Source organism: Chiloscyllium punctatum, chromosome 47, assembly GCF_047496795.1.
Source record: "Chiloscyllium punctatum isolate Juve2018m chromosome 47, sChiPun1.3, whole genome shotgun sequence".
Lineage (NCBI taxonomy): Eukaryota > Metazoa > Chordata > Chondrichthyes > Orectolobiformes > Hemiscylliidae > Chiloscyllium > Chiloscyllium punctatum.
In genome coordinates this window covers 19,847,581-19,918,369 of record NC_092785.1, presented here as the reverse complement: position 1 = coordinate 19,918,369, position 70,789 = coordinate 19,847,581, and the positions used below count along the sequence as shown (strand labels likewise).

Below are 70,789 nucleotides of genomic sequence, written 5' to 3'. Positions count from 1 at the left end.
TCATCTATGAATAAGAAAAATCCATCACCTTAGATCAGTGGGCTAACTGGGAATGCTGTAACCAGACTCAGAAAGTGCTGGAAAAATGCAATTCTGAAGAAGAGTCATTGGAGCTGAAACATTTTCTCTGTTTTCTCTCCACAGATTCTGCCAGACCTGCTGAATACCTCCATCAATTTCTGAATGTGTTTCTGGTTTCTAGCAACCACAGTCGTTTCGTTTTTATTTCATTGTTTGTCTTTATTTCAATGGGTATTTAGCATAGCAATAGGGAGGTTTTGTTAAAACTGTACAAGGCAGTTGTGAGACTACATTTGGAATACTGTGAACAGCCTCGTCTCTTTAGCTCGGGAATGATATATTAGAGCCAGTCCAGAGACGGTTCAGTCGACTGATCCCAGGGATGGAGGAACTGTCTGATGTGGAGAATTTGAGTCGGTTTGGTCCGCACCCATTGGAGTTTAAAAGAATATGAGGCGACCTTATTGAAATGGGCAGGATTCTTAGATGACAGGAGAGGTGTGGAAAGCTTGCTTCCCCTCGTGGGAGTGGCCAGCACCTGAGGGCATAGTCTTAGAATAAGGGGTCACCCATTTCAGACACAGATGAGGACGAATTGCTTCCCTTTGAGGAAGTGAATCTGTGGAATTCATTTCCGCAGAGTACTGTCGAGGCTGGATCATGGTATATATTCAAGGCTGATACAGACAGGCTGATTAATCAGGAAGGGAATCAACGGGTTACATGGAATAGGCACAAAAGTAGAATGGGTAATGATCATTGAATGGCAGAACAAAGTCGATGGGCTGAATGGCCTCCATTTATTCTTATATCTTATGGTTTTAAAATTACTATTTGGGCTGGAATTTTCAAACACTAACAATCTCACGCTAATAGCCAATCTGCCAATTCTTGAAAGGAGGCAACACAACATTTCAAACTGGAGATACTGCTTAGGGCGCCTTCGCAAATAGACAATTGGAAACATATCAATACTAGCATATCTGCAATCACATTATAGCAGGAACAACTTAGTATTTAAGATTACTATTATAAACTCTGAGAATGTGAATTTCCGATTTCCCTGTTAGCATTGACCAAATATAGGCTCGTAAATATAGGCAGGATATTGAAACCTTTTTCCATCAGTTGCTTTTGACCCTTTATTGAAAGAATTAATTCTAAATATGAATGTGCATTAGAATGTAAATAATTGTGACATGACTACCTTGCTTAAATTTCTACACGTTTCTACATCCACATTTCAAAACAATTCATTTAATGCAACAAGATGATAGAAAGCTTTCCTCACAATCCTATGTGATTTCTTTAGAATGCCTTTGTTTATTTTCTTTCAACAGAGAATTAGTGATGGCGCAGCTCTCTGGGGCCATGCACTGGAAATCAAGTCCCGTTATTCTGGCAGTTGTTACACAAGTTATTAATTTCAAAAATTTAAAGCTTTCCTCAATTTAACTGACATTTCGACAAAAGTTAGCAGAAAACGTGGACCAGGCTTCAATCCAGATTAGAACTTACAATTCATCACAAGCAATTGGATTCCAGCTATAGCCAAACTGTTATGAGCCATCAGCACATATCCAAATGAATTAAACCTTCAATTCCTCAGAAACTCACTCTTACACATACTCACACAGATATGCTTGCACGTGCACACACATAGAAAAACAGACACCCACTCACACACACAGACACGTGAACATGCGCACACGCACATACCCACACATTTATGCAACGTTCACACACACACTCACAGATAAACTCAGACTCAGTAGACAAAAAACGTGGGTGTAATCGATGAGGAGAAAGACTGAGAAGGATGCTCAGTGGTTCCTCTTCACATGGAGGATGAGATGATTGTATTGATTTCTGTGCTGTTCAGATTGCTGCTTCACAATCTTCCTTCTCTGGATGCTCTCAGTGATTGAAAAGAGACATTCAGACTGGGTCACACATAACTGATCTCTGACAGACTCATTAAGAGGCAGAGCTCATAAGAATTACTGAAGGAACAATAAAACAGATGTCTTCAGACTTAAAGTAGCTTTTGCTGCAGAGACCAGAGAGCTCCTTAGAAAATGGAGGCCTGAAGGCTTCTCTGAATCTGGATCCTAGCCCCAAGATGTTCAGCAGACTGAGAACCAATCACATCTTGCTGGCAGACAGAAGCCCTTTGTCAATGATAATTGGTCACTACTTAACAAACCAATAAGCTATTTGCTGCATACCAAAACTCTATCTGTAATTAACTCATTTCGTCTGCAACCACAGTTCAATTATTGGATCACTCTCAACTTACAAATCATGCAGCAATCCTCCACCAACCTTCTGCTGTTTAAATGGCTCTTTTGTTCATGTGTGTCTCTGTGTCTGTATGTGTATGGTTGTCTGTGTGTGCACAGATAGGTATTTGTGAATGTCTGCATGCATGTGTGCGTTTGTGGGCCTCTCTGTGGTCATCCCTGTACGTTTCTGCCCTAATATATGTATCTGTGTGCCTGCCTGTCCATGAGTGTTTCTGACCATAGCTATGTAAGTGACACTCTCTGTGTGTCTGTCCGTGTGTGTTTGTGTGCGAGTGCACATTAATGTATGTATTTCAGCGTTTTTTTTTGTTTGTGTGCATATCTGAGTATGTCTCTGTGTTGATGTGTGTGTGCCTATTGTGTGTTAATGTAACAATCTATCTGTATTTGCATGCATCTGTTAGCGAGTCTTGAGAAGATTTGTAGCTCAGGTTGAGGTTTTGGATGCAGTTTTGCTCGCTGAGCTGAAAGGTTCATTTCCAGACGTGTCATCACCTTACTTGATAACATCTTCGGTGGGCCTCGGGTGAAACACTGCTGAAAATTCCTGCTTTCTATTTATATGTTTGGGTTTCTTTGGGTTGGTGATGTTCTTTCCTGTTGTGATGTTATTTCCTATGGTGAAGTCGTTTCCTGTTCCTTTTCTCAAGGGGTGGTAGATGGGGTCTAACTCGATGTGTTTGTTGATAGAGTTCCGGTTGGAATGCCATGCTTCTAGGAATTCTTGTGTGTGTGTTTGTTTCATTTGTCCCAGTCGAAGTGGATGGATGTGTGTCCCAGTCGAAGTGCTGTCCTTCTTCATCCGTATGTGAGGATACTAGTGAGAGAGGGTCATGTCTTTTTGTGGCTAGTTGGTGTTCATGTAACCTGGTGGCTAGTTTTCTGCCTTTTTGTACAATATAGCGTTTGTTACAGTCCGTGCAGGGTATTTTGCAAATGACATTAATTTTGCTTGTTGTCTGTATAGTTCATTAGCTGCTGTTTTAGTGTGTTGGTGTATTTGTCGTCTACCATGATGCCAAGGGGTCTGTGTAGTCTGGCAGTCATCTCCAAGATGTGTTTGACGTAGGGGAGAGTGGCTAGGGTTTCTGGACGTGATTTGTCTGATTATTTGAGTTTGTTGCTGCGAAATCGGCGGACTGTGCTCTTTGGGTATCCATTCTTTTTGTATACACGGTATAGGTGACTTTCCTCTGCTCTGCAATTTCTCAGCAACAAACCAAGCAAGCAGACTTGTTTGTGACTTCACCACAGGAAATAACATCACCACAGGAAATGACATCACCAACCCAAAGAAACGCAAACATATAAATAGAAAGCAGGAGTTTTCCCCAGAGTTTCGCCTGAGGCGCACTGAAAATGTTACATAGTAGGGTGACGAAATGGCTGGAAATGCATCTTTCAGCTGTGTGTATCTGTGTCTGTATCGCTGTGCAATGGGGTACCTGTTGTTTTGGAGATGAAGCCATTGAAATGGAGTCAAACTGTCTCTCTCTTTGTCTGTCCCTCTTGTGTTTAAAGTGAGCCAATGTTAATAGAACATGGAATGTGGAAGAGGACAGGGCAGTACAGGCTCTTTGACCCTCAATGCTGTGCCGAACGCTTATCTTACTCGTGGAGGGGAATGAATCAGGCCAGGTGTTAGATTTCAAAGTAGGTGATCACCTTGGTCATAGTGACCACAATTTAGTTACATTATTTTGTCAATTGAAAGGGATATGTATATACCACAGGGCAAGTGTTATAGCTGGGGGAAAGGCAATTATGATGCAGTTGGACAAGATTTAGCATGCATAAGGTGGGGAAGGAAACTGCAGGGGATGGGCACAATTGAAATGTGGTGCTTGTTCAAGGAACAGCTACTGTGAGTCCCGGACTTGTATGTATCTGTCAGACAGGGAGGAAGTGGTCGAATTAGAGACCAATGATTTACGAAAGAAGTTGAATCTTGAATCAAGAGGAAGAAGGAGGCTTCAGTAAAGATGAAATGTGAAAGGTCAGTTAGGGTGCATGAGAGTTACAGGTTAGTCAGGCAAGATCTAGAGACAGATCTAAGAAGAGCCAGGAGAAGTCATGAAAAGTCTTTTGGCAGGTAGGATCAAGGAAAACCCGAAAGCTTTCTATAGGTATATCAGGAATAAAAGAATGGCTTGTGTAAAGTTAAAGCCAATCAAGGACAGTTGTATGTGACGTCCGAAGAGATTGGAGGGGCGCTAATTGAATATTTGTTTCGTCAATATTTACACAGAAAAGGACGATGTTGTCCAGGTGAATACTAAGATGTAGGCTTTTAGACGAGACGCAACTGATGCTCATAAGGAGGAGGAGTTAGAAATTCTGATAGGTGTGAAACTAGGCCAGATGCATTTTATTCTAGGATTCTCTGGGGAGCTAGGGAGAAGATTGCAGAGCTTTTAGCTCTGATGTTATGTCATCATTGCCTACAGGAATAGTGCCAGATGACTGGAGAATAGCAATTGTTGTCCCCATGTTCAAGAAGGAATATAGAGACAACCCTGGTAATTATAGACCAGTGAGCCTTACTTCGGTTGTGGCTAAAGTTTTGGAAATTATTATAAGACTGATGATTTATAATCATCTAGACATGAATACGTTGATTAGGGAGAGTCAACACGGTTTTTTGAAGGACAGGTTGTGCCTCACAAACCTTGAGTGCTTCGAGAATTTGACCAAATTGTAGATGAAGGCAAAACATTTCATTTTATATGGATTTCAGTCAAGCACTTGACAAGGTACTCCACGGTAGGCTATTGCAGAAACTGCGGAGCCATAGGATTGAGGGTGATTTAGCGGTTTGGATCAGAAATTGTCGAGATGTAAGAATACAGATGGTGGTGGTTGATGGGAAATGTTCATCCTGGAGTTCAGTTACTAGTGGTGTGCCACAAAGATCTGTTTTGGGGCCACTGTTGTTTGTCAGTTCTTTAAATGACCTGCAAGTGGATGTAGAAGAATATTAAAAGTTATTAAGTTTGCCGATGACACTCAAGTCGGTGGATTTTACAGAACAGTGCAGAAGGATGTTGCAGGTTACAGAGGGACATGAATAAACTACGGAGCTGGGCTGAGTGGTGTCAAGTGCATTTTAATGTGGAAAAGTGTGAGGTGCTTCACAATGGAAGAAACAACTGGAATAAAGATTGCTGGGCTAATTGTAAGATCCTTGGTTGTGTGAATGAGCAGAGTGATCTCGGTGTGTACGTACATAGATCCCTGAAAGTTGCCACCAATGTCCATAGGGTTGTTAAGAAGGCATATTCTGTGTTTGCTTTTATCAGCAGAGGGATTTAGTTTCGGAGCCATGAGGCCATTTTGCAACTGTACAAAACACTATTGCAGTCGCATTTTGAGTATTACATACAGTTCTCGACACAGCATTATATGGAATCATTGGAAAAGATGCAGAGGTGATTGACTAGGCTGTTGGCTGGTATGCAGGGAAGGTCTTATGAGGAAAGGCTGTGGAATCTGAGGCTGCTTTTGTTAGCGAGACGAAAGTTAAGAGATCCCTTAATAGAGACTAACAAGATGATAAGAGGATTAGATAAGATGGACAGTAAGAGCCTTTTTCCTCGGATGGTGATGGCTAGCATGAGGGTTCATATCTTTAATCTGACGGGTAATAGATATTGAATAGCTGTTAGAGGTAGGTAATTTACTCAGAGAGTAGCAAGGGCGACGAATGCTCTGCCTGCAACGGTAGTGGACTTGCCAACGTTTAACTGGTCACTGGATAAACTTATGGATGATAATAGAATAGTGTCAGTTAGATGTGCTTTAGCTTAGTTTCACAGGTCGGTGGATCACCGAGGGCTGAAGGGCCCGTTCTGTGCTGTAATATTCTATGTTCTCTGCTCTACTTTAAGACTAAACTAGCCGACATAGCCTTCATTTTTCTATCATCCATGCGCTATCCAAGAGTGGCTTACAAGTCTCTAATGTATCTGAATCTGCTACCACTGCTGGCAGTGCATTCAAAACACGCACCACTCTCTGTGAAAAAACAAACTACCTCTGATATCTCCGCAAGACTTTCCTCCAACCCCCTTAAAACTTTGTGGAACCATTTCTGCCCTGGGAAAATGTCTCTAGTTATCCACTTTATCTATGCCTCCTATCATTCTGTACACCTCTATCAAATCACCCCTTATCCTTCTTCACTCCGATGAGAAAAACCCTAGCTTCCACAACGTTTTTATTCCATAAGACATACTCTCTAGTCCAAGCAACATCCTGGTAAATCTCTTTTGCACCCTCTGTAAAGCTTCCAAGTCCTTTCTACAATGAGGCGTCCAGAACTGAACACAATATTCAAAGTGTGGCCTAACTAGGGGTTTCTCGAGCTGCAGCATAAAATCGCGGTTCTTAAACTCAACTCCCTGCTAATGAAAGGTAACACACCGTCTTAACAACCCAATCACCTTTGGTGGCAACTTTGAGGGATCTATGGACGTGGACTCCCAAGATCCCCCTATTCCTCCACTTTGCCAAGAGTTTTGTCTTTAACCCTGTAATCTGCATTCAAATTCGAACTTCGAAAACGAATGTTTTCGCACTATTCCAGCTTGAATTCCATCTGCTATTTCTCAGCTCAGCTCTGAATCCTGCCAATGTCTGGTTGCAAACTACAGCAGCCCTCTACACTATTCACCACTCCACCAAACTTCGTCGGCAAATTTACTAAACAATCCCTCCGCTTACTCATTCAATCATTTATAAAAAAATCACATATTGATGCTTATGTTGATGCATACATGTGTTCATGTGTGTGAATGGTTGTATCGGTGCCTGTGGACCATCTCTGCCTGCAATGGAAATCACATTGTCCGAATAGACATTTAAATGAATAAATTAAAATGTGGTGAACCAAAGGCTCAGACTCTCTCTCTCTCTCTCTCTCTCTCTCTCTCTCTCTCTCTCTGCCTGTCCTTTTTGTGTTTTAAGTGATATAATGCCATCTACTACTGGACTCCCCAAGCCACTGCCAAGCATCAGATTGATTTTGGAGAAAACATCAAAGCCTGTGAATGCCTCACTTTGTGCATTGGTTTATTTCTGCAAAGAACACCTTTGGACACTCAGAATCATTTTGTCCTATCCCTTGCGATGTTGTCCATCAGATATGAGGAGAAAGAGGTGAACATGCCCAGTGCTGGTCTCATCCCCTTGACCTTGAAATCCTTTCTCACTTCGAATTTGTGAGAACACATCAGAAAACATTGTAAGCTGCAGAAAGTGAAGTAAAACTTACCTTTCCTCCCACAAAATGGCTCACTCGAATGTACCTGTAGAGAATATCAATGGAAATACTGCATTTGATGCGTATAATATCAGAAATACTGCTCAAAGACAAATTCCATTTTGCTGAATAAGCAAATGCGAGCATGGTCCACACTGATGGATCCCATCCCAAATGCAACTGGCTCCACACCAGACGTGTGTGTGTGTGTGTGTGTGTGTGTGTGTGAGAGAGAGAGAGAGAGAGAGAGAGAGAGTATGTCTGTGTTTCGATGTTGCTGTTAGTTTGGATTATGCTGTAAGCTGCTGTTCTCTCTCCCTCTCGCTGACTGAATTCCTTGAGAGTTTGAATCCTCCTCTACATCACATGCAGAGGCCTGGGTACGACAGCAGAGGGCTGCATTGTAGCACTTTTAACAGCAGCCAGATTTCTTGCATTTTATTGCATCTGCAATCGATTGACAGGAAATATCTTTTTACGGGTTGCGTTAATTTTGCAGCCCAGTGGAATTTGTAAGCTTGATATTAAAAATAGTGAGCCCGGTATAGTTATCATTAACAAGTTTCATTTATTCATTGTGTAAGGAATTCATGCAACTAGATATTTTCCTGAATTGGAACTGCATTGCCGTTCCTTCCCTGCTGCTGGATCAAAATCCTGGATCTTCAACAGACTGCAGTGGATCAAGACGTCAGCTAACCACCACCTTCTCAAAAGGCAACAGGGGATTGGTAATAAATGCTGACACAGACAGCGACGCCCATATCGCACAAGTCAATACCTTTAAAAGATTATTTCATGCTCTGGAATCAATATGACACTTCTGTGGGTCCACTGAGGAGTTTTACTTATTTATAACAAGAGGAATTCATGTAACCAGGTATTTTTATTGCAATACTGATCTTTGCTCTGAAAACAGACAATGTTGCTGCGTAAAAAAGTGTGTTTGTGCAACAACTTAGGTTCCGCAGCATGTAACCAACTCCCCTGAAGTGATACACAAAACTCGAGTAATCGTGAGGATTGTTTCCTTGAATGACATAATATAAGACATTTACAACATAGATTAACCACAGAAGGATGAAACACACATAGGTCGTAACAACCACAAGCACAGATATTCCTCTGCTCTCCATCTTTGTGTCTCTGCGATTCTGTCCTTTGCTGTCATCCTTCAGTCTCTTCCAGACTTGACTGATCACTAAAATGTGTGAGTATTTGGACGGTTCCGATATTTCCACTTTAAATTTACACATCTGCACATGACAAAACTCTTGACATACAGGGATCAGGACAGCAAGCTGTCAAGAGTTGATTTCACAGGCCAGAGACGGGGAGGAGGAAAGAATTTCCAGGACAGATGATAGTTAGACTACGTTTTACAAAGCAAAATGGGGCACACATCCCTTAGTTTCTTTGATGCGCAAAAGATGTACCACCTCAGATATAAAATTCAAAACTGTTCCAGCATCCACTGTCATTTGCGAAAATCGTTTCCAACGATTTAACATCCTTTGTATGTCAAAGTGTTTCCCAAGCTGGAACACTCTGACAGGAATTCTCAGACGACGTTCCCTCATTTTAGAATCCCTAACCAATGAGAATAGTTTATGATTTCCGATATTTTTCGTTAATATCATAGGAATTTTCTCAGATCACCCTTAACCTTCTAAATTTGAGAGCGAGGAGGCTTCATTTGTGTAACAAAACAAAAATTGCTGGAGAAACTGAGCAGGGCTGGTGGAATCTCTGGAGCCAAAGCAGAATTAAACTTCCGAGTTCAATGACTCTTCATCAGACCTGACTTGCATAATCTCTCTTTATACCCTCAAACCACATGAAACCAGAACAGATGACAGAACACTGAGATCAGAAAATGCTGCAGCAGCAGTGAAGTTGGGCATATCTGTCAGTGCAGAATTGTACTGAGAATGCTGCTCACTGAATGGCTACCACTGCCCTGGTGCCTGGATAAGGCTGACCAGTCAGTGAGCTGGAGATGTTATTGTTCAAAGATAAAACCAGAGAACAGATCGGCAGCAAATTATAACACGTTCAGTTATTATAAAGACATACCATGGATGCTAATGAAAGCAAGGATGGCGTGAAACACCTTCTCTACTTATTGAATTGGTCGGTGTATATCTACGTGTGAGGTGATCTGTCCCTTTAAGAAGCTGACAAGCTCCTTATTTGAAACTCTGAGCTGCTGACTTATACTATATGGGAAGCTCCTTGGAGAGATCAGGGTTATAACATTGCTCAGCTTTATTGTTGTTTTTCAAATTTCTGTAAATGAACAAATTAATTATAAGAATGTTTTATGCCAGCTATGAAGGAGTGTTGCTGCTCGTACATTATAATGAAGTTAAAAAAAAGAATCTGGAATCTGTCAACTCCCCACTCAAACACCTATTCCAAGGTCACAAAGCAAGGAAGGTTATTCCAGTGTGAAAATATGTCTCAGCGTTTTCCTTCTGCACTCTATGGTATGAGCTGCCCTTTTTAGTAAGAACATTTCATTCTCTGAAGTATGAACCTTCTCAGGCACTGCATTTGTGCATTCCTGCTGAGATCATCATTTATCCCCCATCTCCAGGACCTGGAGTCACATGAAGAATCAAGGGAGGAAAACATACTGCCGTTCCTGAAGGAACGAGACCAAGTGAAAAAGGTGGGATAACAACAATAGATGCATCAGTGCCCTCATTGTATTGTCATTCTCCAGCCAGTTACATCACTTACCTCCCTGATGTTCTCACTGTCCTTCTAGATACATCACTGGCCTCGCCAGTATTCAAAGTATTAAAGAATCTCTGCAGCGTGAATGAAGGTAATTCAACCAATTGACTTCTGAGCAGCCCTCCCATGAGCATCCCACACAGACCTATCCCTCTTCCCTGTCCCCATGCCTCACACAACAAATCCAGGTAGCAAATGCCTCCCTGGACATTATGAACAATTTCCTAGGACCAATCCACCCAACATATGCGTCTTTACTGTGGATTTCAAAACAACTGATCAATGGAACAACCATTTGACAATATCAAAAGCAGACACAATAGTACTTAGAATAACTCTCCTTGGGGGTGATATTTTTCTTGATTCATTGGTCAGCATTCAGTTCATAATATTGCTCTGTTAAATAATGGTCCAACGAATGGCAATTTTAATGTTTTTAAAAATTGTTATTCCAGAAAGATTGCCATAAACACAAAGAATAACTTCACAAAAGGAATGAGGGAATTTGAATCACAGCAGAGAAGAAAAGAATTCCGACATTTCCACGGAGTGAAAGATACACCCAAGTACAACTTATTTCTTTATTGGGTGAGCAGGAACAAGTAGACAATGCACTAAAGAGCATGGCAAAGTGACGACGGCAGAGGCTGGAGATCAGACTCTTAACGTGGTGCTGGAAAAGCATATTTCATATTTCTGGAAAAGAGCATTCTTGATGAAGAGGTTATGCTCGAAACATCGAATCTCATGCTCCTCAGATGTGTCTGACCAGCTGTGCTTTTCCAGCACCACACTGGTTGAGTATGGCAGACGAAGAATTCTGGAGTAATGCTGAAAAGTATCATCCAGGCGAAATACGGTTAGGTTGTTTGGTGAGAAAACATAACGAAGTGACAGGACTCTCTGGGACTACCCTCATCATGGGAGTCCCGGGTTTTGGAGATGGCACAGAAAACTATCTATGTTTGGGCAGCAGGTGAAATGTACTAAAAATTTGATGTGATCTTTCCATTTAAATTTCAGCAAATGAATTCCATCGATGGAGAATCTGCTTAAGTGAAGTGATACGATATTTCTTCTCCATTTGACAAACTGATCATAGTTATTTTTTTGTGGATACAGCCAGATAATAATATTGTTCATACTTGATGACTGAGATCTTTTCCATAAAACTACAGATTTCATCGATGCACTGAGCAGCAATGATTGTGAATCTCAGAGTTTACGCCTTGAACATTTGTGTGAAATATCCCACATTGTGTGCTGTCTTATAAAAGAGCAATTGCTGAAAGGCTGCTCAGTGTTGGGAACAAGTTCCGCATGGAAACTGCAGACTCTTGGGAATGTCCAATTAAATCCAGTTGTCGATATCCTTGGGGGTTTAATGCAGACAGAAGGAAACAATACTTTCTTCACTGCTCTGCAGCTGGACAGTTTGCTTCAGATGATGTTGACCAGAATGAGATGTTATACACCATGTGCCATAATCCTCGCTTCTGCTCGGTTCTGTGTTCAGTAGTGGAAGCCCAGCAGAAAGAAGGAGCCCAGATGTCAGCAGTCACAACCGATACAAGGATGCTCCTCACTTACCTCACTTGTCTTTTGTAGAAATTTTATTATTAAATTGTCATTGTTCATGTGATGCTTCTGAAATTGGGTATTTTGGCCTACAGGGCAATTTGCACCAAAGCCATTGTATTTAAAGGAGGCTAATTCAAACAGCACAAGCTCCCTTTTTCCAATTGCATCTCTACGTGTATGATGGAAATTCATACCAATGATGATGTTGACTGTGTTCACTCACTCCATTTCGAATGATTTTGTCGAAGCCCTCTTGAAATCTCAAAATACACCAGCAGACTGAGTGACAAAGACAATTATGGAATGGCACAACTGCCCCAACGACTGATTTAAGATTGTTTCACATTTTCTCATTGTACTTTCATCACCAAATGAAATGAAACACGTTGGGTTTTACTGAGGGGAAACTACATTCCACAACAGCCCTGAGCGTATCAGACTGTTAGAGACAGAGGTTGATTTTTACGATGTTAAAAATACCAAGGAATGATAGAAGAAAAAAAAGAACTGATCAAGTTGAACGGTGAAGTAAGGTCAGGTGATGAATGGCCTCCTGCTGCTTTTAATTCCTTGTTTCGCACGTCTCCAAATGAAGCAGTATCAAGCATACCCGAAGTGCTCGCCTGATAAGGTGTAGCAGAGAGTGTGCTCAATAAACAGAGTGTAAAGGTTATTCCTGCAGTGGCAGTGATAATCCGCAGTATCAGAAAAAGATGGTGATTTTTAAATCTTTCAACTTGGAATACCTCAGGTAGGAATTTCAACATGGTCTTTCCTGACAATACTCAGGGGCTATTGCCTGGTCAGGGAATTAAAAAGATTAAAATAAATGGAAGTAAAAAGAAAGTATGAATAACTGAAGCGAAGGTTTTTTTATAATAAAAACAAATTGTACTAAGACTGAACTGTGTATTGTTTACAGTGGGACAGTGAGTCTTGAGTAACAACATCCCCAGTCGCCGATTCCATCTCAAATGCATTGGATAGTGGTATGTATGCAAGCGAGCGATGTTCGGATAATTAATTCCAAACTCTCGGTTAACATCAATGCACGATGAATTTGTCTGGAGTATCTGCTCACTGTGGGGCTGAAACAATTGCTACTCAGTTTGTCATGTTCAATGGCAGCAGCTATGATCTGTCCCTACATTCAGACAGAGAACGTAGTCGTAATAATTGCAATAAAGTCTAAGGAGCATTAATTTGGAAAATGCAACCAAAAAGGCTTATTAGAGATATCTGACTTAATGGAGGATAGACACAGCAGATAAATCGCTCCAGGCTAATTTACTGCCTTTATTTTGATGTGTCTCCTTTGGGTAGAAAAGAAAGGTTTTCAGAACAGAAAACCACAGTTTCTGGATATATTGTTTTCTTAACTAAAGAAACTCCAAGGATCTATCGTGGACCACTGTACTTCAGATCTCCATTTACGAAATCTGTCACTGATGCCACGAGTGGAGGTTGAAAGATTGAAATTCACCACAATAGGCTGTCAGGTAAACTATTAGCCCATCATCAAAATACTATACTGGGGCAACAGAAGTGAGATCCAGCATCCACACAACCTTCAGAGTGGCGAATCCACTTGAGCGAGCAGTTGGCAAACATATGTTGATTTAGAACATCGTCAACGAATGCATTGAGAAACCAGCAATGATATATTGAATGGAAGGAGATAGTAAGTATGGAGGGAGATACATGTATGGAGGGAGATAGCAAGTGAGGGAAATCTGTTTTGCTGAATTTGCCTTTGCCAAGAGTGTGCGTGTGGGATGTTGCTACCTTGTAGCTGTTGATGCCTGGCAGTTAAATAATATACAATTTTATTAATTTTTGATTGCGTTAAAATTATGCTAATTCATTTGTTTTGTTTGTATCGAATCATGGAACACATTGCTTTACATTTGTCTTTAAATATGATAAACAGTAGGGTCCAGGCTATCTCCTTGACATATGTAAATGGGGTTTGATCTGGCCCATGGTGGCATTACAAACCAGCCAACTGAGCTGCTGACTCTCTCCGTCAGTGCATAGTACAAGGGATAGTGGACACATATTTGACTGTTGAGGTTTGGGTATGAGAGTTAGAATGGTAATGGACTGGAGCTCACTGCTTTACGGGTACAGTGGGAGTTGATGTGAGCTTGATAACAGAAAAGATGTCCTAACGAGAGCTGAGAATTAATTCTAATTTGCCCTGGCATGGTGCTCCTGAGCTCTGGATGTGGAAGAGTGAATTGGATATGGAAGGCTGAGAACACCTTAGGAAAGATGAAATGCTGTATGGACTGGTATTATCCATTCCTGACCAATGTGCATTCCAGATTAAAGCTCTCCGTGAAAGGTTTTTGAGGAAATCTATAATAAAAGAAATTCGCTCAGTTCCTTTGCTGTTGGCTGCTCCAAATAAGCACAGATGGAACTTGAAAGGGGCGTGATAAGGCAATTCATTCTGGGAAGTTAATTTACCTGAAAATTGAACCAGGCATGAAATAAATTGCAACCCCATCAAAATAAATAATGCTTTATCATCACAGGGTGTTAATGAATACAATGGAGATAAGCAAAACATTCTTTGTTGTTTCATAGAGAGTTTGCTCACACTTGTGAAAGTTTAAACCCATGGTTCAAACAGACATATGTATTTCATAAGCCCAGCTAACAGAGGGATCGGTGTGGCACATTGGCAGTGTTCCTACCTCTGAACCAGGTTCACACACCACCTCCTCGAGAGGTGTTTAGCAAAATCATTTAAAAGGTTGTTTGAGGCAATTAAAAACCAAAGCACTGTTGATGCTCAGAATCAGAAATTGCTGGGGAAAACTCATCAGGTCTGTCACCATCTGTGGAGACAAAGTAGAGTTCAGAATTGCCCTGTGGAAGGGTCACTGGGCCAGAAACATTACCTTCTGCTTTCTCTCAACATGCCGCCAAGCTTGTTGAGTTTCACCAGCAATTTTGGGTGGAGGGAACTATGGAACAGGTTGTGAACAAAGTTTAAATCACAGAGACAGCTCACAGAATGCTGAGGCAGGGTATCAGCTGATCTGAGACGCGAGGTCATTCAGACAATTCAATGTCAAACTAAAGAATAAAGATGGTGATGTAAAGTGGAAAGGAATTGATAAGATAAAAAGTCAAAAGGGCAAGATTGTTGTTGTCACACACAGCAATCAAACTTAACTTTCACTATTTAAGGCCGCTCTTAATTAATAACAGGGTCCAGGACCTTGAACAGTTCTGAAGTAAACTCGGCACTTTGTACCTAAGATGCAGAGCTGTGTTCTGATAAAAGCGTTATGGAACAGAATGCAGCTGATCATGGATTTTACAGTGACAATGACTGAACACACGTAACCACATGCCTGCAATACTACAGTCACAGACCAGGCACCGGATGGTTACTTTTGTGGCTATCGACTTCCAAAATGTCCAACTAAACCAAAAAGATTTTTCCACTTTGGATCCCATTACACATATCTCCCAATATCGGAAAGTAGAGCTTTCCTACGAAACCTTATGAAAGCCGAAATGGCATAAAGCAAAGAAACATTAATTTGCATGGGAAAAAATGACACCTTTTCTTTGGAAAAGCGAAAGTCCTCTTCGGCTTTCATTCAGTTAATGAAAACAATTAATAATATAGGTCCTTAATAAAAGCAAAGTGGCATAAGGCTAACTTTTGAAAATTGGGGGTACCTGTAATAAGAAAGCAGTCTGCTTATTAATGGAAGTTACAAATTATAGAGAAGGAACCATCAGCCACGCACAGATATGGGTGTTTAGATCATAGACCATACATTGGACAGAATTGAGTTACTTAATGGTGTTTCTAGAACTTTTTTTTTCAAAAGGGGCTGGCTCACGAGGCAATTTTGAGCTGAAGAAACCTTCGATAGGAAACAAAAATAGAAATTGCTGAAAAAACAAACTCAGCAGGTCTGGCAGCATCTGTGGAGAGAGAAAGCAGAGTTAATGTTTTGGGTCCAGTCATGCGTCTTCAGAACAGAACCAACCTTAGATTAGACATTAAATGCTAAGATATTGGCACGCAATTGGGGGGGGGGGGGGGGGGGGCAGTTTGCCCAGTTGGCCGGAGAGCTGACTTTTATTGTAAAGTAACATGGAAAGGGCAGGTTCAATTCCCACACTGGCTGAGGTGACCAGGAAGAATTCTACTTCTCAAGTTAACCCATCGCCTGAGGTATGGCGACCCCTAGTTTAAACCATCACTAATCATCTAACTCACTAATGACAAAGTAGTCCTACAGTCCATTGGAGGCTTTCTTGGTTGCTTTGGAATATCAGCTCATTTTCTCATTTTGTCCCTCTGCTTATTCCATAGATATTATTTCATAGATATTAGCTTGGCTGGATATGGAGTAGCTATTTACACAGATGATTAATAAATAGCGCTATAAAATGTTCTTACTCCAACAAATAAACTAGAATAACCCTTTTTATAACTTGGACAATCAAGGAGTGGGCTGGGTCGATCAAAGTTTACAAGATATTAATCGGGATAGGTAAATAATAGGAAAATAAGATCGACAGGTATTTAATTATTAGCTTTGATCGGGGAATACAGGAAACGTGATTGATTTTGTCACAGAGCAGAAAGACGGGCCAATTAAACACGCGAAGAGCAGTAGCTGTTTGGAGAACGGGAATAGATGCAAAAGATTTGTCGAGCTTTTAAGTAAGTGGTTGATGGATGGCTTTGAGTCCGACGTTCTCCTAGCTTTTCAGACAAAGGCAGCTTTCAGAAGTTAGGCTACAGATCAGCCACCATCATCTTGAATAGATAAAAAATATTTCAACTTTTGGAGGAGTTTTTTTCTTAAGACAAGGAGAGAAAGATTTCTAAAAGTCATAAGGGGCAACATGTTTTTTTTTAAGCAGGCAGCGTGGAATGAACTTCCAGAGGAAGTATGAATGCAGGTAGAGTCACAAGAAAGGCATTTGAATAAGTACATGAATAGGAAAGATGAGGAGGGATATGGACCAAGTGCAGACAAGTGAAACGACTTCAGTTTGGGATTATGGCCAACATGGACTGCTTCGACCGAAGGGTCTGTTTTTATGTTGTGTCAATCAACGAAGATTGACAAGGATGTTGGCAGAATTGGAGGGTTTGAGCTAGAGGGAGTGGTTGAATAGGCTGGGGATGTTTTCTCTGAAGTGGAGGAAGCTGAGGGATGACTTTATAGAGGTTCACAAAATCATGAGAGGCATGGATAGGCTAAACAGACAAGGTTGTTCTCTAGCAGGGCAAGGGAGTCTAGAACTAGACGGCATAGGTTTAAGGTGATTCGAGTAAGATATAAAAGGGAACTAGGAGGCAGCTTTTTCACGCACAGGACAGTGTGTATATGGAATGAGCTACCAAAAGAAATGGGGGAGGCTAGAACAATTGCAGCAATTATAAGGCACCTGGATGGGTATATGAATAGAAAGGGTTTGGAGGATTAAGGCCGAAACGCTGGCAAATGGGACGCAGATATCTGGCTGGCATGCACAAGTTGGACTGAAAGGTCTACTTCTGTGCTGTTTGACTTCAGAAGTAGGTTTGAGTGGCGCAGAGCAACACAAGGGCCTTTTGTGTTCACATCAAATTTACTGAATCCATTCGGTCTCAGCCTGGCAGAAGGATGAGAGGGATACCTCTCAGGCCTCTATCGGACTGTTGCAGGATCAGTACTGAAGGTGTGCACACTGCCAGAGGAACAGTACTGAATGAGTGCTGCACTGTCGGGTGTGGTCAGTACTGAGGGAGTGTTGCACTGTCAGAGAGTCAGCATTGAGGGAGTGCTGACCTGACGGATGCTGAAGACTGAGGGATTGCCATACTGTCAGAGGGCCAATACAGAGGGAGTGCCACACTCTCCGGGAATTAGGACAGACGGAGTACCGCACTGTCCATTGGTCAGTACTGAGGGAGTGCCGCACTGTTAGAGGGTCGGGACTGAGGGGATGCCGCACTGAGAGTCATTACTGAGGGAATTCCACACTGTCAGGAGTCAGAACTGAGTGACTGTTGCACTGTCGGAGTGTCAGTACTGAGGGTGCGCTGCACTGTTGAATGGTCAGTAATGAGGGAATACTGTACTGCTAAATGGTCAGTGCTGAAGGAGAGCCGTGTTGTCGAAGGGTCAATTGGAGTGAGTGCGGAACTGTCAGAGGGTCAGTACTGAGACTGCCGCACTGTCAAAGGGTCAGTATTGAGAGATTGCTGCACTGTCGAGGGTTAGTACTAAGCAAATATTGTACTGTCAGTATGGAAGGAGTACAGTCCCATCGAAGAGTCAGTACTGATAGAGTGCTGCACTGTTGGATAGTGTGTACTGAGTGAGTGCTGCACTGTCAAAGGGTCAGTACTCAGGGTGTGCCGCACTCTCTGGGGGGTCTGATTGACGGTGTACTGCACTATAGTTTAGTGAGTTTTGAGGGAGTACGGCAGTGTCGTAGAGTCAGCACTGAGAGAATGCCACACTGTTAGAGGGTCAGTAAAGAGGGACTGCTGCACTGTCAGAGTTTCAATACTGAGGGAGAGCCACACAGTTGAACGGTCAGTACTGTGGGAGGATTGTACGGTAAGATGGTCAGTACTAAGGGAGGGTCGTGCTATCAGAGGGTCAGTTCTGAGGAGATACTGTACTGTCAGATGATCAGTACTCAGGGAATGCTACTCTATCAGAGAGTTAGTACTGAGGGTTCCTTATTCTGGATGAAGGGTTTTGACTCAAAAATACATTCTCCTGCTCCTCAGATGCTTCCTGACCAGCTGTGATTTTCCAGCACCACACTTTCGACTCTGATCTCCAGGACCTGCAGTCCTCACTTTCTCCAGAGGCACTGCTGCACTATCAGAGGGGGAGTACTAAGGGAGTGCTGAACTCTCACGGTGCCAGTATTGAGCAAATACCGGACTGTCAGATAGTCAGTATGGAGAGAGTGCAGCACTATCAGAGGGTCAGTACTGACAGAGTGCTGCATTGTTGGTCACTGAATACTGAGCGAGTGCAGCACTTTCAGAGGATCAGTAATCAGGGAGAGCCGCTCTATCAGGGGGTCAGTACCGAGGGAGTCCCACACTATCGGAGGTTCAGTACTGAAGAAGTGCTGCACTGTCAGGAGGTCAGTACTGAGAGGTTGCCACACTGTTGTAGGATGAGTACGGAGTGCTGCACATATCAGAGTGTCTATTCTGAAGGAACACTGCACTATCAGAGTCAGTTCTGAGTGAATGCTGCGCTATCGGAGGGTTAGGACTGAGGAAATTCCACACTGTCAGATTGTCATTACTGAGGGAGTGCCACACTGTTGGAGGGTCAGCACTGAAGTTGTGCTGCACTATCAGACAGTCAGTACTGAGGAAATGCCGCACTGTCAAATGGTCAGGACTGAGTGAGTCCCCTTATGTCAGGGGTCAGGATGGGAGGATCCTGTACTGTCAGATGGTCAGTACTGAGGCAGTGCTGCACTGTCTGAGGGGCAATATTGAGGGAGTGCCACACTGTTAGAGGGTCAATATTTAGGGAGTGCTGCAACATTGGAGAGTCAGTTCTGAGAGAGTGCCGCACTCTCGGAGGGCCAGTACTGAGGGATTGCTGCATTTACAGAAGGTCAGTGCTGAAGAGTGCTGCAATGTTGATGAGGTTGTAAACCCATTTAGAAACAGTGAGCGAAAGCTGCTGATTGTTTGAACCAAGGTTTACCTCAACAGTGTATCAGGAACTTTGACTTTGAAGTTAACAATTCCTGCCACTGCTCCTAATCAGGGTTAATCCCCAGTTCATCGTGTCTGTCCGGTCTTCGATTCTCGTCCTGGACATATGTGCTTTCTATTAGCAGCAGCTCTTTTTGATGTCACAGAGTTCTTGAAGAGTGAAGGGAATTTACCCCAGAATCAGGGCAAATGCTGTCGCTAGGGGAGAGAGTCAAACGTTACCTGACGTTTGCTTCAGGGATCTTCGAGTGTATTGGCTTCGCTGGTGCCATCTTTGGCTGGGCCTCGCTGGTCTTTGTGCTGAAGGAGGAGGGCTATTTCCGTAATCTCTGCATCTCGCCGCACAATGCCAGCGAACCTGGAGGCAGTAATGGCACAGGTAAGGCTATCCTTGGGGAGTCGATACCTCCTGGCATTATCACGAGATTATTTAATCCAGATTAGGCCATTTAGCCCATCGTGTCTGATCTGCTATTCAATCATGGCCAATAAGTTTCTCAACCCCAGTCTCCTGCTTTCTTTCAGTAACCTTTGATTCCCTTGCCACTCAAGAACATATCTGTCTCAGTCTTAAATGCACGCAATCATCTGGCCTCCAGAGCCTTCTGTGGCAATTCATTGATTCACAACTCTCTGGCTGAAGAACTGTCTCCTTATCTCCATTCCAAAACGTCTTCCCTTTGCTCTAAAGCTGTGCCCTCGGGTCCTAGTCTCCCCTATCAATCGAAACACCTTCCCAATATCTGTGTTGTCTCGGCTGATCAGTATTTAATCAGATCCCAGCCCCACCCCACCCCCACCCCATCCCCATCCTTCCAGTCTCCATCAAGTGTACATCAGAATTCTCAAACGCTCCTCATTTGTTAAGCCTTTTAATTCCTGGGACCATTCTTGTGAACCTCCTCTGAACCCGCTCCAGGGCCAGTACATCCTTCCCGAGATATGGGGTCCAAACGTGCGCACCATGCTATCTCAGATACCTCACTCTTACCTCAGAATCACTCTCTTTCTCGGTTTCATAGTGGACTGTTACCTCCAAGATGAACGTTTTGCCCTCATCTTTACCATGGCTTCTTTCATGGACAGTTTCACCACCCTCCCTGGTGGCTACATCTTTGATCGCTTTGGCACCATGCCGGCTCAGTTCATGGCCATGTGAGTACTTTGAGCACTCTTTGTTGTGGGTTGGTTCCCTGTGGGCACCGTACAAGGGAGAGAGGAGCCGGTCAGAGGGGAAGTGGAGATGGAGGAAGAGACCGTGAGGGGTGGGCTGGATACATTATATGTGAATAGGAGTGGGGATACAAGGGGAGTGGAAAGCGGGAATACGGAGCGTTGAGTGGGACGGGTACGGGCGAGGGATGGGGCCAGAGGTAGAAGGGCAGCAGGAGGAGCAGATATTGAAGGAGGCCGGAGGAGGGGAGAAGGGCCACAGTCTGCGAATTCAAAACTGACCATTCGGACGAGATGCTAGAAAACACGTCTCAGGAGAGATGGAGGTGGATGCAACGGATGAATTATGTGTTTCTCTCTCTCTGTAAACCTTTTTCAGATCCATGTACACCACGGGAACACTGCTGGTCGCCTTCTCTACAGCTGGTGAGTACTCCGGAATTTCCCTGGTAGTGGATAGGGAAATTTCTACATTCCAGGGCAAATTCACTATCTTCTCACAGACACCAACAGAGAGGCAAATGAAAGCCTCCAATTCTAAATGGAGTTACAATGTGAATCGCCTCAAGGTCGCTGCACAACATTAGGTTAATTGGCATCAGATCGGGTGGCCCAGGCAAAGCAACGTAGCCACTTGACACTGTTCTGCTCTTCAGTCAGATCGTGGATGAACTGTCGTCCCCTGCAAAAACCTCCCTTTGGCTCAAACCCTTTGCTGAACAGAAAATTATCTCTCAGATTTAAAATTAACAACTCATCCAGCATCCACTGCTGTTTGTGGAAGAGAATTCCAAACCTGTCCAAGCCTTTGTGTGTCAAAGTGCTTCCTAACATCTCTCCTCAACACTCTGACCCTCGTTCTCAGAATATTAGACTCGGACTCGGATGATATTACTGGATTAATATTCCAGGATGGAGCCCTAGACTGGTTAACGTTCTATCTGGTGTGTAGTAATGCATTAGTTATATTTTTTTCTGACTATGTATAAAAAGTTCAGACAGTGATTATGTTATTGATCTCTTGTTCCAGACTACAGCAGGGGCAACTGTTATTCTAGAACATAAGAAATCTTGAGCTAGACGCACGAAGAGGCCATTCAGACCCTTACTCCTGTTCTGGAATTCAATCCAATCATGGCTGATCGCACCTCGGCCTCAAATCTACTTTCCTTCATAACCATTTGTTCAATGACTAAGTCAAAATCTGTCCACCTCCGCCCTAAATTTACCAAACGTCCCAACATCCACTGCACTCTGTGGAGTGAATTCCACAGATTCATGACACATTGGGAGAAGTAATTTCTCCACACCTTGGACTTAAATGTGCACATGTCAAAAAGTGTGGTGCTGGAACCAGTCAGACAGTATCTGAGGAGGAGTAGAATCCAAGCAGCAGGAAAAGATGCTCTAAACGTCTATTCTCCTGCTCCTCAGATGCTGCCTGACCGTCTGTGCATTTCCAGCACCACACTTTTTGTCTTTGATCTCACTTTATTCTAGTTGATTAAATCTTCTAAACCCTTATCCTAAAACAATGGCCCCCCGTTCAAGATTGTCCAACATGAGGGAACATCCTCTGTACAGCTACTTTGTCAATCAGGATCTTACAAACATCAACTGGATCTCTCCTCATTCTTCTAAATTCCAGCGAGTATCAGCCTAAACCGCTCAATATTTTCTCATCCCCTCATCTCTGGAATCAATCCAGTGAACCTCCTCTGAACCGCCTCCAAAGCAACTGCTTCCCTCACCAAGCGAGTATGCTGGATTAATTATCCAGCATGCCATACGTGGCTGGTTAAATTCCTAGAATTACGTTTGAAGGATTCTATAGGATAACTGTTATAGCTGTGAGACATTAATCCACAACTCGATAGTCTGCTGACTACGTGACTGTAACAATAAACCAGAAGATTGCTTTAACATGGTTATATTATTAAACTAATAATTCTCTATATAGCTGTATAATGGTTTAATACTGAACGAATTAGCTAAGTGTGTGAGTGCAGCATTGTTCCTCGATTTATAATCTAAGATTCTCTAGCAGTATTGTTTTATTGCAGTGTTAAATCAACACATGGTGGTACGGTTTCTACCCAACTGGATTACTAATGCAGGATAACCCACTATAATATTGATGCATGATTTAAGGAATGGGACTGTCATGTTTGTGTTACTGGTAAAATAAACTCAGTAGAGCACACACAAGGTATATAACTAGTTTAAGGAGCAGGGCTTCTGCAGTTACCTAATAAACTTAAACAATAGCTGCAGGTGTGGTTGGGCAGTCATTGTGCCCCTGATATTACTCAGTATAGCTCAGTTAGGTGATTGACTATGCAGCGTGAAAGGTCACTTCCCACAACAGCAGGGGTTAACTTGAAGAACTCTCCTTCTCGACCTCTCCCCTCGTCTGAGACACGGTAACACTCAGATTAAACTGCCTCCTCTCTCTGTCTCTCTAATGAGAAAGCATCCCTGCGTTTCCTTTAATTTTTGTAAGCTTGTTCGGACAAGCATGATGGAAGCCTACATGTTTTTTTAGATTAGATTAGATTACTTACAGTGTGTAAACAGGCCCTTCGGCCCAACAAGTCCACACCGACCCGCTGAAGCGCAACCCACCCATTCCCCAACATTTACCCCTTTACCTAACACCATGGGCAATTTAGCATGGCAATTCACCTGGCCTGCACGTCTTTGGACTGTGGGAGGAAACCGGAGCACCCGGAGGAAACCCACGCAGACACAGGGAGAACGTGCAAACTCAACACAGTCAGTCGCCTGAGTCGGGAATTGAACCCGGGTCCCTGGCGCTGTGAGGCAGCAGTGCTAACCCGTTCGGAGTGGCAGAATGGAAAGTGACTTACTCTGACGCATGTGGATGGAGTGACAGAGTGTGACACTGACAAATGGTTTGTACTGATGGATACGCCCAGAGGAAATATTGTTGGGTGCAGAAGCTGCCATCACGAGGGCAACAAGACCAGGAGAGAGGTAACCCCAGTTTCCCAGCATCCAATTCACTTCTAACACCATCCTAAGCAAAGCCACGCACCCAATCGGCACTGCGTCCATCCATCACCAATTTACCACTGTATTCCTCCAAGCACCAACTTACCAAGGCTCTTTCGACAAGACCTTTCCAGATAGTACAACACTTCCATCCCAAGGAACAAGGGCAGCAGTTAGATGGGAACACCACACCCTCCAAATTGCCATGCAAGCCACACACCTTCCTGACTTGGGAACACATTGCCTTTCCTTCACTGACACTGACTCCATACTGTGGAACCTCTTTCATATCAGCATCAATGGTGTACCTACAGCACAAAAACTCTAGGGATGAAGAAGGATGTTCACCATTGAAATAATTCCACAGTGGCCTGTATCCCATTACTAAGTCTGCATTTATTTGTGGACAGTCCTTGACTTTAAAATAAGTTACCAGAGGAATCAGGATTTTTTTTTATTATTCACACATCAGATGAGGGTGTTGTTGGCTAAGCCAGCATTTATTTCTCATTCATAATGATCATAATGGCATTTGAAAGTTAACCAGTTATAAGTCTGGAGTCACATGTAGGGCAGACCATGTAAGGATGGCAGTTTCCTGCCCTAACGTACAATAGTGAACCAGATGGGTTTTTCCAACATTGGATTAAAGGTCATCATTAAATTCTTAATTCTAGAATCTTTATTGAATTTAAGTGGCACCATTTGCCGTGATCGGGTTTTAACCTGGGTCCACAGAGCATTCCCTGGCTCTCTGCATTAACTGTCCAGTGACAATTCCATTTTGCCAACTCTGATTTTTTTTTTAATCTGTCAGCTAGGGCTCCCTGACTGGAGCAGATTAACAGCCCCAGTCAGGGATCTCAGATTCTCTGAGGTTCAGCCAGCTGATCTCACTAAGATCTCAACAACCGCCACCCTCTCAAGGGCAAGTAATTGTGAGTAATAAATGCTGGCCCCGTGGAGAAACAATATCACAGCTAACAGAGAGGATTTTTCTGATAATGCACTTGATGTGACTGTAGTGAGTGCAATTCATAGAACGTATTGTCCTTGTTCTGAAAGGTCTTGTTACAGTGAGATGCTAAAAGGTGTCACACAGGTGAGCCTCACTTTGTTTCTGACATGTTCCTCTCATCTCTGTCCACAGCGTCCGCCGTGCTGCTATTTCCTGCCGCCTGCCTACTCGCTGTGGGAGGAGGGACCTTCTACATCTCCAACATGCAGGTAGTGTTTAATAACGTGGAACAGATCAGAACGGGGCAGTGAGGTAGCGTGGTACTGTGTCGTTTCCAGACTTTATTTCTGCCAGCGTCTGTGCTGCTGTTTGAAGGCAGGACAGGGCAGGAGTGCCTCGTTTTTGTGGTACCAGTATCGAGAGAGGGCTGAACGGCTTTAGTATGAGCAATAAGGTAAAACAGGAGAAGATAAAGGGGCGCCAATGATGGGCGGAGTACACTGGGAAGTTACGCAGCACTGCTTGGATACTCCTGCAATCCAGACAGTGCAGAGAAAAGGCCACTCAGTGCATGAAGTCCGCACCAGTTCTCCGAGTATCCCACACAAACCCACTGCTCACTGGTCTTTTATCACTGCAAACCCGTCCAATCTCCCTGGACACTAACAGCACGGGCAATCCACCCTAACCTTCACATCTTCGGGCTATGGGAGTAAACCAGAGCACCCGGAGGAAACCCAAGCAGGCACGGGGCGAATTGCTAACTCCACTGGTTGAAATTAAAAACTGGGTCCCTAGCGCTGTGGGGCAGTGGATCTAACCACTGAGCCACCTGTCTGTTGCACCCACTCCTGCTCTGAATGGAGAGAAAATGGGAGACTTCAGGAGGACAGAGTGTAATCCATTCACACAATCCATTCCAACATTGGGGTATGGGGGGTTTCCATTTAAGTTTCTGAATCTGTGGTCAACTAACCTTGCTGCTGCTTGAAACTAACGCTGTTGTGCCACGTGACATTCATCTGAAAAACACCGTCCTTACGCATTGGCTGCAGCCCTCTCTGTAACCACTCAGGGTCTCCCAATTTCTACACCACACCGCCGCTCCCCCCTCCCCCCTTCCCCCTCACTTCCAGGTAGATCCTCAGTATCCAGCACAGTCAATGTCCCAAACTCGACCTCGATAATGAATTCTGCAGACTCACTGCTCACTGACAGAACAAATTCCTCCTCATTGCTATCTTAACTGTGTAAACTCTTCTGAGATTTTGCCCTCTGGTCTGAGACTCTCCCACACGGCGAAACAAACTTTCCATATCTCCTCTTCTAGTCCCTTAGGTCTCCAGTATATTTCAATATGGTCGCATCTCATTCTTCTAAATTCTAACAACGTTCTGAACAGAGGCCAATCCATCATATAAACCAACCTTCCATCCATTAGCTCCATCCACACTTCCCACTGCCTCAGGAAAGCAGCCAACATCAGCAAAGACCCCATGCATGCTCTCTTACGTTCTCTTCCATTCGGCAGAAGATATAAAAGTTTGAAATCACTTAACAACAGATTCAAGAACAGCTTTTTTTCTACTATTGTCAGACTTTCAAACGTACCTCTCATATATTAGATGTGATCTCTCTCTGCATCTTCTCTTCAGCTGTAACACTATATTCTGGATTCTCTTCTATTCCCCTCATGTTCTTACATAAGCAATGATTTGCCTGGTCAGCACACAAAACAATACTTTACACTGTATCTCGGTACATGTGACAACAATCAAATTAAATAAAGTAATTACAGGCCCGACCTACTCAAACTCTTCTCATAAGACTCTATATTAAGGTTAAACCTTCTGTAGACTTCCTTGTGCCAGGACATCGTTGCTCAGATAAGGGGACCAAAACTGTTCACAAATTTAGCTGTGGTCCAATTAGTGCATTGCATTGTTGTAGCAAGACCTCCTTAATTTTTAGGCTCCATTCTCTTTAAAATAACGGCCAACTTTCCATTTTCCTTCCCTATGACACACTGAAAATTTTCACCAGTGTTTTGTAATTCACAGACAAGCACTATCTAGTTCGACACCTCTCAGAAGTCTTTCTCCATTTCAATAATAATCCACTCTGTTCTCCGGCCAAACTACAAAACCTCACATTTATTTCCACATTGTATTTCTTCCAACAATCTTTGTCCCACTCACTCATGCAAAAAATAAAAATTAGGGTTCGCGTTAGCTTGTCAAAGGCTTCCATTTTCTCCCATTGATCGTTCATTGTCACAGGAAAGTGAATAGCATGGAAGACACTCTGTTTCACTTGTTACAGGTTGTATTTTACATTGCTCTAACACTGTAAATAATGCAATTGGGGGGTCTGATGAGTTCCTGCTCTCTTTGTGCCACAGAAAGTGGGAGTGATACAGACAGAGTCAAGTCCATCCCTACACTCCAAGTTCTACTGATTGTATTTTTTGTGTGTGTGGCTGATTCCTAGGTTGGAAATCTGTTTGGAGATCGACGGTCCACAGTGATCACTTTGTACAATGGAGCCTTCGCTTCCTCATCCTGTGCATTTCTGCTCGTTAAAGTGAGTCATATGAGGACCAGTTAATACAGTCATAGAGTCAGGCAGATGTGCATCATGGAAACAGACCCTTCGGTCCAAATCGTCCATGCCAACCAGATATCTTAAACAGATCTCGTTACATTTTCCAGCAGTGGACCATATCCTCTAAACCCTTCCTCTTCATATATCCATCCAACTGCCTTTCAAATGCTATGACTGAATGAAACAGGGATGATGATTCAGACGGTAATCTGCTTTTTCTCACCAAGCACATGAAGTGCTGTTTAACTTGAAAGAATGCAGAAATGATATACAAGGGTGTTGCCAGGGGCAGAGGCTTTGAGCTGCAGGGAGAGGTTGAGTGGGTTGGGACTGTTTTCCCTGTAATTTCAGAGGCTGAGGGGTGCCTTTATAGAAGTTAAGAAAATTATTAGGGGAATGGATAGGGTCAATAATCAAGGTATTCCCCCCCCCCCCCAAGGTTGGGGAGTCCAAAACTAGAGGGCAAAGATTTAAGGTGAGATTTAAAAGGTCCCTAAGGGCAACTTATTCATGCAGAGGGTCGGTGTGGGTACGGAATGAACTACCAGAGGAAATAGTGCTAGCATTTATAAGGCATCTGGATGGGTATATGGATAGGAAGGGTTTCGAGGAATAAGGGCCAAATGCTGGCAAATGGGATCAGCTTAGTTCAGGATATCTGGTCGGCATGGACACGTTGGACTGAAGGGTCTACTTCCATGCTGTATAACTCGAAAAGTAGGTCTGAATGGTGCAGAGCAACTTAATGGCCTGTTGCGTTAGTATCTAAGTTACTGGATCGAATTAGGCCCAGCCTGTCAGAAGGATGACCCTCAGCACTCTATCTGATACAGAAGGAGGGAATTAGGAATAAGGATACAGGGTGCTGAGTGGGAGTGGGAATTGGTGCGAGTGCGGGGAGAGAAGACAGGAAGATAGCGGGACAAAGGAGGCGAGAGAGAGATTGGGGAACCGCAAAGTTAAACACAAGGACAGTGTGTGAAGTAAAAAAAAAATACTGGGTACATTTCCGTTCAGTGAGAGAAAAAGAGAGGTAAACAAGGTTGAAATGGAGAGAAACGGAAGGCGGGGAAGACTGAATAGAGATGACACATTATGCAAGGTTCGGGAGATGAGGAGATTGAAAATATTTGTAGGCAGATCAGCGAGGAAAGATCAGTAAGCAAGTATGAACAAATAAGGAGAGCATGAGAAGGAGCGTGGATTAGATTGGGGGTGGGGGTCAGAGAGTTGGGGAGGACGTTGGATTGAAGTGAGAGGCAGCGTGGGTACACATGTGGTAGAGATTGGCGAGGAGGAAGAGAGAATGACACAGTGGTTGGACATGGGTCAAAGGTGAACAAGACAGACGGGATAACCTGAAATGGAGGATGGGTAATGTTGACGTGGTCAGTCAGGCGTGAGTGGATTTTAACTGCCTTCTCTTGCTTTATTTCTTTTCCCTCATAATCCCCTAGGTTTTGTACCAGGCTGGTTTCTCAGTGAGATCTATTTTCTTGTTCATCAGCTCAATGAGCATTGTCCACGTGCTGCGTGTCTTATTCCTCCTGCCCCGGAAAACTATCCCTTATCCTCTCCCAGAGGATTACACATACGGGTAAGAAAGAGAGGGCGTTTACATTCGAGGCCAGAATAAAATTGGGTGCTTGGGATTGGGGATTAATTGTAGAATAACACGTAATGGGAATATGTTAAACACTGGGAACCTCAGGAGAAATGCATGTGGTTTTTTTTTAAATACAATAATCGATATCCAGTCGCAGTCATATGTTTGACAACTGTAATACCAGAGAGCCAGACATAGAACTGAAGTACTGGACGTAGTTTCCATTTATTTTAACTTGTACCAAGACTCAGTTATAGGGGGGCGGGGGGGGGGGCGGAGACTATTCGATAAGTCAGTGGGATGGAATTTATGGAGTCACATGTGTTATATGTGATACACTGGAATCGAATCGAGGCTTCACCTGACTTGAATAAGGAATAACGGATACGCCAGAATGAAAAGTATGAGAGACTGCAAAACAATCAATGAAGTGGTAGACAGTCCAGCAGATGAATTGGAGACTAAAATTACGTTGGGAGGTAGATTATGATCTCATCGACTAAAGCACACAAGAATGAGTTAAGTACTAGAACCAACAAGGGATATTGACCATTGTATGGGATGAACAATTACATGTTAAGTAATATATATATAGAGGACTGGAATAGAAGGGTACAGAGGTTATGCTGCAGTTATGCAAACCTTGGTTAGACCCCACATGGAGCAATGTGAACAGATCTAGCCACTAAACTACAGGAAAGTTAAACTGGCCTTGGAGGGAATACGCTGTTGGCTTACAGGAATAATATGTAGAGTCGAAGGATTAAGTTATGAGAAGAGATTGTACAAATTTGATATGCTTTCACTAGAATTTTGAAGGTTAAGGTGTGATCTCCTTGAAGTCTTCAAGGGATTAACAAGGAAGATAAAGCTAAACTATTTCCACTGCTTGAAGATTTTGGAATGATGGCACAGTCAGATAATGAGGGCCAGCGCGTTCAGGAGAGATGTTAGGAAGCACATTGAAAGGTTTGCAACTCTCTTCCACAAACAGCAGTGGATGTTGAATCAGCTGTTCAGGGAAAATCTGAGCTCGATCATTGTTTTAGTTAAGCAAACATGTGAAGAGAATTGGGCCACAGGCAAGTTTTGGACTGAGGCCAAAAATCAGCCATGGTTCCATTGAATGGTGGAACAGGCCCCAGGGGCTGAATGGCCTCCTCCTGTTCCAATGTTTATGATTTATATCCAGAATAGATTTGCAGACTTTAAACGGCGTGTCTAGATGGGGGGCAGATTTCCAAAGTTTTGTTGCACACCAGAATATAACCACTGAATTCCTGTCTGGTATCTAAGTAAGGAGCTGGGCAACACAATGGAGTTAAATGTTTTTGGAAATGAATGCCATCCTGGGATATGTCTGTTTACTAAATATCTAATGTCAATTCCATGTAGGAATGAAGGTAAAATGCACCAGTGGCAGGTTACGGGCTGCCTTCTAATCACAAGATTTGAGCTGGTTATGTCAGTAACTGACGTTCACAGTTTGAAAGATTGTCAGCGAGGGAGTTTGGAGAGACATGAGGAGAAACTTCTTGACTCAGAGAGTGGGAGTGTTCTGTCTGGGAGAGTGGTGGAGGCAGATTCCATAGGAGGGCTTAACAGAGAGCTGGATATACATTTGAACTACCAGAGGAAGTAGTGGAAGCTGTTACAAATACAGCATTTAAAAAACATCGGGATGTGTATATGAATAGGAAGGGTTTAAATGGATATGGGCCAAGTGCTGACAAATTGGACAAGATTAGGTTAGGATATTTTTTCGAAATGGACAAGTTATTAGATTAGATTAGATTAGATTACTTACAGTGTGGAAACAGGCCCTTTGGCCCAACAAGTCCACACTGACCCGCCGAAGTGTAACCCATGCATTCCCATACATTTACCCCTTTACCTAACACTATGGGCAATTTAGCATGGCCAATTCACCTGACGTGCACATCTTTTGGATTGTGGGAGGAAACCAGAGCACCCGGAGGAAACCCACGCAGACACGGGGACAATGTGCAAACTCCACACAGTCAGTTGCCTGAGTCAGGAATTGAACCCGGGTCCCTGGCGCTGTGAGGCAGCAGTGCTAACCACAAGTTGGACCGAAGGGTTTGTTTCCATGCTGTGCATCGCTATGATTCTAACCTAAAGACACACAGCAAATGCTGGTCTCTCCACGCACAACCACATCCTTAAAAGTAACATTTATCGGAGCATAGATAGAAAAAAAATAGTTACTGTATAAATTCTCGTCCTCAGGCATTCCAGATATTATTTCTAGATAACATATGCCGAGTATTTTTATAGATTTAGCGTAGAATCTAATGTAAGGCTTACATTAAAAGTTGCAATACTTTAAAGTGGACCTATCGTCGAAATGCATTCAAAGCTCGTGCTTATTCACATCTCAATAACAGATATTTCACTATTGTCCCATATGGGTGCTTCATTGTTTAAGACAGACAACTGGTGGCAGTAAGACTGTAAGTATTTCCGTGGTCATTGGACCTGAAATGTTAATTATTTTTTCTTTTCACAGATACTGCCAGAGCCGCTGAGTTCCTCCAGCTCTTAGTATGTTTGTTTGCCTCAGATCCCTGGTTCATATTTTCCTTTCATTCTCATAGCAATCTCAGCTAGTGCATACATTGATCCTGCAGTGTTGACATCATTCTGTATCACAAAGATGTTGCCCAGCCAACTGATGTTGCCCAGCCAACTGATCTATCTGACCCCTAAAATGCATTGGATGCATAGGTGATCATTTTCCAACGTTCTATCGATTCAGGATCAGTTCCTGTGGATTTGAAGATGGCTAATGTTGTCCCACTTTTTAAGAAAGGAGGGAGAGAGAAAACAGAGAAGTATAGACCAATTAGTCTGACCTTAATGGTGGGAAAAATGCTGGAGTCAATTATAAGGGACGAAATTACGACACATCTGGATAGCAGTAACAGGATAAGTCAGAGTCAGCATGGATTTATGAAGAGGAAATCATGCTTGACTAATCTTCTAGAATTTTTTGAGGACGTAACTCTGAAGATGGACAAGGGAGAATCCAGTGGATGTAGTATACCTGGAATTTCAGAAAGCCTTTGATAAAGTCCCACATAGGACGTTAGTGAGCAAAATTAGGGCACATGGTATTAGGGGCAAAATACTGACATGGATTAAAAATTGGTTGGTTGACAGGAAACAAAGAGTAGTGATAAACGGCTCCCTTTCGGAATGGCAGGCGGTGACCAGTGGTGTGCAGCAGGGCTCAGTGCTGGGACTGCAGCTTTTTACAATGTACATTAATGATATAGATGAAGGTATTAAAAGTAATATTTGCAAATTTGCTGATAACACAAAACTGGGTGGCAGGGTGAAATGTTAGGAGGTTGTTAGGAGACTACAGGGTGACCTGGACAGGCTAGGTGAGTGGATGGATACATGATAGATGCAGTTTAATGTGGATAAATGTGTGGTTATCCACTTTGGTGGCAAGAACCAAAGGCAGATTACTACCTAAATGGAGTCAAGGTAGGTAAAGGGGCAGTACAACGAGATCTAGGTTTTCTTGTACATCAGTCAATGAAAGCAAGCATGCAGGTACAGCAGGTAGTGAAGAAAGCTAATAGAATTCTGGCCTTCATAACAAGAGGAATTGAGTATAGCAGCAAAAAAGTCCTTCTGCAGCTGTACAGGGACTTGATGAGACGACACCTGGAATATTGTGCGCAGTTTTGGTCTCCAAATGTGAGGAAAGACATTCTGGCTATTGAGGGAGTGCAGCGTAAGTTCACGAGGTCAATTCCCAAAATGGCGGGACAATATTACGCTGAAAGATTGGACCAACTGGGCTTGTATACAATTGAGTTGAGAAGGCTAAGAGGGGATCTGATTGAGACGTATAAGATTATTAAAGAATTGGACACTCTGGAGGCAGGAAGCACGTTTCCGCTGATGGGTGAGTGCCGAACCAGAGGACACAGTTTTTTAAAAAATGGGTAGGCCACTTAGAACTGTTTTGAGGAGAAACGTCTTCACCCAGAGAGTGTTGGGTGCATCGAATGTTCTGTCCCAGAAGGCTGTGGAGGCCATGTCTCTGGATATTTTCAAGAAAGAGTTGGATAGAGCTCTTAAGGATAGTGGAATCAAGGGTTATGGGAATAAGGCAGGAACAGGATACTGATTGAGGATGATTAGCCATGATCATAATGAATGGTGGTGCTGGCTCGAATGGCCTACTCCTGCACCTATAGTCTGTTGTCTATTGAAATGGCAACTAATTTGCAATATATGATTGGCTAGGATCTATCGGTGCCTGTGTATGTGCACGTATGTGTTGTGGGTGGTGGTCATCTGGGAATCCAGGTCGAGAAGGTATGTTTCAGTGTGACAGTACCAGTGCACAGTTATTAAATAGCAATAATCTAAAATTAGAGGCATCAATGAGAGAGATCCAGACTGGATGGTAACTGACATTTTCTGGGCATTGACAAATTCCACGAAATAAACGCAAGAGTTAATTTAGACCGAAATGATAGATATAAAAATAGCCTAAAATGAAACTGACCGAAATGGAAGAGTTGATTTTCGATCAAAATGCAAGAGCTAATTTCAAGCTGTAAAGGGTTGATTTCAGACTGACATGGAAGAGTTAAAGTTGGATGAGAAGAGTTCATGTCACAGTGAAATGAAAGAATTAATTTCAGACCAGAAATTGTAAAAGATGATTTTACACTGAAATGAATTATTTAATTTCAGTGTAAAATTATCTTTTGCATTTTGGTCTGAAATTAATTCTTTCATTGCATTATTTTATTTCATTTCAATTAAAGAGTTAATTTCAGACCGAGATGTAATTAACAAGTGACTTACGGGCACGTAATCTGACTGAATACGCTGAGTTGCTGTATGAATTACATAACAAATCTTCAAGAATTTCACGTGGATTATGAATAGAATGACTTGAGATTTTTAAGTATATGTAGAGCAATTTAACTAAGATGTCAGCTTAGTTAGAGCTTGTAAAGAATAACAAAGAAGTTGTCCAGCCATCTGAGGTAACTGACCCCCTAAACAGCAACTAGTTAGTTGTCTAATAGTTGCAGCACTGGGTGCAATAACAGATTATCGTGTTGTGGATGCAACCTACAATGTAGAGCCGAGTGGAAAGTTCTGCTTATTCGCATAAAGAATGTAAGAATGTGACGTCGTTTGAAATCAATTTGAAAGTTGAGTTGATTTGTTTAGACTCATGAGCAGGAGCCACAAAACTATCAACGATTTTCAGAATCGAAACAGAAAAATCTGGTTCACTTGTTTACTTCAGGGAAGGGAATCTGCAATCCTTTTCCCAGTCAAAAAGCTGACTCTACTCCCACAGAACTGTGGCCGGTTTTCAACATCGAGGTTTTTAACTTCAGATCAAGAACACTTCACTCCAAGTCTCCTCTCAACCCTGCACTCCAGGTCTTCACTTGAGGCACAGCCAACCCCATTCCAACTGCTCATAGTCTCCATTATCACTTCACTTTCTTCTCTAAGAAGGGTCCCTGGACTTGAGATTTTAGCTCTGCTGTCTCCCCACAGATGCTGCCAGTTCTGATAACTTCTCAGCAATTTCTGTTTTAGCTTCTCTGCTGCCCTGGCTTACCATCGTCAGTCCCTTTGTCTGCCCTCATTCTCTCTCTCTCGCCTCTCCCCCATCTGCTCATTCCTTTCAACCTCCTATTCCCCCATCATCAGCATAAGTACCATCTTTATTTGGCTGCTATGATTTCTGAAGATATTCACATGACACGAAATGTTAACTCTGTTTCTCTCTCCCCATTGACGCTGCCAGACCTGCTGAGTTTCTCAGGTAATTTCGGTTGTTTGTTTCAGATCTCCAGTATCTGCTGTTCTTGGTTTGATTTTGGTTAATCCTTGATTGCTGTCTGAAAAAAAACCGAGGAAGTAATTCAATATCAAGTATCCCTTACAAACCATTAGAATGAATACAAATTAGAGTCTTTATAATTATTTTAGTCAGAACTCTAGTCCTCGGTCATTCAGAAATGGTTTCTAGAAAAGCAACAAAAAGGTTTTAACTGCAGAATAGTTTGTAAGTTAAAGATCCTGTGTGAAGAAAAATAGGCTCTTTGATGAGAGTCAATGGCTGAAAACCAACTGAGTGTTGTGTTTCTTTGTGTTAGAATAACTGATACCAATCAATGATTCACACTCAATTCTATCAAGGGTCACGTGTGTGGAGCGGATTTGTGTACACGTGTGTATGTATATGTGTGTATACCCGTGTGTGTGCACATGCTCGTGTGCGTGTACGTTTGGGTATGTGTACATTTGTGTGTGTATGGTGTGTGTGCTCGCGTGCATGTATGTGTATGTGTCGTGAGGAAGGACAGTGATGTGTAGGTGGGACAGTATACATTGGTGGAGGGAGATGTGCATTTGAATGCTGGCTTGAGTAGGGATAATAGTTACTGAAAAGAGATTATAAGCATCTGGGAGTGAGTTAAGTAGCTGGGGATTTCGAGTTGTGTCTTGATTTCCAGTGGATAGTCATAATCTCTGAACTATATTTCCAGATGTTTAGCTAGTTGTGTGATTTCCTGATGGAATAATAGAAACTGGTGCTCGGTAGAGGATAGAATCCACTTCAAGGTGCGTGTAATTTGTACAAAAAACATGCCAATATTTAAGATTCAGGAAGATCCTGAAATCAACCCGGGGTTCAAGCAGCTGGGATTAATATAGAAGTGAGTACCAAGCTGGAACCTGGGCGAGGCTTTGTCTGTTGGATAACAGCTAGGTGCAGGATTAGGCCATTCAGGCCCTTTTGTCTGCTTTGCCATTCAATATGATCATGGCTGATTTCATCTTGATCTCAACTTCACTTCCTGCCCATTCTCTACAAACCTTCAATCCGTTACTAATTAAAAATCTGTCCATCTCCTCCTGAAATTTACTCAACGATCCAGCATCCATCACGTGCTGAGGGAGTGAATTCCATAGTTTCATGACCCTTTGATAGAAGCATTTTTTTCCTCTTCTCTGGTTTAAATCTGCTCAACCCTTATCCTTAAATGATGACCTCTCATTCTAGACGGCTCTTCATCAGGAAACATTTCTACATCGACCTTGTCAATTCCCTTCAGAAGTTTTTCTGCCTCAATTGGATTTCCTTTCAATCTTCTAAACTCCAGACAGCATCGGTCTAAACTGCTCTGTCTCTTTTCATTTGACAATCCCCTCATCTCTGGAATCAACCAAGTGAACCTCCTTTGATGTACCGTTGATGCAATTACTTCCCTCCTCAAATAAATAGACAAAAATTGCGTACAATGTTCTCACTAACATTTGTACAGTTACTGTAGCATTTCCCTTCTGTCATAGTCTACCCTTTTGGCAATAAATGCCAAATTTCTATTGGCTTTCCTTATTACCTGCTGTCCCTGGCAGTGAGATTTTTGTATTTCCTGTACAAGGACACCCTGATTCCTCTGAATTAAGTTTTTCTCTCCATTTAGATAATAAATTGCCTTTCCATTCCTCTGAGTGATATGGAAAAACTTCATGCAAGAGTTAATTTTAGCCTGTAATCTGAATGAACAAACAAATGGTTGGCAATTCTTAGCCAGGACTTTGACCAAAGGTTGCAGCTTGTTTGTTTACATTGCATAAGCGATAAGTAGAAGTTCATTGCTGGCTGTTATCTAATCAAGAATTGAATGTGCTTTCTTAGTCGAACTACAGATAGCCAGACCTGGTTAGAGGGTTGGGTATAATTTAGCGTTTCAGCTGGATTTGTAAGAATAACAGACAGTTTGGAATATTTCAGGCTTGTGATGGTAGGTTTATGCATTGAACAACATACACTGGGCTTGTGGATAAATGTGCAATGTTCGCTTAAAGATGCAACATGCTGCAGTGAATTGCTGACTGAAATCTAAACAGAAATTTGGTCGGTTTTTGTAGGCTGGTTAATTGTAACCATGAAATGACCAGCGCTCTTCACAAAAGCTGGTTTGGTTGACTGTAGTGATCAGAACCTGTTACCCTGACCACAGCTGGAATGTAGGTGGCTCCAGACGAACTGCAATGTTCCTGATTCTCAATAATACTCCTTCATGACCTTGCATGCCACTTAGTTTACTGAAAGTCGAGCTGGTCACCAATCATTCTCGAAGTACAAGAAAGAATGGAATCAAATGAATGGGGCAGCAGCAAATTGCAGACTTAGATCTAACAGGCGACTGGACCTTGTGAGGTGTCTAATGCCTGGGAATGCATTGTGGGCTTTCACCTAATGAAGGGTTGAAGTGGTTAATGTACAAGTCGTAAATTTCCTGAGAACAATTTCAGCTTTTAATTCTAAACAAGTAGATTTGGCATAATCCTTTAAAATTTGCGTCACATGTACACAGGGTGTTTAAGAAGGCACGTAGCACGCTTGGCTTCATTACTCCGACCTTGAAGTAAAGGAGTTGGGACATCATGTTAGGTTATACAGGATGTTGATGAGGCCTCTGTAGTGCTGTGTCCAGTTCTCGTTATCCAGTTATAGGAAGGATCTTATTAAACTAGCGAGGTTCAGAAAAGATTTCCAAGCATGTTGCGGGGATACTAGGGTTTGGCATATTAAAATAGACTGGAAAGGCTGGCAAGTTTTTCACCAGAGCGGAAGAGGTTGAAGCTTGTCATATGATGAGGACTATCGATAAGGGGAATAGCAAAGGGCTTTTTCCCTAGAGTGGAGGAGTGCAAAATGAGGATTTATTTTTAGGTGGGAGGAGAAAGATTTAAAAAGGACATGAGGGACAACGTTTTTACACAGACAGTGCTTCTCATGTGGAATGAACTGTCAGACATTGTGGTGAATGCGGATCCAGTTACAATATAACAAAACATTTGAATAGGTACATGAATAGGAAAGGTTTAGTGGGATATGGGCCAATGGCAAGCAGATGTTGGGATCAGCCTGGTTTGGGATTATGGTTGGCATGGACTAGTTGAACTGAAGCTGTATGACCCTATGACTTTGTAAGCACTGAGAAAATATTTTGGAGTCAGGAGTTATCGAATTGTTGTGATAGGAGGCAGCAGGAGGCCATTTAGTCCATTGTGCTTGCATCAGCACTTCAAATGAGCATCATGACACAATCTCCACCCTTACTCTCCACACCCTTGCAAACTGCTTCTCTCGAAATTGCCATGCGCTTGAATGCCTCATAGTGCCTCTGTTTAAAATCTTTTGTGGTGCATTGGTAATGTCCTTAACTCTGAGCCAAGAGGCCAAGATTCAAGCCCACCTGCTCCAGAGATGCATCCTAACATCTCTGAACAGATTGACTTGAAAGTATCCAGTGGCCTGGTGGTATTATAGGTAGACTTTTTTGTCCAGAGATCCAGCTAACATTCTGGGGATTTGGATTTGAATCCCGCTATGTCAGATGGTGGAATTTGAATTAAATACTAATGGAGAAATAAGAGTCTCGTGATTGTCAGGAACCATATGGTCCAGTTTAGAGCAGAAAATCTGCTGTTCTTACCTGATCTAGCTTAAACGTGACTCCAGACCCACAGCAATATGATTGACTCAACAGTCCTGAGGAGGGGTCACTGAACCTGAAACGTTAACATGATTTCACTCCTTAGATGCTGCCAGACATGCTGAGTTTTTTTGGCAGAACTCCTAGCCTATCACCTACACGCAAGAGCATGGCTCATGCAGCTCTGAGGCAATCGTGACCCTGAACTCAACAATGTAGATGGCAATACACAACAGAGTGTCATATTTAGAATCTTCCTCACAGGAGACAGTAATTCCTTTGTGGTTGAGCAATGCTAATGAGACTTTTCACTGATTAGCCTGTAAAAACCCCAGGGAATCCTCACTCTGAGTTTTCTTGCTAATTTTATGATATATTATGCACGTTTGCATCGTCTCTTGTGATCCATTCCGTGCAAAATATAGCAGCCTAGAGCAGCACGCTCCCCAAAGGGGATGTTGCAGTTTACCTCCGTGTTGATCAGATGATTTGGTGGCTTGTTTGTTCAGAGGAGTCAGACAATAAACTGAACAAACACCAATGTCAATTCAGGCACGTGGGAGTCAACTCATTAAGGCAACGGAGAGATAAGCCCTTCTGAGAGTCTGGGGAGTGACAAAACAAGCTTTTGTACTAAATCCAGCACTTGGCTTGGCACCAGAATTAACACATTCGCAGATGATAAACATCTGAGTTTGGAAAGTGAAAGTGAGAATTGGAGCTGGATTTCCTGCTTATCAAACCGGATTTCTTATGTAATTGTATCCTCTAGATATAGGGCACACATGGACAAATTGGGCAGACCAATGGCAAGAAGGAAATAAATTGGGACAGGCGAGGGTGTTGGGAACAGTGTATTTTACGGAATTACACAACGTCGTACCATTCCAAGTAGCTTACAGAGATACCAGGAGGAGGATAGTTAAGACCATAAAAGCAGAAGTAGGCATTCAGACCATCAGGTCTGCTCTGCCATTCAGCAAGACATCGGCTGATCTCATAATTCTCAACTCCACTTCTCTCTCTATTTTCCTTACCCTTAATTAATAAAATCTCTGTCAGCCTTGGATATGCTTAATGACCCAACTTCTGTGGCAAAGATTTCCACTGATTCCCCACTCTCTGAGAGAAGAAATTCCTCTTCATCTCTGTCTTAAATATGCGGCCACATATTCTGAGATTATGCCCTCTGAAGGAAAATAAGATATCCAAGAATCACACTGAGAATCATAAGCATTTCAATGAGGGTGCCTCTCATTATTTTAAAAGTCAAAGAGAACAGGTCCAACATTGTGAATGGAATGCTGACTTTTATAGCAAAAAGGAACTAGAATTTAAAGGTAAAGAAGAAGTACTGTTGCCACAATACAAGGCATTGGGGAGATCACACTTGCAGTGTTGTGCCCAGTTTGGTCCCATTATTTGAGGAAAGATGTAGTGACATCGGAGACTGTTCAGAGGAGGTTCACTAGATTTATCCCAGAGATGAGGGGTTTGTCGTATGAAGAACTGTCGAGGTCCATACTCTCTGGAATTTAGAAAACTGAGGGGAGATGAAGTTGAGGTATTCAAGCTGTTAAAAAGTTTGGATAAAAAGGACGTGGGGCAGAGGCTTCCAGTTGTGGAGGATTCTAGGACGAGAGGCCAGAGTCTCAGGAGAAGAGGTAGCAAATTTTATACAGAGTTGAGGAGAAACTATTTCTCCTGGAGGGTTTTTGATCTGTAGCATTCACTACCCCAAAATGCGGTGAGTGAATTTTAAAAGAAGTTAGACAGTTTTTTAAATTGGTAATGGGTTGAAGGGAAATGGGGAGAAGGCAGGAAATGGGCGTGGGAGGAGCATATCAGCCATGATCAAGTGATGAAGCAGACTTGATGGGCTGAATGCTCTAATTCTGCTCCTATATCTTATGAACTTATTCAACCTCTCCCCATGAGACACTAATACAGTCCCTTCATACATAATTCTGGATTCGTGGTGCTGGAAGAGCACAGCTGAAACTACTTGGATGCTGCCTGAACTGCGCTGCTCTTCCAGCACCACTAATCCAGAATCTGATTTCCAGCATCTGCGGTCATTGTTTTTACCTTCATACGTAAGGTCAGCCCAGTGAAGCATCTTTGAATTGCCTCCTGCTCCAATCTTTATTGCCTTTGATAAGTGGACCAAACCTTTTCACAGTATTCAGCAGTCTATGATTAAATTAATTCAATTTTGTCAGCAACAATTTTGCAAAAAGATAGTGTGTGGAAAAGCCTAAGAACACCTGAACTTCGTCGACGGAATCAAAAAAAGAACAGGAAGGTTGCACAAAATCATTTCAAAAACTTAGGATACAACTAGCTTCTTATGTCTGGATGGCACACACTACAAAGGATTTGTGGATCCATGGATACTTGTCTCAGTGCTTCTGTGAATGAAGGCTTTTAAATAAAACATTAGGTAAAATGTAGGTAATTTCTTTTGGATCCAAATACTAAGGGTTAGATATGATTACGGCAGGGTTAGATGAAATATTATCACCGAAATGAAATGTAGCTAGTGGTAGTTCACTTAGCTTCAGTCGATAATCTCTTGAATATTTCTGTTCTGATTTGCATTTTGTAATGATCATAAATATTACATCACGTTAAAGCAATAGCTTGTCTTGTTGGTTATCCTTGCACCTCGTGTTTAATGAGAAACTTTCTGCTTTGGCTGGACAGAATCACCTGCACGAGATTTGGGTCAGACTCATCGTCCTGTGAAGAGGAGACTGCAAGGCAGATGAAGCCTTTGCGTGTAGAAAATGAGGCAGATGTAGAAATGGACAAGAGACCCGAAAACAAGCAGTGGGAGGTGGAAGAGAAAGAGGAAAAGATGGAGCCGACTGATCACTTTAATATCCAAACCAAACCCTCAACAGGTGCGAATGCCTTCTTCCTTTCCATCCCATTGGCCTCCAAACTCCCTCTTCTTTACATAACTTCTCTCTTTTCTTACACCTATCATTGCCCCCCTTCCCCTTTCTTCTGCTTTACTCTCTGTCCCACCTTTAACTCCCCTTCCCCAAGCCATTCAGCCCTTCGACCCTGTTCCGCATTTGCTAGGATCATGGCAGATCTGACATTTCCCATGTCCACTTTCCTAATCTCGTCCGGAAGTGCTTGATGCCCTGACCGATCATAAAACTATCTGTCTCAGCCTGAAAGATGCATAAGGACTCTGCTCCCACCGTTCTCTGTAGCAGGGAGTTCCAAAGGCTCCCAACCTTCAGAGAGAATAATTTCTGTCTTAAACTGCTGTCACTTTATTCTGAGATTATGCCTTATGGTTCTAGTCTCTCCCATGAGGAGAAACATTCTCTCGACATTTGCTCTGTCAAACTCCTCAATAATCCTACACCTCTCCATGATATCACCTCTATAAACTCCAGTGAGTCGAGTTTCCAAATGTATATTATTTGAAATGACATTAATCCTACTCATTTGCCAATCATACCCATAAGGAGCCTATTAGACTCAAAACAGTTCAGTGTTTACTTGGGTTCACGGTCAACATGACAGCTAAATATAGATAAATTATTCCTTATTAAGAGCTGGAATTTCAGATTTAATTTCTAGACTCTGCTCTCTGCAGCTGCATATTACTCAACCAGCAGACATCGATCTTTCATTCGTGCTTTATCTCTATCTGTTTAATAGTTTGAGAAAATTAATTAATTACCTTTCGAGATGTTAAAGTCCAGGCGTCACAATCTGAGTTTGGACGATCTCTGCTATTAATTAACTCGGGAGTAGATATTGTTACGACACATCAGTGAACCCTTCCATTAATTAAATGAAACACCCAGAAAAGCTCGCCTCACCTCATAATCTGTTAAAATATGAGTGACAGTAAACTCCCAAATATCAATATTTAAAGAACATAATATCAATCTATTCCTTAGTTATAAAATTGAACATTAAACAACAACTATTTACAACTTTAAGCCCCATTTCCTTTAACTGTTTATTATCTGACTCCAATTCTATACTAATATACTGGTCCAATATTAAAAAAATCAAAGTTACATCAACTTAGTTTCAAAACCACACAGAGGCTGTTGTCTCAAGTATCTCCCGGGAGCGTCTCTTTTCTTTTACTGTGAAGATGCTTCATATGAAAAGGTAACTTTGATAGAGTCACCGAGTCATAGAGATGTACAGCATGGAAACAGAGCCTTCGGTCCAACTCATCCATGCCGACCAGTTGTCGCAATCAAATCTACTCCCACATGCCAGAACCCAGCCCATATCCCACCAAACCCTTCTTATTCGCATACCCATCCAGATGCCTTTTAAATGTTGCAATCAGACTTGCCTCCACCACTTCCTCTGGCAGCACATTCCATGCACGTACCATCCTCTATGTGAAAAAGTTGTCCCTGAGGTCTCTTTTATATCTTTCCCCTCTTACCCGCTAGTTCTGTCTACCTCTCCTATCCATGTCCCTCATTACATTATAAACCTCGATAAGGTCGCCCCTCAGACTCCAATACTCCAGGGAAAACAGCCCTGGCCTATTCAACCTCTTCCAATAGCTCAAATTCTCCAACCCTAGCAACATCCTTGTAAATCTTTTCTGAACCCTTTTAAGTTTCACAACGTTTTCCCATAGGAAGGAGACCAGAATTGTACACAATATTCCAACAGCGGCCTAACGAATATGCTCTACAACCATAACATGCCCTCCCAACTCCTGTACTCAAAACACTAATCAATAAAGGAAAGCATACCAAACGCTTTCTTCACTATCCTATCTACATGCGACTCCACTTTCAAAGAGTTATGAACCTGCACTCCAAGGTCTCTTTATTCAGCAGCACTCCCTAAGACCTTACCATTAAGTGTGTAAGGCCTGCTAAGATTTGCTTTCCAAAATGCATTTATCTAAATTAAAACCTTCTGTCACTTCGCAGCTCATTGTTTGATTTGATCAATATCCCATTGTAATCTAAGGTAACCTTCTTTGCTTTTCACTACACCTCCAGTTTTGGTGTCATCTGCAAACTTAGTAACTATACTTCTTATTCTCACATCAAAATCATTTACATAAATGTTGAAAAGTAGTGGACCCAGCACCTATCCTTGTTGCACTTCACTGGTCACAGGCCTCCTGTCTAAAAAACAACCCCCCACCCCCTGAAACAGTTCGGTATCCAAATGGCTAGTTCTCTCTGTACTCCATGAGATCTAACCTTGCTAACCAGTCTCCCATGGGGAACATTGTGGAACACCTTACATCTAGCGCTTCCTGAATGGCAGTCTTTCTTGATAGCAGTTACACTGCCTCACTTTCAAAGTGCCTGCCTTTTTTATACCCCAAACATCGTATCATGCACTGATTAAATCTTGGCAAAACTGTAAATTCAAACTCGATTGGGTTTTAGTATCCTGGGATATAATTTAAATTTTAATATAATTTTAATATAATTTATGATTCATTAAATTCGAGCTGTTGTCAAAACAGCAACCAACTCAGGTATCAATTTCACACGCAAATGTTACATATTTCCAATTTTCCTGTACACTCTGGGACTTCTAGTTAATCATATGACAGGTCTCAGTGCAAAACAGCATTCATTCTCTCTTAAGAGTACAGTACATACCTTCAAATTCATAACCAGATATTGTTCTCGTCATCATTTGGAGGTGCCTGTGTTGGAATGGGGTGTAAAAAGTTAAAAATCACACACCAGGTTATAGTCCAACAAGTCAATTTGAAAACACTAGCTTTCGGAGTGATGCCGGAGGTGGTTTGAAGGAGCAGTGCTCCGAAAGCTAGTGCTTCCAAATAAAGCTGTTGGACTATACACTGGTATTGTGTGATTTTTAACTTTGTTCTCCTAAATCAAGCCCTGAGACTCTCGAAGGTTGTGTATCTTTAGAAGGTGTGTTTGAGGGAAGAGGTGGCAATATTGTCACTGGGCTTGAAGTAGAGGTTTATAAAACAGGGTCAGTCCTTTTATCTTTGTCTGTATGTCTTCTGTAACGAACAGCATTACATTGGCTCAGCAATTTGTCTTTGCCCTCCCCAGTCTCCCCAATCTCCGTTCCCTGGCTGTCCTCACTGATCTGAATTAGGTGTGACAGTTCAAATGAATGGCCTTTTGTGTTGCTGCAAAGGGAAAGGAAACCTGCTGATCTCAGTACTTCTTGCAGTCCCTTTGGGTTGCCACATTTTCTTTCCAGAGTAATTTCTGGAATGTTTGACGCTCTATCTCTCTACACCAACACCCCCCCTCCCCACCCCCACACTGCAGGGACCGATGTGAAGATGGACAAAGTCCGCTCGTTCAGAAGTTGCATCTTCTCCAGACTCTTTGCCACTCACCTGATGTGGATTTCCGTCCTGCAGCTCCGACACTACTTATTCATCGGCACCCTGAACCCCATGCTCATGCTGATGTCCCATGGTGATACCACGGAGGGTGAGGCGTCGAGTCACGTTGCCAATCAGTGGCCAAGGTTGGAGAGGAGGGAGAAAGAGGAAGACTGAGTGAGGAAACAAAAAAAGGAGAGATGGCTAGGCTGAGGTGGAGCCAGAGAGTTTTGGCCCAGATGGAAATAATGGGAGAGCGCGAAGAGTTTGCAATTGCATGGCAGAGAACAGAGAAGGGTATCAAAGAATCACTTCTGTGCGAAAACAGGTCATTGCACCCATCATGTCACCAGCCGCTTTATAATCTCATGGCAATCCACAGCCTTTGGTTCATACCTCTGCATGACATTGCTCCCCAAGTAGATTCATAGAGCTGTACAGCATGGAAACAGACCCTTCAGTCCAACTCATCTGAGCCGTCCCATTTTCCTAAATTAATCTAGTCCCATTTGCCAGCTCTTGGCCCATAATCCTCTAAAGGCTTCCTATTCGCATACCCATTCATTTGCCTTTTACATGTTCTTATTGTTCCAGCCTCCACCACTTCCTTTGGCAGCTCATTCCATACACACACCACTTTCTGTGTGAAAACATTATTCTTTATGTCCCTTTTAGATCTTTCCCCTCTCACCCTAAACCTATGCCTTCTGATTCTGGAAGAATAACCGTGGAGAAAAAGATCTTGGCTATTTACCGTATCCAAGACCATTATGAATTATAAACCTCTAAAAGGTCATCCCTCGGCCTCTGACTCTCCAGGGAAAACAACCCCAGCCTATTAAGCCTCTCCCAATAGCTCAAACGCTCCAATGAATCTTTTTTCTGAACTCTTTCAATTTTAGCAACATCCTTCCGATAGCAGGGAGACCAGAATTGCATGCAATGTTCCAAAAGTGATCTAACCAATGTCCTGTACAGCTGGAACATGACCTCCCAACACCTATACTCAGTTCTCTGACCAAACGCTTTCTTCACCGTCCTATCTACCAGAGACTCAACTGTCAAGGAACTATGAATCAGCACTCCAAAGTCTCTTTGTTCAGCATCACTCCTCAGGATCTTACCATTAAGTCTATAAGTCCTGCCCTGATTTACCTTTCCAAAATGAAGCACGTCACATTTACCTAAATTAAACTCCATCTGCCACTCCAAGGCCTAATGGTCCCCTTTTGATTCAATGCAGCACCTCCCAAATCACAATCCAATTCCTTCACAGAAGAGGAGAGCAATCACATATGCAAATTAATGTGAAGCCTTTATTTTAAGAATAGGAGGATGACAGTGGGGGAGAGAATGAGACAGGAGACATAGGGAAAGAAGAGTAAGATGTGAGAGTGTGGGAGAGGTAGTGTGGTTAGAGAGGCTACCAGATGAATATCTGGATGCACATTGGGATCTGAATTGTAGTACAAACTGGGGCATACCTCGTCATACGAAGGATGATACCTATCCCACACATGGGTGTGAATTTAGAGGGTTCACGTTCAGTTTGCCTTCTCAAGGTGGGTTTGTTTTGTTTTATAAAGATGGTTGATGTAGGATATAATTTGAAATCATCTGTACTCACATTTACAAATATCAACTTATATACATTGAGACTTCCATTTCAAATGATACTGATACTCAGCTTCCAGACTGTATTGGGCCTTTTTAGATATCTGTGTCGAAGTTCATCATGAGATGTGGTTCCCAAACCTCGTCAAAATCTGATGACCTTTTCCACAATGGGATCTACATCCCAACCCCAAATCAGGACAATCCACATGCTAAATGCCAATTAAACTGCAATAAATACATTGACAATTAATAATGATTTTCCATTTTTTAATCAGACCAGTCGCCCAATACAAAATGGCTCTATGCCACAAATCCACATACCGGGGGTGGGGAACACATACAAAGAACAGTGCATGCAGAAAATCAGAAACAAAAACATAAATTGCTGGAGAAACGCAGCAGGTCTGGCAGCTTCAGTGGAGAGAGAAATAGAGTTAATGTTTTCATTCCACATGACCCTTCAGCCTGGACTCAAAATGTTTATTCTGCTTTCTCTCTCCACAGAAGCTGCCAGACCTGTTGAGTTTCTGCAGCAATCTCAGTTTCCATTCCACATATCAGGAAAAATGTTTAGATAAATGTATTAGGAAATATTTAAGCTGTATTTGATTGTAATTCTTTGTTTATTTGCTTCTCTGCTTTTTAACACCCTCTCTGGCTCACTTCATATCTCCCTTTGTTCCCTCCTCCCAACTCTCTCTCTCTCTTTCTACCTACATCCCTAGTGAGCAAGTATACAAATGCATTCGCCCTCACACAGATCTGTGGTTTTTTCTGTGCTCCCTGGAATGGGATAGTGATGGACTGGCTGCAACAAACAGACAAAACCTCCAAAGCTGTTTCAGGTAAATGGAAATCACCACGGAGTCCCTTCGCGATGTTAGGAACACTCAGATTTCAACCAGTCTTGCATAATCCTGATGAACAAAGTGAACACTCTTTGAATAGAGCCAATGCATGAATGGCCACGCTTCAAGATTGAGTATCCTCTCAGTCTCGGCTAATCGAGAGAGCTGACGTTTCTGGCATCAGCCCTTGGGCTTATGCCCGAAACGTTGATTCTCCTGCTCCTTGGATGCTGTCTGACCTGCTGTGCTTTCCCAGCACTACACTCTCAACTCTGAGCTCCAGCATCAGCAGTCCTCATATTTTCCTAATCGTGGGAACCCTTGTGGAACCACGGCAGTATCCTTAGCTCTGGGCCAGAAGGGCTGTGTTCAAATCTCACCCACTCCAGAGGTATGTGCTGACATCTCTGTACAGGCTCAATTAATAAAATTTCAGGTAATCAAGGTATGATTACTGACTTTCCCCACAGTTGCAGGCACTAGGTACATAAAAAAGGTTAGATCCACAGAGGTCTGCAGAACAGAAAAAAGCCCTTTGACCATTGTATCCGTGCCAAGGAGAAACAGTTACTGTATGACATCTCCCATGACATCTCATGACCTTGTACAACTTCACATTGCAAGTGTACATCTGAATACTTCATCAATGTGATAAGTGTTTGTTTGTCTACTACGTTTACAGGAAGAGCGTTCCATATTTCCACCACGTTATGCCTTTAAAAAAAGTTTTTCTTTGCATCCTCTGCTAACATCCTCCCCCTGATCCTGGCAAATCTTCTGCACCCTCTCTAATGTGATCACGTCCCTCCTATAATGTGGATTTCAGAGCTGCACACAATACCCCAGCTGTGGTCTGACAGACGTTTTATCCAGATCCAGCCTCATTCTCACTCTCACTCTCAGATTAAAACAATCCATAGACGTGTTCTGAAGTGCTGTCCTTTCTCAGGAAATCTGACGCTAACACAGAGCTCCTTCAGAGCTTCAAGTCTCCTGCATGTGAACTTTCTGCTCCCTCACTGTTTCTACCAGCTGCCCTTACCTCACCCCCAGTCCTAAAGAAGAGTTACATCTGAAGTGTCGACTTCTCCACCTTCTTATGATGCCTGACTTGCTGTGTTTTTTTCAGCCTCCTGCTTGTCTAGGTTTTAGATTTTACGGTCATTGGTCTTTAGCTCTCTGTAGCTCACATGACAGAGCTCTGATCTTACAGAGTCTGAGGCCCTTTACATAGGAAAACGAAATTCCTTCTTCTTCAGGATATCCAGATGTGATCTGCTTGTACTTTGTGTGATTCAATTGTGGGTATTGAGTATTTCTGCCCCCTACCCCAGTAAGTCCATTTCCCATCATTTCAGCCTCCCTTGCTCTCAAATAGTCCACTCAGCTCTCTCTCTCTCTCAGCATCATCGAATGACACTTGAGATCCCTCGGCTCCCCCGCTCCCCCAAACCCCATTCTTCCCAACCCTACCCCAGGTTAATCTAGTTGTGAACATTTTCCGTCTCAGGTGATCTGGTATCAAACACGAAATCACATTCCCAATACTGGGTGCTCTGTCAGTCACAATTAAAACAGCTCCCAGCCTCAGACACAGATCCCTCAGACGCGCAAAGACAGAGAGAGCTGGACAAGTCCGTGTTGACAAAGAACAGTGGAGACCAGTGACCCTTTTTGGGTCTGACAGCAGATTGGAAAAGGCTGACAGGGAAGGGGGTGGAGTAAAACATGAATAGGTGGATACAGAGCCAAGAAAGAGAGACAGGAACTTCTGAATAGAAAAGGGATGGAAGATAGTAAGCCAGAGAAGAAATTAGGCTTGGATAGGTGGGAATGGGGGCTATGAATGAGTGATAATGCTGAAAAAAGCACATGCCATAACAGGACCTGGGCTGTACGGAGGTGGACATGGAGGAAGCTGTTCAGGCTTTAACGTTATTGAACTTGATGTTGAATCCTAAAGGCTACAGGGTCCCCAACCGGAAAATGGGGCATTGTTCTTCCAGATTGTGCTGAGCTTCGCTGGAACACTGCAGCAAGCCTGAGAAAGAGATGTTGGCCAGGGAACAAGAGGATGTATAGAAGTCGCGGGCAACTGGAAGCTCAGTGAGCTTTGAGAAATGGGGGCTTCTCATTGAGATCACTCCCTCGGCTTACTGCTTCTGTCCACTGATTCCCTCCCCTGTCTCTGTAAGTCCATAAGGTATAGAAGGAGAGTGAGGCCATTCGTCCCCTCGATCCTCCTCTGCTATTCCATCGTCACCGATATGTTTTTCAACTCCATTCTCCTGCCTTCTGCCCATAACCTTTGATCACCTAACAAATCAAGAACCCATATATCTTTAATACACTCAATGACTCTGCTTCCACATCCTTTCTCTGACAATGAGTTCCTTCTCATCCCAGTTCTAAAAGGTCTTCCCTTTACCCTGAAGTTGTTTCCTCGGGTCCTAGTCTCCCTAATAATTGAAACATTTTCTCCATGTCCATTCTATCCAGGTTTTCAGCATTCTGTACATTTCAATCGGATTTCCATTCATCCTTCTGAACTCCATCGGGTACTATTCTAGAGTCCTCAATTGTTTCTCAAATGACAAACATTTCATCCCCAGGATCATTCTTGTGAACCTGCGTTGGACCCAATGTCCATACATCCTTCCTTAGATATGGGCCCAGAACTGGTCACAATATTCCAAATACAGCCTGACGTTAAACAGACTCAACAACACATCTCTGCTCTAGTATTCTAGCCCTCTCTGAAATGAACGCTAACATTGAATCTGCATTCCTAACTGCCAGCTGAACCTGTACGTTAACCTGAAGGAAAACGTGAACTTGCACCGACAAGTCCCTTTGAGCTTCAGATTTCCGAAACCTTTCCCCATTCAATATGTACCTAACAAAGTGCATAGCCTCATAGGCAGAGTCAGGCAAACCGCATGTAGGTATTCATCTCTCACAAGATTGCAGGGGGGAGGATGTTTCTAAGGTATCATCCTCATTTTGAGTCAGATCCCTTCTCACACTCTTCTGCTTGTTCCATCTGTTTATTTTTAAGATCCACTTCATCCCACATCTTTCCCTCTGGCCCTTATAGCTGGAGGACTTGAGTATAAGGATGCAGAAGTTATGCTGCAGTTATGCAAAATCGTGGTTAGACCCCGCTTGTGTACTGTCAGCAGATCTAGGAATTACACCTCAGGAAGGATGTATTGGCCTTGGAGGGTGTACAACGTAGGTTTATAAGAATTATGCCTGGACTCCAGGGTTGAAAAGCGATGACACAAATTTTGTATGCTTTCTCTAGGACTTAGAAATATAAGGGGTGATCGAGTGCAGTTTGAAGCTATTAACAGAGTAAATAAAGGTGAATAATTTCCTCTGGTTGTAAATTGTAAAATGAGTCTGAGAATTAGTGCTAGATCATTCAGGAGAGATGTTCGGAAGCACTTCTACACACAATGAAAAGTAGAGGTTTGGAACTCTTTTCCACAAATAACAATGGATGCAGTGTCAGTTCTGAATTTTGGTAAATCGTCAGGCATCTTTGGTGCATCTAAGTCATTGATGCTAATTCCCTTCCTTCCCTCACCAACCCACACCCCTACCTCCCTTGACTCAAGTCCATCCTAATTCTGGCTGTGATTATAAGTCTTTCTATCTAACCAGCCTTGCTCTCCTTCTTTGTCAGATTCAGTTGTTTCAAAACGATTGGCTGGCATGAGGTCAGCTGTGGTTTCCCTCATTATCACCATCACCCAGTGTGTCCTGTTCTCGATATCGGCAACTATTCCCATCCTGGAGGTTCAGTACGTGTCCTTTATCCTACAAGTGATCAACCATTCCTTCCTATACGGGGGAGATGCTGCATTCATCAGCATTGTGTAAGTCTAGCCTCCATTATTTGGTGGGAAATCTTTCTTTCCGAGTAACAATGGGGAGGCAATGGCCTCGTGGCATTATCATCTGACTACTGATCCAGAAACGCAGGTAATATTCTGAGGACTCAGGTTCGAATCCTGCCGTGGCAGATGGCAGAATTTGAATTCAATAAAAATAAGCCTGGAATTTGGGATCTCCCAATGACCATAAAAAAAATTGTCGAATGTCAGAAAAAAAAAAGCTGGCTGACTAATGCCCTTCAGGGAAGGCCTCCATGAGGTCCCACAGCAATCCACAGGCGATTGACTCCCAACTGTTGTGTAAAATGGCCCAGCAAGTCCCTCAGTTGTACCAATTGTTCAGCCTACACGATCTGGGCTGCAGCAGTGGCTTACCACCACGTTCTCAAGAGCAACTATGGATGGGCAATAAATGGTTGTCCAGCAATGGCCATCTCCAATGAGCGAGTAACACAAAAAATGCCTCCCAGCCGGTTCGGTCTGTGATTGGGAATGATGTGGTTAAGATGGTGCAGTGGTAATGTCAGCTGACTAGTCATCATCTTCACTTCTCTGGGCCCATGCCACTCCACCAATGCTCTAGATCCTTGGCACCATCAGGACGAGGCAGGGAGCGTGAACTTGTGCCCCACCTGGCACCTTTGCAATGCATACTTCTCAAACTCACCAATGCTCCTTCACCAACACATTCCAAACCAGTCAACTCTATCAGCACTATGGAAATGTTCAGCAGACGCATTGGAGCATCACCCACAAATTCCACACTTGGAAATGCCTTCATTGTTCCTGTCAAAATGCAAAAGCCTTCCTTCCTAATAGTATGTAGATGGAATAGTGATGGACGTGTTTGATGTACTTTCCTTTATTGTTCAGAGTATTGTTTACTTTGCAGCTGTACAGGACATTGGTTAGGCCACTGTTGGAATATTGAGTACAATTCTGGTCTCCTGCCTATCTGAAAAATGTTGTGAGACTTGAAAGGGCTCAGAAAAGATCTACAAGGATGTTGCCAGATTTGGATGATTTGAGCTACAGGGAGAGACTGGGCCTGTTTTTTTCCTGGAGCGTTGGAGGCTGGGGGGTGACCTTATAGAAGTTTATAAAAGCATGAAGGGCATGGATAGGATAAATAAACAAAGTCTTTATTCCTGCAGTGGGGATTCCAGAACTAGATGGCATAGGTTTAGGATGAAGGGGAAAGATGTAAAAGAAACCTAAGTGTCAACTCTTTCGCTCAGAGGGTGGTACATATATGGAATGATCTGCCAGAGGAAGTGGTGGAGGCTGGTACAATTGCAACAGTTAGGAAGCATCTAGACTGATATATGAATAGGAAGGGTTTGGAGGGATATGGGCCAGGTGCTGACAGGTGGAGCTAGTTGGGTTGGGATATCAGGTCGGCATGGACGGGTTGGACTGAAGCGTCTGTTTCCATGTTGTACATCTGTATGAATCTATGACTCTACTGCCAGTGTATCATGGCTGGTGTGCAATGGCGCCAAAGCATGAGGTCAATTCTTGTAATAGCTGAGGTTACCATGAAGGTCTTACCTTTGTAAATTCTCCACTCACCTGAGCCTCAGGTTAAACCACAACCAATCCCCTCGCAGTAACAAAAGAGCCACCCTGTGTTTGGTTAAGAATATGGTGGTTTGACCTTTACCCCATCACGAGGTTACCAAGGATTAAGAAAGTATATCCCACCACGATCTTAAAGGCAATAGACATCGTACCTGCCAACTGATGCCCATATCCCATTAAACATACATTAAATGATTCAAAGAATCTGATTTTGAAATGTGGTCTATATGATAGTGACACTGACAGCCATCATCGGATATTGTGGAAACAAACAGGACGGGAAGGAAGCCATTCTACCCTTACGTGGCGTCAATATGATGGTAGATCCTCAACAATGTGTTTGCAAGATGCTCAACTCGTGGTCAACTAAGGGGTTGGGGATGGGGTGGTGGTGGGGGGGGTGAAACAAAGGCTGCTTCCACACTCTAGGGATTCTACAAGATGAGTTGATTGCTTAGAATCCCAACATTATAATCTATGCAAGAAGCCTCGACTTGAAAGATTTCTTGAACCCACTGTCCCTTGAATAGTTGATCGAAGCATAAAGCAAAGTTTTAGCCATAGAGGGGTATGGTAATAAAACTTATTACGAAATGTAAGTTTTCGGGCTATTGTGCAAATGCAAACATGGGATGCCAGATAAACTGACGAGAATGCAAATGTTTTAGTAACCAAATTACTTAAAAGATGTGGTTGGTAGTTTGTGTGAAAATAATGCTAAGCTGAATGTACCTGTCCCTGAATGCACTGGAAAGGGGAGTTTTACCAGGATGGCGCTTTGGCTGAAGAGTTTCCGTTATGGAGAAAGGTTGGACAGATTAGGATTGTATTCCTCGGAACAGAGGAGAGTGAAGGGGGACGGAATTGAGGTGTATAAAATCATGAGGGGCATAGCTAGTGTCGACAGGAAAAAAACTATTCCCCCTTGATAGAAGGATCAATAAACAGAGGGAATAGATTCAAGTGAGGGAGCAGGAGGTTTAGAGGAAATGCAGGGAAATTTCCTTCATTCAGAGGGTGGGGTGGGAAGGTGGAACTTGCTGCCTGTAAGGGTGGGAGAGGCAGAAACCCTCATCACATTGAAGAAGGATTTAGATGTGCACTTGCCAAGGCATGCAAATCAATGGGCGAAAGTGCTGGGAAATTGGATTAGAATAGGTAGCTAGTGGTTTTTGACTAGTGCTGATTTGAAAGGCAAAAAAGCCTTTAGGTGCTGGAAATCTCCATGATTCTATGGCAGGCTGATAGTGAACATCTTGCTTAATGTAATTCTTCGATTCGTTTCCTTCATTCCTGTTCTTTCTTGTTCCCTTCAGGTACCCTTCCTGTCATTTCGGGAAAATCTATGGCGTGGGACAGACTCTCTCAGCATTTATTTCGCTGCTTCAGTACCCTTGCTTCGCACTAATCCAGGGACCATTGAATAATAACCCTCTCTTTGTGAGTGTGTGCCACCAATCAGGATTTTCAGATCCCCTCTGTGAATATTCCTGAAAAAGCCAAGGGTCAAATATGAAGCATATATGAGGCATGTTCTGAAGTATCAGAATTGGAGTGTGAGGGCGTGTCACAGAAGATGGAGAAGACACAGAGAGTGCGGGAAGACACAAGATGGAGAAAAAGAGGATAGATGGAACAGAAGAAAAGATCGAAATTGGAACTAGAGAATGTAGAGTGAGAGAAATTGAGAGGAGGTGAGAGTAGAGGGAGAGAGGAGTGAAGAATATGGGGAGGAGAGAGACAAGACTTGGTAGGGGAGAGAGAGAGAGATAGGGTGTATAGAGTTGATTGAGAGAGCGAGGACATAGAAAGAAAGAAGAGGTTTGGAAATGGGAGAGAGAGGAGAGAGTGAAGAGAGAGAGAGAGGGACAGAGAAGAGAAAGGTGGAGGGAAGAAGAGAGCACAGGGAGAGAGAATAAGGCAATAAGAGAAAATCGAGGGAGATTATGAGAGAGGGAATGTTGAAATGATGAAGGAGTGAGAGGTGAGAAGGAGAAGGGATTTGGAAGTGGACAACATGAAAGGAGGAAGAGGGAAATGGGAGTGAGAAAGAGAGTGAGGAGTGAGGTTGGATAGCGAGAAGGGGAAGGGCGAAAATCCCAAAGAGAGAGAGAGGGGGGGGGCACGAAAGAGTGAGAAAGAGAGAGAGAAAGAAAGAGAGAGGTGAAAAGATAAATAAGGTGAGGAGGGGAATGAGTGGAGTGTCTCTGACACCACTATTTCAAAATATAATTGAACGAGAAGTTTCTTCTAGTTTCCAAAATGTGAAGACAGATGTGTAGCTGATCTCACACCCTCTTTGTTATCTGTCCGGGCCTCTAAAAGGAATATAATACTGAGACACAGAATTAGAAGACAGCAGCTATGCACAATGTAAATTATTCATTTATGACATTTGAATTTTGTGTTTAATTTAGGAAGATTATGACTGCTATACAAAGGAAACTGCAAAGATTTACAAGAATTCTGTAGACAAAGGATTTCAGTCTGGGTCAGGCAGGAGATCTGGGGTTGTTTTCTGGAGGCAAATAACCTTCAGAGAAGAATCCACTTAAATCATCGTAATATTAAGCACAGGCAAACAAGAGAAACAAATACAACTTGTCAGTAGAACTGAGAACAAGAAATTTACCAGGATGTTATCTGGGCTGGAGAGTCTCAGTTATGAAGAGAGTTTGGACAGTCTGGGGCTGTTTCCTTAGAGCAGAGGAGACTGAGAGGGGACATGATTTTGATCGATAAAATAATGAGGTGCAAAGATAGAGCAGAAATATTTCCCTTTGACAGAGGGATCAATGACCCAGGGCATGGATTTAAAGTAAAGGGTCAGGGGTTTTAAAGGGGATGTGAGGAAATGTTTTTCACCCAGAGGGTGGTGGGAATGTGGCACCCACTGCCTGTTAATCACACTGAAGAGGTAATTAGATATGCACTTGCGATGCAGAGGTAGATAAGGCTATGGGCCAAGTGATGGGAAATGGGATTGGAATAGTTGGGTGGTTGGTTTTGACTTGCACAGATTTGATGGGCTGAAGAGTCTTCCTTGTGTTGTAGCCCTCAATAACTTTCAGAAAAGACAGGTTGAAGATTAAGCAAGCATAAGGAAGAAATAAGAGATGAAATGGCACATTGTCTTCCTGAGTACATTATTTGAACTAATATGCGACACAGGTTCAATATCATCTCACACTGAATCACTACAGTGCAAAAAGAGGCCATTCAGTCCATCAAGTCAACACCAATCCTCCAAAGCGAATCCAACCCAGACCAACCACCACCCAAACTATATACTTACATTTCCCATGGCTAGCCCACCTAGCTTGCACACTATGAGCAATTTTTCATGGCCAATCCACCTGAACTACACATCTTTGGACCATAGGAGGAGACTGGAGCACCCAGAGGAAACCTACACAGACACAAGAGAACTTGTAAACTCCACTCAACCAGTCATGCAAGGGTGAATTGAACCCTGGTCCCTCATGCTGCGAGGTAGCATGCTAACCATTGTGTCACACTGCCATTCCAGCTCAAAGAAGAATAGTTTGAAATGATAGAAAGCAAAACCTGGCAGTGATTGGAACAAATTGGATTTCCTTTTGGAAACTGCAGGAAAAATACATGAAAAAGATGGCGTTCTCCTACTCTGCATCTTTCTATTGTTTCAGGAAAGGAAGATCGAGATTGAATGCATTGGGATATTCTCATTGTTGTGAACTTTTCTCTCCATTTTGATGCAGGTGAACATTGGATTCATCGTTCTGGTAATCCTAACCTACACACATCCCTTAAACCTGTACCTGCACTGGCGACAGGAACTCCAACAAAGCAGAACAAAACAGAATCCCCAAGCTGGGGTCAAAATACAGGGAGATGAGCTGACGAAGGACACAGATGTCTGAGCTGCTTGCCCGTTACTCGTTATGTGTGTGTGGGTCTATCCGTCTATGTGTGTACATCAGTCTGTGTGTATCTGTGTGACAGTATGTGTATGTGTGTGACTGTGTGTGTGTCTGTTGTCCCTGTGTGAATCTCTATGTATATGTGAGAGTATGTCTATTTCTGTGTCTGTGTGTGTGTGTGTTTGTGTGCCTGTGTGCGCATGTGAGAATCAATATGTGACTGTGGGTGTGTTTTGAATTTAGTAAGGTAAGGCTGTGCAGGCTCAGGGCTGCAGTTTGGATGTCGACGAGGAGGGCTTTGGGAGTAAAGTGGAGCCTGGCAACCCACAGAAGTGTGGTGTGCAGTGCGGAGGGGTTAGGTGGACGAGGTGACGATGTGGAATGTTGAGCCTTCACACGGTGGGGGGTAAGACTGCTTGATACAAGGTGGTTGTGAAGTTTGGATGTGAAGTAAAGTACAGAATGAAACCTATGAAATCACTTATTTGAAAGTATCAATGACAAAACCTTTCGATTCTGATTATATCAGGAGTTGCACTATTCTGTTATAGATTGTTCTGAAGCCGTTCAGTTATTAATAAACAGTGTTATCAATTTTGAAATAAGTTTGTTTTTGTTTAGTCTGGGGATCACCCAATACCAATGTCCCTCTACTCTCTCCTTCCACTGTTATTTCTCTTTCTCCTTTATGCCTTGTAGTTACCTCTCACTATTCTCCCTCTTCCTTATTCCCCTTCCTACACCTCTCTGCAACTAACCCCCCATTCTTTCGGATCGCCTTTAGTTCTGCGTTTTCTCTCTCTCCTACATCTGTCATTGCCGCTGATTCAACTTTCTCCCCCGATTTCCATTCTTCTTGACTGTCCCCTCCTCTCACCATTCATGTCGTCTGCCTCTGCCTCTCTTTCATTCTCGCTTCTGTCTTCTCTTCCCATCTCGTCTCCCAATTCCCTGCCTTTCACAATATACTTCCCATTGCTCGCTCCCACTCTAATGCTGCACCTCTCCCTTCCTGTTTAATCCCACCCCCTTCTCTCCCCCTCTATGTTTCTATAGCTGCATTTTCTCATCTCTCCATTGCACATCTCTGTAGATCTTCACTCCTCCAAATCACTGTCCCAACATTTATAACTGTATCATTCTGTACAGTGAGTGATTCGCTTTTTTATGAATGGTGGAATTGTCTTCAGCAGTCTGCTGCAGGAATGAAATCCCCTCTCTGTTTGCAAAATCATAATCTTGGACCACCCTGTCCACCTCCCCCCCACCAAAGCCTGTTCCAGCATTCACAAGATGCAAGTAAGGAATGTGATGGAATACTCCCCACTTGTTTGGATGGGTACAGCTCGAATAACACTCAAGAGGTTTGACACCATCCAGGACAGAGCAGCCTGCTTGATTGGCCCTACATCCACAAACATTCACTCCCACCATCACTGATCGTCTGTAGCAGCAATGTGTACTATCTACAAGATGCACAGCAGAAATTAACCAAAGATCCTCAGACAGCACCATCTAAACCCATGACCATTTTCATCTAAAAAGGTCAAGGGCAGCAGAGACTTGGGAACACCGCCACTTGCAAGTTTCCCTTCAGGTCACTCATCATCCTGACTTGGAAATATATCACCGTTCCTTCACTGTCTCTGGGTCAAAATCCTGGAATTCCCTCCCTAAGGGGAACACACAGCACACAGACGGCAGCAGTTTAAGAAGGCAGCTCACCCCTACCTTCTCAAGTGGGCAATGAGGGCAATAACTGTTGGGCTAAGCCAGTGACGCCCACATGCCACGAATGAAAAAAAAATAATTTTGATGAGATCCTGCCTCTTCCCAAACACAAACCAGCAGATAGATGTCATTGAAAATACAGCAAGTCTCTCAGTGGGAGAGATACAGTAACAAACTCTAAACTTCCCTCCCTCCACAGTATTAAAGCTGAAAGTGATATAAAATGACTAATAAGAAGGCACGAGAGAAACACGGAAACAAAATGGAACATTCTGGAAATGTCCAGCAGATTAGACAGCAGCTGGAGGGAGTGCTCAGGACAGCATATTAGGTTCATGTCCCTTGTTATCCCTTGTCACTGAGGTCTCATTACGGTGAACGAAGTATATTTTCCACTTCTCTCTTTGGAGTGAGCGGACACGTGTGCATCTTTAACAATGTTACAAAGGCGGCTGGCTTCTTAGATTCAGCCTTCAGCTCGTTCAGGTTGATCAGTTTGCCGTCCGTGCAGTAATGTATTGGTCACGTCTGGGGAAACGCTGGGAGAAATCAAATGGACGTTATTGTAATGCCACAGTCCTGTGAGACACTGATTTCGACAGTGGGGAGTCTTCAGTCAAGTCATTACACAGCCCTGCTACTCGTGTGTTACCACACAAAAAACAGACAATGTTTGTAAATGTAACTGAGCATCCACACAGCAGTAGCACACCCAAGTGGGCAATCGAGGCACTACTACGAGATCGTGGATAAAATATACAACAATGCATTTTTTAAAACATGTCTTGAAGTTCGGCATCATAGGGTCATGTTGGATGGTCCTCTGAGTGTCAGAATCCTGCTCTGCCTTAAAATGCCTAAGCAACAATCCTGGTTTATGTATCCAGAGGGAGCCATGGTGTCTGCAACTTTGGTGTTCTCACAACAAACACTCTGACGTTTTGTGGGTCTCCTGCTGCAAAGAAAATGCAATCCAAACAATTGTGATGTTTCTGCACAGAATCTTTCATTCGATTTATTATTAGCACATGCACCAAGATACAGTGAGAAGTATTGTTTTATGTGTTATTCAGGCAGATCATACCACATGAACTGACATCAGGGTAACAGAGCAGAGAACATAATTCAATGTTACAGCCACCGAGGTGCAGAGAGAGCGAGAGAGAGAGATCAACTGTAATATTTTGAGAGGTTCACTCAAAAGTCTGATAACAGCAGGGAAGGTGCTGTTCTAGAAGCTGATCGGTAATTTTAACATTTGTATCTTCTGTCTAAAAGAAGAGGGTGGAAGAATGTATAACTGGGGTGGAGGTGTGTTTGACTATGTTGGCTGCTTTCCCGAGACAGTGGGATGTGTAGATAGAATCAGTTGAGGGAGGGCTAGCTTGTGTGATGGACTGGGATGTGTTCATGACTCTCTGTAGTTTCTTGTGGTAGTGGGAAGAGCAGTTGCCACACTGTGGTGTGATGCATCCAAATAGGATGCTTTCATTGGTGCATTAATAAAAACTGGTAACACATTGAGGACATGTTGAATTTCCTGAGCTTCCTGAGGAAGTAGAGGCATTGCTGCACTTTCTTGACTGTAGCATCAATGTGGGTGGTCTAGGACAGAGTGTTGGTAATTGTTAGTTACAGGAGGATGATGCGTTTGAGGTGGTGTTCCCTCCACTCCACTTGCTGAAGTCAATGACCGGATCTTTGGTTTCCCTAATGTTGATGGAGAGACTGTTGTCTTGCTGACATTGGTAGAATACTGTTGTCTTGCTGATGTTAGTGGAGAGACTGTTGTCTTGCTGATGATGTTGGGGAGACTGTTGTCTTGCTGTGGAGGGACTGCTGTCTTGCTGACGTTGATGGAGAGACTGCTGTCTTGCTGATGTTGATGGGGAGACTGTTGTCTTGCTGGTGATGTTGGAGAGACTGTTGTCTTGCTGATGTTAGTGGAGAGACCGTTGTCTTGTTGATGTTGATGAGACTGTTCTCTTGCTGCTGTTGGTGGAGAGACTGTTGTCTTGCTGATGATGTTGGGGAGACTGTTGTCTTGCTGATGTTAGTGGAGAGACTGTTGTCTTGTTGATGTTGATGAGACTGTTCTCTTGCTGCTGTTGGTGGAGAGACTGTTGTCTTGCTAACGTTGATGGAGAGACTCTTGTCTCATAGTGCCCATAATTATGCTGATTATGGCAGCTGTCTGCCCCTCTGCAAAATACACTTTCCCACCTGGCAAATCCCCCTATGATCTGTGCACAGGACGTATTCCTGATCTTTCTTGCTTGTCAGCCTTCCCGAGCTGCAAGTTGAACTCACTGGTGTATGCACGTGCTCCCCTCTGTCTCTCCTGTTGGCTGTGGAGGTAGACATTTATGGGATAGACATGCAGCAAGGTTAGCATGACAATGATTTTGAGAATTGGCTGCCTCTGCAAGGTTACAACAAGTAAAATAAAATGAGAAAGCGAGTCTCCAGGTCGAAGTCATCTCACACAACTCTCATCAACCAAGTAAATCAAACTGAACTCATCCCATTCACCTCCATTTTCCTGTAAACCTTTCCTATTCATGCACCTTTGCCTCTTATGGAACAGCAGGACAATCTTACCCAATCTGCCTCTGTTAGTTTTTTTGCAAGAGTTATCTACTGCACTCCACTGTACACTATTGCCCTCATCCCCGAATCATTTGGAGTTTACTGGAATTTTCAATTGTTACAATTTTCTTGCTTTTTCATGCCCCTATTTGAATACTTTAATTATAACTCTCATCCCCTTCCAATTAATTTCAAATCACCATCATTCATTCCTTGAACAGATGCATCATCAAGTCACCTCTGCTTCGTCTTCTGAATTTGTTGTCCTAATTAACATTGGAACACCATCATCAGTAGAAACAGTTTCTCCTCACTGTCCCTGTTAAAATATCCCATTTTTTCAAACACCCCATTAAGCCTTCTCTCTAATTTATCTGTGCCAGAGAACAATAATGACTTTCTTCATACAACTCTACATTCTCATTTGTGACTGCATTCACTTACACATGTTCATTAAAGACTCTGCATCATTTCTAGTCTGCACAATGTTGGAAATTGTCCCACAGAGAGGGGCACGCTATTAGAGTGAGCTTGGGCTCAACTCGTACCTTATCAGCTGGTACTCTCGAGAAATCAGCAAAGGAATGATATACTTCAAATAATGTGATCTACCATGTTGTTCGAGTATTTATACTGCCAACAAAGCATACCCTCTGCATTACATTGCTCTTATTTACTGTGTATTTTTACATTGATTTTCGGAGGTGTGTTGATGGTTTAACTTCAATTTTTCATAGATTCAGGACTCCTAAAGACCTGGGGTTGACCTCATCATTGAAAGCAGCCCAATGACAGAGGCATCACAAATTCCACTCACGGACTGTCTTTCTGTGTGTCAACCTGGCTGTGTCAGAGTTTCACTCTCTCTCTCTCTCTCTCTCTCTCTCTCTCTCGCTATCTCTCTCTTTGTCTCTATCTCTCTCTCTGTCTTTCATGCTCTCTGTCTCTTGAAATTCCTGATGAAGGGCCACAGCCCGAAACATCAATTCCCCTGCTCCTCGGATACTGCCTGGCCTGCTGTGCTTTCCCAGCAACACTCTCTCAAGTCCGACCTCCAGCATCTTCAGTCCTCACCTTCTAGTTGATTTCAACCTGATTGCGAAGCCTCTTCCCAGGATGACTACCTTGCCAAGGTTCTCCACCTCTCTCTGCAAAGATCTCAGTGAGTCCTTCTCTCACTGTACTCCCCAAGTGCTCTCCACTGGACTCATTCCTGATAAAGGGCTTCAGCCCGAAATGTGAATTCTCCTGTTCCTCGGTTGCTGCCTGACCTGCTGTGCTTTTCCAGCAACACACTCTTGACTCTTGAAATCTCCCTAGTCATACAGTCATCCAATATGTAAACAGACCTTTTGGTCTAACTCCTCCTCACTGACCAGTTATCCCAAACTGGACTAATCCCATTTGCCCACATTTGGCCCATTTCCCTCTAAACCTTTCCTATTGATGTACCTGTCCAAATATCTTTTCAAAGTTGTAATTGTATCTGCATCTAACACTTCCTCTGGCAGCTCATTCCATACATGCACCACTCCCTGTTTAAAAAGAGTTAGCCCTCAGGTCCCTTTTAAATCTTTCCCCTCTCACCTTAAACCTATGCCTTCTAGATTTGGACTCCCCCACCCAAGGGAAAAGACCTTGGCTATTTAACCAATCCATATTCCTCCTGATTTTATAAACATCCATGTGTGCCTCAGCCCCCGACGCTCCAGGGGAAATATCTACCTGAGGCTCTGGTCAAGAAAAAGGAATAATTGGGATTGAGTGAATCCCTGGAGGAGTATCGGGACAGTAGGAATACAATTGAGAGGGAAATCAGGAGGGCAAAAATGAGACATGAGGTAGCTGAAGAAGGGTTATACACGAAAAGCTGACTTCTTCACCTCGTGATGCTGTCTGGCTTGCTGTGCTCCTTCAGCCTCTTCCTTGTCTAAATGAGGTAGCTTTGGCAAATAAGGTTAAGGAGAATCCAAAGAGATTCTAAAGTACATTAAGTAAATGGGAGAAAATAGGGCCCCTTAAAGATCAGCATTGTGCAGAACCACAGGAGATGGGTGAGATAGTCTTTATCATACAAATTAATTGTGTTTGTCTCTTCAATGACAGCTGAATCTCACATTCAGAGAGCATGCATGTGTGGGAGAGAGTATGCATGTGTGACAGAAAGAGAGTGTGCACGTACGATAGAGTGTGTGTGAGAGTCAAAGGGTGTGCATGAGTGAGAAAGAGTGTGTGCGTGTGCAAGAGAGAAAGAGAGTGCATGCATGCATGAGAATGCACGTGCACATGGGAAAGAGAGCAGGTGTGTGTAAGAGAAATAGAATGTGTGCTTGCGTGAATGTGTGAAGGTGCGAGAGAGAAAGAAAGTGATTTAATGTCAGAGAGAAAAAGTCTGCTCGCACATGAGAAAGAGTGTGCGCATGTGATAGAGAGTGCGTGTACACAAGTAAGATAAAGAGCACGTGTTTGGGAGAGACTGCGTGTGCATGAGAGAAAGAGACTGTGTGCATGCAAGAGGAAGAGAGTGCGCACGTGTGTGTGAGAGAGAGAGTGTGTGTGTATGCGCCAGAGAGAATGTGTGTGCAATTGAGATGCAGAGTGTGCGCGTGAGAGAGTGAAAGAATGTACACCCATGCAAGAAAGAAAAAGTGTGTGTGTGAAAGTCTGAATGAGATGTGCAAGTGTGGTTGTGTACACGTGTGAGAGAGCAAGTGAATGAGAGTGACGGACAGTGTATGGTCAGTGGATTACTGGGTTAGAGACACAATCACATAGATTACACACAATTACACTGTGGAGTGACACCACTGACACTGAAACTGTGCACTCAGATGGACACACGCACACACACACAGGCTTGGTCTCTCTTTCACAAACACACACACACACTCACACACAAAGATATTTGTGTGACAATATTTGAGCTCAGACTTTCACTGACTCTCCCTCCTTCGACAAAACCTGTGTATAGTGCCCATGAAATCCCTAGTCCTGTGTCGGGGGCAAAATATGTGTGTGTGGGGGGGCAGGGGGTGGGGGAGGGGGGGAGTAGTGATGGCATGGAGCAGAGAGGGTGGAAATGTGGGTGTTGAGAGGCAGGCATTTGATCAATGTCTTATGTTCCCAAACTCTGCAAACATTTTTGAGAAAGGGAATCGAGGAAGGAAATAAGAGTTTGAAAGTCAAGTTAGAAATGGTTAGATAGAGACAGAGAGACACAGGGACAGAGAGAGAGAGAGAGAGAGAGAGAGAGAGAGATAGAGACAGGCTGACAGACAGACAAATAGGGACAGAAACAGAGAGTTAGATTCTGGAAACCACACATACAGCAGGAAAATCCCAAGAGATCCTCAGCAGATATCCCCCTCTCTTCCCAGCTGTATGTGTGCCTCAGGTTGTCCACAGTCAGGCTCCTCGATGCAAGTGTGGGACCAATGTTTAATATTTTCAAACTGGACTGACATTACTAACAAGTCTTAAAAAAGGAGTTTAACAAACTAGGAATGGTGATGTCGTACTACCCTAGAATTAGTATCTCAGTGCACAGCAAGATCCAACAAGGCTCCTGTCCTGGGAATTAACATCTCAATCACACAGAAGCCTCCACAGGGAGCAGACTGATAGATGTTGCAATATGCCAGAGATAGCAGGGGTGGAGTCCACAAACCCCTCACTGAGAATAAATGTGGACAAGAAATTGTCAGGTTAATCCTCAAACCCTGTTCTCTCTCTCTCTATTGAGAGTGAGCATCTCTCCCTGCTTGATTGTGATTGTGCGTATATATGTTTGTTTGTTAATGTTTCCAGGCTTTGGTTATCTCATGATTTGTTTGCATTTTGATGTTGCTGTGATGTTATGCAATGCATTGGGGATGGAGATCGGGAAAGGTGGGAGAGCATTTAAACCTGGGATCTTGCTGTGTAATTTGCATCAAATTTCTCTTTCTCCCCCCAACTCAACTTTTCCCTCTTTTATCTCGAGTAAGTTCTGTTTGGAAAACTGCAAAGTGAAGATCCAAAATTACTGGGGCCAGGAAAGTCTTGGAAAAGAACAACTTCCAAAGGGGGCGCATAGGCCTGAGGCCTGTTCACCAGGCTGCACCCTGTGGGGTCCAGGTGAGTTGTGGTCTGTTTATGAACCCGAAGTGTCATCTCCTCTGGTGGGGATTGGGGGAAGCCTGGTTTGTAGCGGTTTGTGGTTAACTGGGTCCTGTCAGATTGTGGCCCATTCGTTTTTTAAAACAGGTTTGAAGTCTGTGGTTAAACTAACTCAGGCCATGGGATTGTAACACAAACAGGTCAACTTCCAGGATCTGGGAGGCAGAAATCCACGAGGTGGGAATTAAACCTAAAATATCTGAACCTCTCGAAAGGCTTGTTATAATGTCAGAGTAATACGGTTCACAGACAGGGCAGGTTCACTAAAGTTGACATTGTGTGAAAGTGAGTGAGAGAAAGAATTGGAAAATGGAAAGCGCGGGAGAAACAGAAGAAAAGGGGGAGAGAGGGAGAGAGGCATTGTGAGATTGTGAAATAAAAATACTTAATTCGGGAGTGACAGAAAATAGTTAAACCAAACCAGCATCACAGAGGGAAATAAAAATTATCAGATTATTGAGCTGTTGCTGGATTGTTGGTGCATGTGGGATCTTTCTGTGCATCAATTGCCACATGCCATTGTTGCAGGTAGTGAGTGTTTTAATCAGCTAACCTGTTATTTGAAAAGTTTTTCAACATGATAACTCAACTCATCGCCCAATATGTTTGGATGTCACTGAGAGATTGTCTGTGTCATTGAGAGGGGAAAACCTGGGATCTAGATGTGCTTACACCCCTGTAGGAGTTTCCTTGCTTTCCCTTTCAACAAATAGAACATAGAACATAGAACAATACAGCACAGAACAGGCCTTTTGGCTCTCGATGTTGTGCCGACCTGTGAACTATTCTCAGCTCGTCCCCCTACACTATCTCAAAATCATCCATGTGCTTATCTAAGGATTGTTTAAATCTCCCTAATGCTGCCTCTTTCCTCCAAAGGGATCTTTCTAGTCACTTGAAGATTCAAAGAGAGAGAGCTTGGCACCAGGAAACTTTCGAACAAGAGCTTTCTACAGAGGGTCACACACTCCTGAGGCCTGTTTGACAGGCTGCAGCCCGTGAAGCCCAGGTGAGTGTTGTCTGCTTATCATGTCAAGGTTAGATCTCCTCTCTGGGGTTGGGGAGGGATCTCTGGTTAACTGGGTCCTGTAGGATTGTGGCCCTGTCATTTTTAAAACAGGTTTGAAGCCTGGGGTAAAAGTAACCAGGGCCTTAGGTTTTAACGAAACATGACAATTCCCCAGCGAGTGTCTGACAGACAGAGGACTCCCCAAGAACAGAATTAAAAACTTAAGTGAGAAACTCTCCAAAGAACTGTTCTCTTAGACAAAATGAGATGTGTATAGGCCAGTGGGCTAAAATGTGATAGTCATTTAAATAAAACACAGGTTGGCCATTTCAATTCAATTCACTGAGTCTCTGGAAGGGTTTCTCTCTTTCTTTCTCTCCAGTTTTCTTTTGCTAAGTTTTCAAGCAAAGAAAACTGTTCCACAGACAACAAAGTAAGCTGTTGTTATTTAAAGTAGGGTGGGGGGTGAATAAAGATTTCAGTGTACAGGATTAAATCGGAGAGAGAGGTATCAGAGATGGAGAGAGAACAAGAGGAAGAAGAGAGCGAGAAAAAGTGAGAGATGGAACAAAGAAGAAAGGGGGAAATGTTCGGAAATGTTAAACAGTAGGATCGGGCCCTTTCTGTCATCCTGGAAACAGATTCGAAACCTTAACCCACATCAGTTACAAACATGATCTGTCTGTGGTCATACTGCTGCTTGTGGGATCTTGCTGTCTGTGTTTGTTCATGTTTCCAGCCTCTGGTCAAATGCTCTGTGGTGATTTCTTTGTATTTTGATTTTGATGTGATGTTATGCAATGCAATGGGAATGGGAGTGCTTTTAAACCTGGGATCTTATTCTGTAATTTTGTATCAAAGTGTTCTCACTCCCCCCTTTCAACTCATTTTTTCTCTCCTATATCTTGAGGAACTTTTGTTGGGAAAGCTGCAAAGTGAAGATCCAAAATGACTGGGGCCAGGAAAGCCTTGGATAAGAACAACACCCAGGGGGGTGGGCATGATTAGAATAGATTCCCTACAGTGTGGAAACAGGATATTCAGCCCAACAAGTCCACACCGACCTTCCGAAGAGCAACCCACCCAGAACCATTTCCCCCGACTAATGCACCTAACACTGTGGGCAATTAAGCATGGCCAATTCACCTGATCTACACATCTTTGGACTGTGGAAGGAAACCTGAGCACCAGGAGGAAACCCACACAGACACAGGGAGAATGTGCAAACACCACACAGACAGTCATCCAGAGCTGGAAACGAACCTAGATCCCTGGCGCTGTGAGGCAGCAGTGCTAACCACTGAGCTACTGGCCACCCTGTATGAGCTTGAGGCCTGAGGCCTGTTCACCAGGCTGCACGCTGAGGGGCCCAGGTGAGTTGTGGTCTGTTTACTACTCAAGGTTTCATCTCCTCGTGGTGATGGTGGGGGGGGAGGGGAGCAGGAGTGGGTGCCTGGTTTGTTAGGGCCTCTGCTTAACTAGGTCCTGTCAGATTGTGGCCCTGTTGTTTTTTAAATAGGTTTTAAGCCTGGGGTTAAATTCACCAGGACCTTGAGCTTGTCACACAAACAGGTGAGACGCCGGGATTTGGGAGGCAGAATTAAAGGCCAAAATATCTGACCCTCTCTAAAATCTTGTCACAATGTCAGATTAATGTGAGTCACAGAGAGGGCAGGATGATAACATTCGACATGAGAGAAAGAGTGAGAGAAAGAACTGAAAAATGGAAAGCGCGAGAGAAACAGAAGGAGAGAGAGATACATTGTGAGAATGTAAGAATAACTATAATGTTCGATTCTGGGATGGCGGGAAGTAATTAACCTGAACCAGCATCATGGAGGGAAATAAAAATGATCAATTTATTGAGCTGCTGCAGCATTGTCACATGTGGGTCTTGCAGTGCGTCCGTTGCCCCAGTGCTATTGTAGCAGACAGTGAGTGCTTTAATCAGCTAATACAGGATTTCAAACAATTTTCAGTATGAAAACCCTACTCAACGGGCGATATGTTTGTTTTTGGATGCCGCTGAGAGATTATCTGTGTCACTGAGAGGGGAAAACCTGAGATTGTGCTGTGCTATCTCCCCTTAAAAGGTTTTCCTGCTTTGCCTTTCAACTATGAGCCTCTTACTGAGATATTTGTATCATCGATAGTCACAGGTGAGGTGCTGGAAGACTGGAGGTTGGCTAACATGGTGCTGCTGTTTAAGAAAGGTGGTAAAGACAAGCCAGGGAACTATAGACCAGTGAGACTGACGTCTGTGATGGGCACGTTGTTGGAAGGAATCCTAAGGGACAGGATATACATGGTATTTGGAAAGGCAAGGACTGATTAGGGATTGTCAGCATGGCTTTATGCGTGGGAAATCATGTCTCACAAACTTGATTTTTTTCAAGAAGTAATAAAGAGGATTGATGAGGGCAGAGCAGTAGATGTGATCTATATGGACTTCAGTAAGGCATTTTACAAGGTTCCCCATGGGAGACTGGTGAAGAAGGTTAGATCTCATGGAATACAGGGAGAACTAGCCATTTAGATACAGAACTGGCTCAAAGGTAGAAGACAGAGGGTGGTGGTGGAGGGTTGTTTTTCAGGTTGGAGGCCTGTGACCAGTGGAGTGCTACTAGGATCGGTGCTGGGTCCACTACTTTTCCTTATTTATATAAATGGTTTGGATATGAGCATAGGTGGTATAGTTAGTAAGTTTGTTGATGACACCAAAATTGGAGGAATAGTGGACAGGGAAGAAGGTTACCTCAGATTACAATGGGATCCTGATCAGATGGGCCAACTGGCTGAGAAGTGGCAGATGGAGTTTAATTCAGATAAATGTGAGACGCTGCATTTTGGAAAGCAAATCTTAGCAAGACTTATACACTTAATGGTAAGAGTGTTACTGAACAAGGAGACTTTGGCATACAGGTTTATAGCTCCTTTAGAGTGGAGTTGCAGGTAAATAGGATAGTGAAGAAGGTGTTTAGTATGCTTTCCTTTATTGGTCAGAGTATTGAGTCCAGGAGTTGGGAGGTCATGTTGCAGCTGTAGAGAACATCAGTTAGTCCACTGTTGGAATATTGCATGCAATTCTGGTCTCCATCCTATCGGAAAGATGTTGCGAATTTTGTAAGGGTTCAGAAAAGACTTACAAAGATGTTCCCAGAGTAGGAGGATTTGAGCTATGGGGAGAGATCGAATAGGCTGGGGCTGTTTTCCCAGGAGAACTGGAGGCTGAGGTGACCTTATAGAGATTTATAAAATCATGAGGGATATGGATAGGATAAATAAACAAAGTTTTTTTTCCCTGGATTGGGGGAGTCCAGAACTAGAGGGCATAGGTTCAGGGTGAGAGGGGAAAGATATAAGAGAACTATGAGGCAACATTTTCACACAGAGGGTGGTACAGGAATGGAATGAGCTGTCAGAGGAAGTTGTGGATGCTGGTACAATTGCAACATTTAAGAGACATCTTGATGAGTGTATGAATAGGAAGGGTTTGGAGTGATGGGGGTCAGGTACTTGCAGGTGGGACTAGGTTGGGTTGGGATATCTGTCGACCTGGGCGAGTTGGACCAAACCGACTGTATTCATGCAGTACCTCTCAAGGACTCAAATGTTTCCTCTTTCCTCCCAAAGGAATCTTCCCAGACACTTGAAAAATTGAAGATAGAGAGAGCTTGGGACCAGAAAACCTTCAAGCAGGAGCTTCCTCCAGAGGAGTGTGGGATATAGGTGAATTAATGTTACTTCTGCAATTATGCAATTCCATCTTACAAAGTAAAATGAACTCACACCAGTGTGTAATTGTTTTAGCCACGAGCTGAGTCAACAAGAATGGAAACAATGTGGAGGAAATATATAATTGTTTTTGTATTAGCTAAAACTGTATGTCAGAAGGTAGACATTATGGGCAAGTAGATAAGATGTTGTGAGGGGATGAAGTTAAGCTAGATACGCCTGTACAAACAGTAGGTATAAACATGTGCTTCCCACTTTTACAAAAACACAGGAACAAACCCCAATTAAAAGGGTCATAGGGATCAGAACGGCCTCGGGAAAGGCACAGATGAAGGGGGTAGATAATGATGAAGAAGGGATATGCCTAACAATGACCTATAACAGGGTAAGGTCAAACAGCCTTGTGAGACCAGAAATAAGCATTTTATCACAGACAAGGCCGGATAAGGCAAGAGGCAAACAGGGGTAATGGGGGCCGGTCTTAGGGAAGTGGACGATGTAAGCAGGGGAGGGAGCAGTGTAAAACAATAGACATCAAATCATATAAATGTTATGTATGAATTGAATTTAGTGTGTGTATGTCCCTTGCCTTGAGAAAGGGACATCACACCCACTTGCAAGTGTAAAATAAATGGCACTACTGATTCAGATCTTGTCTCGGACTGAAATTATTGAAGTGTGTGAACTTTGTTTCTCACAATTGGGGGCTCGTCCGGGATTTTCTTCCATCACCGGGGGGAGTGGCTGGCCTTGGACACTGGGAAGACGCGTCCCGTTCCCCATTGAGGAGCGGTCTCGTGTCCTGGTTTGGTCTGCTCCCTTGGGTGACTGGTACGAATCCCA

At 43.2% G+C, this 70,789-nt stretch overlaps 1 protein-coding gene across 2 annotated transcripts; it reads left to right on the top strand.

Annotated features, from left to right (window-relative positions):
- Positions 1 to 16,545: 16,545 nt before the first annotated feature.
- On the top strand, positions 16,546 to 57,301 carry LOC140468450 (equilibrative nucleobase transporter 1-like). 2 transcript variants are annotated; one of them, XM_072564541.1, is made up of 13 exons: positions 16,546 to 16,612; positions 19,789 to 20,021; positions 20,665 to 20,797; positions 21,195 to 21,241; positions 24,981 to 25,057; positions 27,279 to 27,371; positions 28,850 to 28,989; positions 41,238 to 41,437; positions 44,816 to 44,983; positions 47,217 to 47,336; positions 51,031 to 51,223; positions 54,139 to 54,262; positions 56,563 to 57,301. In XM_072564541.1, exons 2-13 carry the CDS (start codon positions 19,832 to 19,834, stop codon positions 56,722 to 56,724), a joined length of 1,647 nt encoding a protein of 548 aa, XP_072420642.1. In that variant the 5' UTR covers positions 16,546 to 16,612; positions 19,789 to 19,831; the 3' UTR covers positions 56,725 to 57,301. The 2 variants fall into 2 exon arrangements, with proteins under 2 accessions (XP_072420642.1, XP_072420643.1); XM_072564542.1 differs by lacking the exon at positions 16,546 to 16,612 and adding an exon at positions 17,787 to 17,838.
- Positions 57,302 to 70,789: the final 13,488 nt, after the last annotated feature.

Excerpts from the sequence above, each read along its gene's own strand:
- LOC140468450 (XM_072564541.1), top strand. The coding sequence starts at position 19,832 with ATGCTGTCGCTAGGGGAGAGAGTCAAACGTTACCTGACGTTTGCTTCA. Across the intron at positions 21,242-24,980 it reads GGTCGCCTTCTCTACAGCTG|CGTCCGCCGTGCTGCTATTT; the intron begins GTGAGTACTCCG and ends CTCTGTCCACAG. Across the intron at positions 54,263-56,562 it reads TGAATAATAACCCTCTCTTT|GTGAACATTGGATTCATCGT; the intron begins GTGAGTGTGTGC and ends ATTTTGATGCAG.